Genomic DNA, 72089 nt, shown 5'->3' with positions numbered 1-72089 from the left:
CATACAATTTAAGGAATGGTCGATCGAAGCACATTCCGAATTTAAAATGAACTAATGTTTAAATGTGTTGGTTTAAATTATAATCTTCTTCATTAAACATAGTAGTCCGACATTATTTTTTTTGAAAATGTAAAAATTTGTATAAAACTTTACAAACAAAGCTGTTTTAAAGTTAGCAAATATTAATCCACAAATGTCGTTTGTGTTCACTAGTATTCGAAGTATAGCAATTAAAACGTTTTTTTCTATTTCTTAAACAATAAATTATTCTTAAAGGTTTAAAATGTTGTTTGAAATGTTTATAATTTTGTATTTGATTACTTGTTAAAAATAGGTCGTTTTTTAATTTTTTGTCATTATATTTCATTTAAGTTACTTTTCCTCTTGTTTTCAGATTTATATTTAATCTAAAGAAACATATATTATCGCATTAAAACAGTAAGTGTAGTATTAAGATAGTTTTATCGATTAAACGAACATAAAACTAAATTTTAAAATGTTTGTAATGCTTAACTTACAAAATTAATTTTAATTTTTAAACGTTTAATGGTTAATACTGCAACAGACTAATAATAAAACACTGCAAATGCAGAAAAATATTTTGTTAAAATAATGTAATGTAAAATAATGTCTAATTATACAGGTTTTATATTTATTTGATTTAGTTTAGAGACACAGCTGTGAATGAGTTTATTTAGCGCGATATCAAACCAATTGCAAACAAAATAAGCTTAAACAACCAATTAAAAATTGTCGAAATAATTTAGGACAATTCATTGTTGTTGAAATCAGCGTATGTATGTAACCTCACCGAAACAAAAAAAAAGCTTTTTACTAATTAAAAGTTTTCGTTTTTAAACTAATTTCTATATCAATCATGATAAAAATATAATTCATAAAAGTTTTAAACTTTCTTTTATTAGAAAAAAAGTAACATGATTTGCTCAAGTGTTTTAGCAAAGATTTATGTTTTCGTTTTAGAAAAAACACTTTTGTAAATTTTAACACACTAAATAGTTATATCAAGTTATAAAATTTAACAAAGTAGGCACAGTTTTTTTTGTTATTAAATCAACATTTTGTTTTACAATTTAAAAGGGTGTGAATAAAAATGGAATTTAATAGCAATAAAAACATTCGATAAGCTTTCGTAAAACAATTTACCTAATTCCCAAAACTATATTGTTTATTTAAAGGAGTTAATTTCATTTCAATGCGTATACATTTGGGTTTGTCTTTCAAACAGACGTTAGTTAATTAATTATTCCGCGTTAAGTGCTTTCAGTATTCAATTTTTTGAATTCGACGTTTCATTAACTAGTTTCGAAAATCAAGAAAACGTCTGTTTTTTTAGAATTTTATTGAACTTTTCGATTGTTTATACTTTTTATAGATTTTATTTGTCTCGTGATTTTATAGTTTTTTTTTTTGATAATTACTAAACGTTAATTCAGTATTGTAGTTCGCACTTATTCAAAGTGTGTTTTATTCATAACTTAGGAATAAGTTTTGTAATTTTGTTACTGTAAGCTACTCGTAAATGAAGCAGTCAATTTAGTAAGTTACTGAAGATCACGTAGTTAAGACATAAACATAACAAGTGTACATAAATAGTCATTGTGGTTATATCTAGATTAAGAATCTATATGTTTTAGACCACAAGTATTATTTAAAACTTTTAATAAGTAGACCGTTGAGTATTAGTATATCGTTTTCAATCAAGTTTATTAATTTTAGAACCTAAAAGTGTTATCTCAATAAATTAATTTAGTAGAAAAATAATTAAATTTGCAAAAACGTCACTAAAAAAAATTGACGTAATGATTCTAAATTAACGCCTTATAAAGTCTACATGCAAAACCAGTCACTATTTTTACTTAGAAATGCTTACTAATAAAAAAAATTAGCATAAGTACAAAATATACTAAATGTACTAAAAAAATATCTGTTTTCCTAAATACAGTAATGAAGTTGTGAACTAAAATAGGGACTAATCCAATAAACTAGTTGATTTACAACTTTACAATCGTGTATAAATTTTTTAAACATCCAATCATAATAAATTTAAAATACACATTGAAGGCGGCGGTTTTTTTTTTTTTAATTAACCGTTAATTACCTTTTTTAAATGATCTTTTATATTATGTATTCACTCTTAAAAACGTGTTCAATAGAACATCAAAAAAATTATATCCTAAAAAATTCAAAAATAATGTATAAACTATTAAAACTTTAAACCTAATGTGTTTAATTTTGTTACTTAATTACTTACACTTTTGAACACTTTGTTTCCAATCAATCACTTACAGTTTTATTCTAAGTCTTTAATAATTTTAGTTTTTAGTGTGTATATTGTTTTAAAAAAATAGTCTCTTCAATTATGTTGCAAAACTAGGTTATATTTAACATGTGGGTATTGAACAAAATAATTAGGTTATTAAAACTAATAAAAAAAATTAATTTTAACTAATGAAATTGCTTGATTAAAGCGTTCTTATAAAGAAAAAAAAATTACTATTTTATGTCATACTTTTGATAAAAAATTAATTTATTTAGGATAGGGTTTATACATACTAAGAATTCATACAAAACACAATCTAATCATTATTTTGGTTATTTATTTATTTTAAACTCTAATGGAAAGCAAATATAATATTTCTAAAACGTAAAAATTTTTAAAACAAGTTTGTAAGTAGATGCTTGAGATTAAAATTACTTATAATTTATGAGTTTTAAACTAAAGAAACAATTATTAAGAGAATAACTTTTAAACTTATAAGAAACTGCTAAAACATTTACATTAAACTACATGTAAGTACCAAGTAAAAATTTTAAACCGATAAGTCATTTTTCTAAGTAAAACTTAAAACGAACGTAAATAAGCTAGAAATAATAAAAACAAATACTGAAGTGAAACATAGAAAAGGAAATGAGCGCCTTCTTTAGTTTCTTCACAACTGGTCACATGTGTGTTGCAATCATCTGTATGGACTTCTTGGCCGGTTTCGACTTTTTTGTTCACTAAAATTTCTCTTTCTTCTTTATGCTCATTCATCACATCTGCAACGTTGTCTTTCTTTTCATTGCATTCTTTGACTGAACAACTATCATTAGTCAAGTTTTCTTTTTCGGTTTTTTCAATGTTTTTATCATTGCTCTGTTCACTTTTACTGTCTCGGCTTGTATCTTCATCAATTTTAGTGGAAGTCAGGACATCCTCAAAAGTAGTTGGTAATTCTTCAAGTGTTTCAAAATAACCTGAATCTTTTGAACCGGAACTTCTTTCATATTCTTTTTCTTCTTTATCACTCTGCAGATCATTTGTAAAACACTCAATTGAAATTGTTGTGTTTTCTTTTTCTTGTCCTTTAATACTATCCAGACTACGTTTGCTTTTATTTTTGGTAAAAACTTTTCTAAGTTTTTTTGTTACAAAACTTAACTTGTTTTTATTCTCAGTTGAGCATTTAGAAGTCCCAGTCTGGGATTTCTTTTTTTCAAATATTTTAATGCTGGATTCTACCATTTTAGATGAGTTTTTAAGGTAACATTTAACGCAATCAAGTATAACAGACGGTCTAAATTGTTCTTGAGCTGATTGCTCTGAACTCAAACTACAGTTTTCTTCTTTTAATCTCCAAAATGTTTCTTCAACGAGATCAGATAGTTCTTTTGCTTTCTTTTCGATCATATCAATGTTTGATGTGACTACTAAACATGGAGAAATATTCTTAACATTTTGGTCACCATCTTTTACAATTGAATTGTTTGAGCTCATGCTTATTTATAAATTTGGTCTAGATATGTTTTTATTTAGTCAATATAAATTGAAATTATATTACATAGATTGTCATTAATCTGATGAAAATTAACCATAGTCACTTTTAATTACTTTTAGTTATAAAAATCGCCTTATAACTGATACTGATAGAAATTTTGAATAACTAACTAGCTAACAAGTTTTGTATAACAAGTATGCTTGAACTTATTTAATTATTTTCTAGTGGGGAATACTAGTTTATAACTAACTTTTTGACTGTTTATTAAGTTTGTTTTCAAGTGAAAAAAGGAATAAAATTTATTATTTAGAAAACACATTTATAACGTTAAACTAACTTAATTAGTTGAGTGTTTATTTTATCAAATGAAAATTTTTTAATATAACTACAGATGTAGTAGGCTCGATAAAAACAAATATTCTAAAAAACTTCTATGAAAAAAATTAATACTTATGTAATCAACTACCCACTAAAAAGAGATACTAGCTTTGATTTAATTGAGTAAATATATAACCAACGGGTAAGATCCTGCCTACGTTTATAAATACTAATATTAGTCAAAATTTTGTAATATATTAGCTGCAGGATTATCACTGAAATTTAAGAATCTGTTTTTAAAGAAAAATTATGCTAATTTGTAGACAAAAATTATAACTGCTTGAAGGTACTAGATTTTTTAAAGTATTATATTATATCTCAATTTTCATTCTTTATTTTTTAGGACAAATCTTATATAGTTGGTTTAAACCGGTAAACTAGTGATACATTTATACTTCTAAATTTTATTTTATAAATTTACAGCTTGAGTTGCCACTATTTAAGGTTTATCATATATTCTAAGTTTTTTAAAGACATAAAATAAGTAAACTTACGAGGAAAATATTCAAAATACTGTTAACAAAACTGCCAGTCGTTTATTCAAAAATATTTCCAGGTTTTCCAAATTTCTTCCAAGTTTTTTTTATATACATAATGGGTCTATTTTTAGTTTAAAGTTAACTTATAGGTAAGAAACTGTGTTAAATAGTACAATAACATTGAAAAGATACTGTAAAGCTGTGTTTTTTGATAAACAAAAATTGTTATTAATGACCAAATTTTTTTATCTATATGATAGATTTTTTGAACATGTTAAAATTGTCAAATTGTTAAAAAATGTTAAAATTCGAGGTTTTTCAAGTTTTTTTTTGTTCAAAATTCCAGGTTTTCCCAGTTTTTTTTTCAAATTATCTCAAGTTTCAGTTTTTTTTTAACTTAATTGTCAAGTTCAAGGTTTTCAGGTAAAGTGGCAACCCTGTTTAATAAAGATTAAATGCATAAAATAAACAAAACAATAACAAAATAAATTTGTATAAACTTCATTAACAAAATTATATCTTGAAATTAGTAAACTTTATCTAAACATTTATTTAAATAAGAGTCAAATAATTTTGTCTTTAGCAGTTTAAAATAGCCTGGGATTTTTTAAACTTATAATACTAGTCTGAGTAAAAGTAAAACCTTCGCTATAAACACTAATTAACTAAGTGCAGGAACTGAATTTTACTAAAACTTTGAAAATAATTTTTTTTTAAATTTTTTATATTTAGAAAATATATGGTTCTTTATCAATGACGTAACTAGGCAGTAAATGTTAATATGGTGCAAAATAATCATATTCATTACCCTGTTAAAACAATAGATTTTATTTAAACAATTCACAGTAAAACTTTTACACAATTTTTAAACACAATGATGATTTTAAAACTAATAGATGCAATAAAAATTTTTAATTTACTATTAAAAAAAAATCTAGTTTATGACTTAGTAGTGCTAAAATTTCCCTATATTAAAGCAAGTAGGCAAGCTTGAACTACTAAAAACTAGCCTTTTCTCAATATAGCCTGAGTTGGTGATGAAACTGAAGAAAAAACTTTATTAGCTAGAAAATTATGTCTAAACTAGCCTGAACATTGTTAGTACTTAGCACTGTAATGGCTTGTAGCATGTATTTATAGGTTTAAAACAAAAATAGTAAAGCTAAATCCTTGAATTTATTGTACATGAAGCTAGATTTTTATAATGTTGTTACAATAAATTAAAAAACAGTCAAAAGTTATCAGTTTGAAAATTAATAAAAAAAATTTAAACTATCATGTCTAAATAAAGCTTAAAAATTATTTAAAAACATTTCAATCCAGTTACAATAAGTTTTGTACAAAATGTATAAAAAAGCAGGGTTGTAAAAGGTTTTTTAAGTTGTTTATCCATGTTTTCTAATTATTTTCAAGTTCTTCAAAAGATATTTATTATTTTTGGGTAAAAAAATAATCTTAAGGGAAAAAACAGTTTAAATGGTGTAAAAATATTTAAAATATTCTATATTGTGACTTTATAAGTATAGCATAAAATATGTTAATAAAAAAATATTATTTATACACTGTTTTTTAACTAGAAAGTTGTAATATATTTTAAAAATGTTTACATGTTAGTTAATATAATTCTAACTGCAAGCAGAAAATAAGTGTATGTTTAGAAAGATTTTACTTATTTTAAATATAAAGCAACTGAAACTTTGGTTATTTTAAAGTAGTTTCCTAATGCCTTATATCTTATTTAATTAATAAACACTGACCATAAAAATATGTGATATTTCAACATCTAATTTAAAAATCTTTTTTAATGGAAATAAAATTTTAAGTTTATAGAAAAGTTCTAGAAGACACTATAGTAATAATTTAATTATCAGTAGATAAATTATAATTTATGTATAACTTTATTGTTTAATTTATGATTTCTTAAATTATTAGCTACATAGTAAGTTACTTATCATTATGCATGTATTAGTTAAAATTAAAGTTTTTAAATTATTTTTGTAGAAATAAAATTGAACACCTTATTTTGAAACTAAACTGTATTTGATTTGTACTAAAACTCTTAAATCCTTAATCAGTTTCAAGATTATCAGGAATGCCACTCTTTAGTCATAAAAACTATCCTAGTTGACAAGAAACTTTACTTAGCTGTCAAAAAATTTTTGAGAAAACTTAAAAAAAATATTAAAAAATATAAAAACTTATTTTATTTGAATTTGCAATAAAAAAAAACAAATTTTTGTACAACTAGATTATAAAGTATTAAATGTTGAATAACTTACAATATTCAAGATCTTAGATTTCAGAAAATTGTCGAAACAATTCTAAGTCTTTTGTATTACATACAATTTCTTTGACTTATCCTGAGATTTATAAAATCAAACTAGTCTGAATTATCCTAACTTATTCTCAGGTTAAAAAAATAAATTGTCTTGAGTACCTTGAGCTTGTAACTATCCTAATACAATATTGTTGCTTACAGCTCTACAAGATACAACTAATAGTATTGCAAAGACATTAAAATTTCAATATTCACTATTCAAAAAATAAGTATAATACCTCAAGAGTTTCTGTTAACATAGATGTAGTTTAAAATAAAATTTTTTTTTTGTAAATCTGTTTTAAGTTTTTTCTTCAATTTTTAATGCCAGCAACAATTCTTGAAACCAGTGTTTGACATTCTGTGCTAAGCTGTAAATATACATAAAAAGAAAGACATTATAAAGTAAAGTATATTTATACAACTAAAAAACAGCTTTTGATACAATGGTTGCCAAATTTCTACCAACAAATCGCCACTTAGCTACTCAAGCATTACATTTTATATTAATAAAATATTTCAACATAAAATTACAACAAACTTTAAAATTCAAGACTAGTTTCATACTTTCAATATATGTTCTGGAGTTTATGGCAAAAAAAGGTCGTGGGCGTATTTAAGGATAGTTTTAAAACATATGCTATTAATAAAAGTATGATACAAACTACAAAGTTATAATTGTTAAAATTAACAGCTAGGCAACTGCGTAAAAAACTAACAAACTAAAAAAATATATATTCGACTTAAATATTTAACTTTATTTCATTCGTAATTGAGATTTGAAAATATCTTTAAAAATTTACCTTAGAAAATTAAATAAAATAGTATTCTCTAATTTCTGGATGTTTAAAGTGTTCCTTTATAAACTAATAAAGTTTTTAATAAACCATGTTTATAATAATTTAATAAAATAGGGTAATTAAAAATGTGTAACAAAGAGCATAGCCATAACAATTTTTACAAATAAATCTTTAGTTGACATAGCAAACAACTTTTTTTAACTTTCTATTACTGTGGTATGTAAACTTAAGTAAAAATGTGCAAATCTTTATGATGATATAAGAAACATTAACACAGTATAACAGAACTGTGTACAAAATCTCGTCTATTTTTGTTAATAATAATTTGAAAGTTTATTTATGTTAATACTTTTATTTTCATAAAATGCTTGTGTGTAAGTGCATTCAACCGTTAATTTTCGGTTTAGTATTTTTTACTAAATAGTACTTAATTTATATATTAAATCAACAGTCTGTAAAAATGTACAAATTTTATAAGTTGTAATCATTGAACCTAATTACTTTGTCGAGGAGTTGTTAGCTGTTAAAAAATTACTTTAAAAAGTGTATTGTTATAGATATTTCATTGTTTAAATAGCTAGATACAATTAGGTAATTTTCATAATTAAAAATTTATCTTAGAAATTTATTTCATACAAACAAATGCAACAAAAACAAAAGTTTGCAATTTATAGGTAATGTAATGACAAAAAACAATAACCAATAGTATTCAGAAAACTGTTATTCCTAACAAACAACATACATAATATGAAACTATTACTTGTTTACAAAATTATCACATTTAAAAATCATAAATGAAAATTTAATACACCAGGTAATAAAACTAGGCTCGTTAGTTTTAGATTAAAAAATCGTAAACAATTCAAAATAAAATAGGTGCATGTGTACTATACATTTAATTAAATTATTAATATACTGTACTTTAAACAAAATAAATAACAAAAAATAAAAACAAAGGACTAGCAATAACCAACTATTAAAGTAATTGGGTAAAAATAAGTACTAATCACAATTGTATATTTGCAGTTTTTTCAAAAAGGCGATTTGAGCTGAAAAGTAAATTTGGTCTAGGCAATCAAAAATAATTAACTGCATTTGAACTTTAAAAATTACGACTTTAATTATGTAAATTGGAATACTTTATAACAAATAATTGAGATGTATGTGCATATAAGTTTTAAAATTAAGTAGTGTTTTTTTTTTGTTCGTTTTCTGTTTTAAAATTTACACATTGAGGTATTAAACAAGTAGTGGAAACTATTTATGAAAAGTTGTAAATTAGTTTACGATCACTTTGTAATTTTCTAATATACATACCAAATTTAAACACTAGATTAAAAAATAAGTAAGGCAAATTTTATGGACGATTAATTGTTCAATTAATTAACAATAAATTAGACAGTAAATTTCAAAATTAGGTTTGTTAAATAGTTGGAATTTAATATTGATATTATTTCAATAAATGATCATAACTATATACAAAAGTTGCTTATATACATAGAAAATTCAAAGATAATCTTATACAATGACTTACTAATGAAGTTTGAATAAATTTATGATGAAAAGAAAAAAAAAAGTCTTAGGTCTATTTAAGGGTAGTTTATTAGTTAAACTTTGAAATCTTGTCATCAACGACTTTGTATGCTTTGCTAAAATATATTTGATTTTAAAAAAGAATTGAAACAGTTGCAAAACTAATATTAGAAAACCGTCAATACTTTCATTTCAACCAGAACACTCTTATAAATTTGCTTTACCTGTGTTTTAGAAATATTTTAACAAATCTAAACTTAATATAAACTGCAACTTTTTATGCTTAACTGCACATAATCAAATAAATATATCAAATCAACTCATACGTTTAAAACTAAAGTTTTCAAATTATGCGCTGAAAAACAAGTTTCTAAACAGTTGTTGAACTGTAAATAATATTAACTTCAAGCTATAATTGTAGTGCTATAAGCTGAACGATATTGTATTTGTATAAAACAAAATTTCAATTTTGCATTTAGCTCATAAAATTTATAAAACCGTATTATAATAAACAAATAGTTTCAAAATCTCTTAAACTACTAAAAACTTAAAAAACAAGTTTGCATTGTTCACACATCATATAATTTCGGTGTCCATTAATTTTGTTTATATTTAAAAAGTTCCTTGAAAGGTACACTTTCTTTTTTGTTTGTAGATTATACAAGAAAAAGTGGTTTAGACTATTATTTTTTTATTGGTTTTATAACCACTTTGTGATCCGTATAATTTTTATTATTTTTTATGATCATTCTAGAAGACTGAAATTAAAAACAAGAAAAAACTAGTTAAGTAGCGTTTCGAGTTAACAACTATCACATTTTAAACTTAATAAGTAAACAAGTAAGTTATAGACAAGAAAATATGGTAATAACTTTTAGAAAAGTTACGATTAACAGAAAAAGTTAAGTTAAAAAGGAGCGAATGAAACAATTTCAAATTCTGAGTTCTTTATTTAAAACAGTGTTTCATGTGCTATGCCATGATCATAAATAAAAAAAATCTATGAAGCAAGACTTGCAAGGCTATATATACTATTATTATGAGTGCTATTTACATTCTAAATATAATTGATCGGATTTAATAAATCTGTCAAATTAATAAAAACTTAAAAGTATAAATAAATATAATAAATTAAATTGATTAAATAAATTAAATAGAATTTTTTACGAACTAATTGTATAAGTTTTTTTAAGAGTTAGATTAAATTTTTAAAAGTACCCATAAGATATATTATACAATAAAAATAAAGAAACAAATAATTTTAAGTCTTAATTTAAAAGTTTTATAAATGCACCCTTACAAAACTAGGTACAAAATCTAACTTATTTCAAACTGTTAATAAGTACTTTTCTACATTTGAATTAGTAATTATAGCTTTATAAAAAAAATTCTGCAACTGCTAATGTTTTAAAATATTAGTTTACCATTTTAATATTTAATTTATTTAGTAAGTAGTTGTCAGCTACTTAAGAAATTTTACTAGAAAGTTTAACTTTTGATAAGTTTATTTTTTGTTAATGTTTTTATTGTTTAACATAAATAGATACAAGTAGATAATTTTGAACAAATTTAAATTAAGTAATAACAAGTAAACTTCCCAATACTTATTTGTTTTGCCACAAATTTTATTTTAAATTAGAAAACAAGTAAACATTTTTATACATAATAAAGCCCTGTCGAAAAATTATTTCTTATGTAAAAAATAATTTGCAAAAAAATAAGTTAATAAAAATAACTTTTTTTATCATAAGCCTACACCGAACAAAACTTAAAAAAAGTTAATCAATATTATTAATTTTAAAAATGCTGTTTAACGTTTACTAATACTGTTATTCATATACTCATAAATAACAAAACATTGAAACCGTATTAAGCTTTTTACTGTATATATATTTGTTTCACTTTAAATAAAAAATAAAAGAATAGTTTACAAAACAAAAAGTTTTTTACAGCAGTCTAATTACTAAGCAGTTTTCTAACGTTATTGTTTTTACTTAAAAAGCTATTGTTCTATTCCGAAATTCTGCAGTAAGTTTCTGAAGAGTCGTAAAGAAAATCTATTAAAACTTTTGAGGTAAAACATTAACTGTTCTTTATATAGGTAATTTTTTTTTTTTTGCGTTTAAGTAACAAAAATTTTTACTAGTGAACAAAATAAAAAAAGTTTAACAGCTGTATTTATATTAAGTAGGTATTATATATTATTATTGCACACAGTCAAGCTTTGAAGCGTAAACTCAGGTAGTTATTAAAGTTAGTCTAAAGTTTGACAAACGTTAGAAAACAGTTATTGTGATTTTTAATTTGTGAGTTAGAGTAAAATTAATCTGGTTTTATTGGTATCCGTAAATATTTTAAAATAGTTTTTTACCTAGTTTGAAAGTTAATTAAACTTTTAAAGTAGCTCAACTTATATCTAGCATACAACTTCAGATATAAAAATAATAATTTTTTCATTAGGCCTTAATAAAAGTAAATATGTTTCTTTTAATTCGATTAAAATACTTAACTTCTTTAAACTTAAACCATCATTGATTTTTAAGTATGCTTATCATTTTTCAGCCATAAAGCTGAATACAAATTGTTTTAAATTTTCCTATGGGTAATATTTAACAGTAACCAGTACATTTAAGCAAAAATTGAAGGTTAACGTTTGTGGTTACCTTTAATTTAAACATCTTTTACTTAAACTAAATTTTTTATTTGAATATTTTAATCTTTTTAAATATATTTTTAGTATAAAAGTCTAACCTAAAAAATCATTAATATAAAATTTATATTGTTTAGTATGTTTTATAGTGCCAAAGTTTAAAGCACAGTTATTTGTATCAATGACTTTAAAGTTGGTTAATGTAAATGACAGTGGTATTGAGATTAAAACAATAAATTAAAACAGAGCTTAAAACGTAAGAGACTATAAAGATATAGTTAAAACACAAGTTCTATTGAATCTATTACTTTACAAATGTTTTCGCTTACGCGAGTTTACAACGGAGTTTGTATAAAAGAATGCATGTATTTCACAAAGTTTTACTTTGAGTCTTAATTCTTTAAAATTACTAAATTAAAATAGAAGAAAAAAGTTCAGTTTATGTTTTTTATAAAAATTTCCTCTTTTATTTAATGAAGTTAAAAAAAAAGCTCAACATCGTTTGTCTCTGTAAATAAATTTATAAAAAGTTAAGTATTTAAGAATAATATAGTATAAATATAATTGCACTTTGAACAACATTATTTTAGTATTTTCATCAACAGTAAGAAAACTGTTTTAAATAATCAAATACAAACAGCTTTATTTATATCAAGTAGATATACTATGTTTACAATTTTTCCATTAATTCAAGCTTTGATGCGTAAACTCAGATAGTAATAAAAGTAATAGTTCTTAATTTTATTTATTTGTTTTAACTTTTACAAAAGTGCAACTTGGAAAACGACGGCAAGGCAACTGAAGCATATTGAAGGCGTTTTGTAATTAAACGAAGACATGACACTTCGTCGAGATGATTTTCTTAGCAATGTTAAATGTGTTCAAGAGAATTTTTAATACTTAGTTAGCGTGCCTACAAAGATGTTAAACAAGTTGTCGATAGAATTTTATAGCACTTTGTTTTCTTACATCTACTTCACATTATGTTTGTTTAATGTATGTATATTAAGTACGTGCACTAATAACTAGTTTGATGACATTATTTTGATAGTAAGTACTAGTTTATTAAATTAAGCCGGCGTTCCATCTGAACATCAGTAATACTTTAAATAACCGTTTTTAGTAATATTTTTTAAGAGCAGCTTTATCAATAACAATTCCAAGCCACTAAATGTCGAATTTGATAACAGTTACACAGTAAGTCAGAAACTAATTACAATTAGTACACAAAAAAAACAGGCGTTTTTGGGTGTTTGTACTGAACATTTCAATATTCATTTTAACATACTTAAAATGATCATTTATTAGTACTTAAATACATTTAAAACTTTATAAGAAACTTTGGTTTTCATTTTTAATATTTTATATTACTTTAATTTTTTTAGTATTGGTTAGACTAATGTAACTCATTGATCAAACATGTTTTAATAAGTCAGATGCAGCAAAAAAGGTATATGTCTTCCCAGCAATATATTTTATTTACCAAAATATAAAGATACATTTATAAGAAAAAAGGTAGGCTTTTGTATGACTTTTAAAATATAACCTAAAGGTTCTAAGTAAAATATACTGCAATAATAACCGCATCATTGCGGTTTTTAAATCTTTTCTAAAGTTGTCACTAATGAGTTTCCTTCGCTTTCAAACCAAATTTTAATAAAGGAACTTACGAATGCCGACGTTTGTGAGTTATCACAAATGACGTCAAAAAGTTTCTACAAACGCGATTTATGTGTTGCATTTTAATTAATTTATATGAATTTATGTCGCATTTTGTGCATTTTTTTTGTTGCAGATTTTTGTCATCAGTTTTGTACACACGTTTAACATCTCTTACTTAAGTTATTTCATCTTATATTAGACTGGTTAACAACTTTTTATTTTTATTGTAGTAGACTATTGTAACTTTTACAGCTTTGTATACTAAAAAAAAATCAACTAATGCAAACTAGTTTTTTTTAATGTGAGATAAGTTTTAGTTCAAAATTCTTATTTTTACCAATTTTTAGTTTCTCGTGCAGAATATTTTGTTTAGTGCTAAAGCAATATACACTTTGATAATTCAAATATTCTTTAGTTGTAAACTACAAATTATCACTAACTTTTATTAGTTTGTAGTTGTTTACGGAAAATTTTTTAATTACCTTTAAGTTGTTAATTTCTTAACTTGAGTTTTTTTTAGTGTTTTTTTTTAATTTTAGAAATATGCTTAATTAAACGTAAATAACACATTACAAACAAAATAAAAAATTTAACGTATTTGTCTTCTACATAATATCATAAAGTAAAAACTTTTAAAATATATGTATAACTGTTTACAGAAATATTTGTTAGTCGTTTTATGCAGCATAAGTAACACACAAAAACATATTTTTACTTACTGATTAAAATTTATGGCAGTTTAATTAATTTGGCTTTTATAATTAGCTAGTAGTAGTAAATAAGTTTTTAGAACTAAATTTAAGTTTTAAGTTTTTTTATAACAATACTTTAATTTTTTTTTTTCGCGTTTTTATATAACCGAGTTACTATAAAAGTAGAATTTGAATTTATAGCTATACTGTGTATGTGTATAAAATTGTTCTATAACAAGATTTGTAAAATACATGCAAGTTTTACTTTCTTTATCAAAACTTTGATTTTTGGATGCTTATTTTATTTTTTTTTTGAAGTTTTAAAATATAAAACATTAAAAAAGTTAATAACGACAATTGCTCTTTATATACAAAATTTACATAAATTTTGAACTAATTTATCAGAACAACTTCACAACACTTAAACTTTGTGTATCGTAGTAACGTATTTTAAATACTTTTCTGTTAGTTTATTAGCCACATTTGCAGTGGCTTTTAAAGTTTGTGCAACAAATCGATATTAAATTTTCATCGCATTGTTAAAATTGCTGTTTTATTAATTGCGATAACTGTTTGCTAGCATTTGAGGTTTTAAGCGAAGAACGTCAGTAAAGTTTTTCAAATAGTTTTGCATATTTTGCGGTAATTTCTAAACTGTTTTGCGTAAGTTCTCCTAAAAAAAATACTTTAACCATTGCGAAAGTAGATCTTTTAAGTTAAATATTTTATCTGTAGTATCAAATTTTGAATTTTTTTTTTTTTCCTCAAATGTAGTATTTAAGACTTAAAACTAAATAAATTGCACTTTATCGAAAGTTTTATACTAAATTTTGGATTTTTATTTTTTTAATAATATTAACATTTACAATAACAATGCTATAATATGAAAAAAGTTAAAGCTACTCAATACCTTTTTACACTGTAGCTACACTAAATAAAAACTTGACTAAGATTTTTGACTTTGTAGCTCGCAATATTCTTTGAGATTATTGGTAGAAAGCAAACTTTTGTCATTGAAAGTTAAGTATTTAATATGGTTATTTTAAAACTACACAAATAAATAAAGTTTAAATTTTTAAAACATTTTAAATTAGCATTTTATTTGAAGTGTCTCACTTTTTCTCTTTTCTTTTTGTATTTTCAAAAGTATTTACTCAAAGAAATTTTGTAAAACTATGTTTCAACATTACATTTAAGTTGTTCAAGCTTCTATACAATTTTAAAAATAACTAAACAATTAAATTAATAATATATAGCTTTAGTATTTGATTTGTAAGGATGTAACTAAGTTTTGTGCATAAGTCTTTAGTTTGTTAAAAATAAACCTAACAGGTGCTTTCAAATTTGTATTTAATGTAATTTATTGAACATCAAGAACTGATATGAATAACTTTATTTTATCTGTTGTGCGTTTAATTTTCGCGTAGAATTAGTAACAGTTCATTAGATTAAAAAATATTAAAAAAAAAAACAACTCAAGCTGAAAAATATATATCCGAAAATTTATTTAAAATAATTCAAAAACTAAAAGTAAAAAGATTAAAATTTTGTAAGAAATTATATTTTGAAAGTAAAAACTAATTTCGAATAATTTTTTTGATTTGAACAGTAAAAATTAGTTCTTTTAAAGATTCAAAACTTCTAATGATTCAGCGGTCTATTATAATTAATTTAAAACATTTATAAAATATTTCAAAAAGTAGAGTTTATAGATGACTGTTGGTTATAAGAATAATTATCTGCTGCTTTGAAGTTAGTAGTTTAACTTATCTGCAACATAAATTACGCCCATAAAGCTTAAATACAAAATAGCATAGTGATTTGCGATGTATCACAAAACTTAGCCTTCGTAAATAGAATTCTAAAATGTGCTTCATACTATTAAGGTAGCAACTACTTTTCATCTTGCCATTATTTTGAAAAATGCTAAATTGTGGTTACTATAACAATGAAATCTTCCAAAAATATCAATGTTATACAGTACAATAGAATGAGTTTTAGATTAAGTTTTATTACGAAGTTATGCAATAGCTCACTCATTTTCTATATCTTAAAAGCTTTTGTTTTTTTAATGAACATTTATTGTTAAAGTAAAACTCAGTATTTCAAAAAAAATGACGGATTAGAAAAAAATAATTTACTTATGAAATATGATAGATAGTTTAATAAATTTTGTTTAAAGAAATACTTTATAAAAGTATAAAATATCTATAATGAAAATTAAATTAGTATACAGAAAATAGATAATTTTCTTTGTTCTTTTATTTTTTCAATAAATCTGTATATAGATAAGTTGTTTTAAAACGTTTTATAAAAGTTACGTTATTAAACTAAGGTAGATTATAAGTATACATACTTAAATTTAAAGTTGATTAACGTTTTGGAAACTACTAATTTTTTTCTACACTGAATTAAAAAAAGTTAATTGAAACTAAAAATTAACAATTTTAATGTGTAGAAATATTAAGTTTATTTTGATAAAGAATTTCAAATTGGTCTATAGAAAGGTTATTCAAGTTTCTTAATATTTATATGAGCTTTGATTTTCGTGTTCAATAAAAATTTAAACAATGAGTTTTATAAATGATTATTTGAATAAAAATATGTTTTATACACAAGGCATCAAGTTCGAATAAACATAAAACATTTTTTTCTAAGTTAAATTATAAATAATTTATCACAACTTTACAAAACTGCGTATAAATAATGATGCTCATTACAAGTGTAACTGCTGTTATTTTCTACATTTTAATTACAAAAATTTAAAACTAGCATTTGTGTGTAAGATCAAATTAATTTACATATTTATAAACTTTGTTATTAACAAATCAGTTATAGCTTTTTTTCAAGTCTAAGTTTTTATTACGTATATTTTTTAATTACGATTAGGCTCTATAGTTATTTTGTAAAATTGGTTTAAATTAAAAGGATAGTTAGTGGTATAATAACTATTAAACAAAATATTTATATAATAACAACTAACTATACATGTTAAAACTAATAAACTCTCTTAATTAAAACCGTTTTTGGAATAACCGTTTAAATAAATAATATGGCTATTTTTTTTATTTATTCTATTTTATGTTTCAAATTAATATGAGTATTTCTGAGATAATTTTTTCTTTTTAAATACTATAAACAAGTCCTGTGGTTTAGCAGACCAATAACAAAAATGGTATTTAAGCTATCTTATGTCATACATTTCATCACAAAGTATTTTATTTAGAATCGGGTTTGTAAATAGTATAAACATATATAAAAGAGCATTCAGTCATTATTTTGGTAGCTTATTTGTTTTCAACTCTAATGAAAAGACTAGATAAAATTTCTAAAACGCAGTATCTATTTATATATATTTATAAGATTGTTTTAAAGATTTTAAAACAATCTTTTAAATAGCTGCTTAAGATCTAATTAACTAGTAATCTATAAAATTTTAAACGAAATAATAAAGTTCTAAGAGAATAGTTTTAAACTTATAAGAAACTGTTAAAAGGTTGACATTCAACTATATGTAAAAATCAAATACAAATTTTAAACCGATAAGTCATTTTTCAAGTAAAACTTAAAACGCACGTAAATAAGCAAGCAATAATAAAAACAAATACTGAAGCGAAACATAGAAAAGAAAATGAACACCTTCTTTAGTTTCTTCTTCACAACTGGTGTCATGTGAATTGCAATCATCTGTGTTGACTTCTTGGTCGACTTTGTTACTCACTAAAATTTCTTTTTCTTCTTTATGATCATTCATCATATCTGCAACGTGGTCTTTCTTTTCATTGCATTCTTTGACTGAACAACTATCATTAGTCCGGTTTTCTTTTTCTGTTTTTTCAACATCTTTATCATTGCTCTGTTCACTTTTACTGTCTCGGCTTGTATCTTCATCAATTTTAGTGGAAGTCAGGACATCCTCAAAAGTAGTTGGTAATTGTTCAAGTGTTTTAAAATAACCTGAATCTTTTGAACCGGAACTTCTTTCATATTCTTTTTCTTCTTTATCACTCTGCAGATCATTTGTAAAACACTCAATTAAAATTGTTGTGTTTTCTTTTTCTTGTCCTTTAATACTATCCAGACTACGTTTGCTTTTATTTTTAGTAAAAACATTTCTAAGTTTTTTTGTTACAAAACTTAACTTGTTTTTATTCTCAGTTGAGCATTTAGAAGTCCCAGTCTGGGATTTCTTTTTTTCAAATATTTTAATGCTGGATTCTACCATTTTAGATGAGTTTTTAAGGTAACATCTAACGCAATCAAGTATAACAGACGGTCTAAATTGTTCTTGAGCTGATTGCTCTGAACTCAAACTACAGTTTTCTTCTTTTAATCTCCAAAATGTTTCTTCAACGAGATCAGATAGTTCTTTTGCTTTCTTTTCGATCATATCAATGTTTGATGTGACTACTAAACATGGAGAAATATTCTTAACATTTTGGTCACCATCTTTTACAATTGAATTATTTGAACTCATACTTATTATTATATTTGTCTAGATATAAAATCAATAAATTAATATACAAATATAATAATCATTATTATAATATAATAATATAATATAAATTTAACTTAAATTTTTATACAATCTCAGTAATTTGATAAAAATTACCCACAGTCACTTTTAATTACCTTGAGTTATAAAAAAAAATGGTTCAAATCGCCTTTAAACTGATACTGATAAAACAGTTAAACTTATTAAAAAAATTTATATGAAAGTATAACTAAAAATTATAAAAATCATTATTATTAAATAAAAATTAAAAAAGTTAACTATCTTAAAGGTTTTGTACAATAAGTATGGTTGAACTCATCAAATTATTTTTTAGTGAGAAACCCTGGATAATTACTCACTTTTGGACTGTATTCTAAGTTTGTTTTCCAAACATTGAAGAATTTATCATATATTTACAAAAGACAATTAAGACGTTAAACTAAATTATTTACCTTAGTATTTATTTGTTTATTTTATTGAACTATAACAAAACTTTTATGAAACTATTTACAATTATGTAATTAACCTTACACTACAAAGAGGTACCAGCTTAAACTGATAAAAAACAACCTATAACCCATGGGTACATGCCCATTAGTATTACAAATATTTTTCATAATTTATAATATAATAACTGCAGGATTATCACTAAAAATTAAGAATTTGTTTTTAAGGAATTTTATGTTAAGTTGTAGACAAAAATTTATATCTGCTTGAAGGTCCTTGATTTTTTTAAATATTATATTATATCTCAGTTTTAACTCTTCATTTTTTAGGACAAATCTTATATACTTAATTTAAACTAGTTATAAATTCGTACTTCATAATTTTAATTTATAAAAATACAACTTTAGTTGCCACTCATTAAGGTTAATCATATATTCTAAGTTTTTTAAAGACAATAAATAAGTAAAATTATGAGAAAAATATTAACGAAGTTGCTAATCGTTTTTTTTTTTAATTTTTCCGGGTTTTTCTAAGTATACATTTATGAGTCTATTTTTAGTTTAAAGCTAATTTTTAGGTAAGAAACTGTGTAAAATATTACAATAACATTGAAAAGATACTGTAAAGCTGTGTTTTTTAATAAAAAAAATATTGATCATGACAAAAATTTTTATCTATATGATAGATTTTTGAGTCAAATCAGAATTTTACTACTGAACATGTTAAAATTCGAGGTTTTTCCAGGTTTTTTTAGTTCAAAATTCCAGGTTTTTCCAGTTTTTTTTTGCCTAAAATGTCAAATTCCGATTATTATAGATATAGAAATATACTAATTAATAATACGAAATTTTTAACGTATTTCCAGGTTTTCAGGTAAAGTGGCAAACCTGTGTTAATAAAAATAAAATGCCTAAAATAAACAAAATAATAACAAAATATATTTCTAAAAATTTCTTAACAAAAAACTAGCTTGAGATTTGTAAACTTAATCTAAACATTTATTTAAACAAGAGTCAAATAATTTAGTTTTTAGCAGTTTAAAATAGCCTTGGATTTTTTGAACTTATAATACTAGTCTGAGTTGGTGATGAAACTGAAGAAAAAACTTTATTAGCTAGAAAACTATGTCCAAACTAGCCTGAACATTGTTAGTACTTAGCAACTCTGTAATAGCTATAAGCATGTATTTAAATTAAATTAGTAAAACTAAATCCTTAAATTTATTGCATATGAAGCTAGATTTTTTATAATAATATAATAACTTAAAAAACAATCAAAAGTTGTCAATTTAAAAATTAATAAAAAATTTAAACTTTCATATCTAAATAAAGCTTAAAAACTATAAAAAAAAATTCAATCCAGTTACAATAAGTTTTGTACAAAAAGTATAAAAAAGCAGGGTTGCAAAAGGTTTTTTGAGTTGTTTATCCATGTTTTCTAAATTTTTTCAACTTCTTAAAAAGTTATTTATTAATTTTGGGTAAAAAAATTAACTTAAGTGAAAAAACAGTTTAAATGGTGTAAAAAAATTAAAATATTCTATACTATGACTTTATAAGTATAGCATAAAATATGTTAATTAAAAAACATTAATATCTGTTTTTGAACTAGAAAGTTAAAATATATTTGAAAATGTTTCCATGTAAATTAATTAAGAGTAAACTGCATACAGAAAATAAATTTATGGTAAACAAGTTTTTACTAGTATTAATTATAAAGCAACTGAAGGTTTGGTTATTTTAAAGTAGTTTCATAATGCCTTCTACCTTATTAAATTAATAAACACTGACCATGAAAATATTTAATTTTAAACTTTTTATGAAGGAAAAAAAATTTTAAGTTTATAGAAAAGTTCTAGAAGACAATATAATAATATTTAAATTATCAATAATTAAAATTAAATTATGTATAATTCTATTGTTTTAACTACAATTTCTTAAATTATTAGAATATTTTACATAGTAAGTTACTTATCATTATGCATGTATCAGTTAAAATTAAAGTTTTTTCAAAAAAAAATTTTAGAATAAAAAATTGAACATCTTATTTTGAAACTAAACTGTATTTGATTTGTACTAAAACTCTTAAAACCTTAATCAGTTTAAAGATTATCAGGAATTCCACTCTTTGGTCATAAAAACTATCTTAGTTGACAAAAAACTTTCCTGAGTTATCCTAAATTTTTTGAGAAAATTAAAATATAATATAAAAAAATATAGAAATTTATGTTATTTAACTTTGCAAATAAAAAATTTTGATTAACTAAGTTATAAATCATTAAATATTGAATAACTTATTACATTCAAGATCAAAATTGTGGACTTAGATTTCAGAAAATTGTCAAAACAATCCTAAGTCTTTTGTATTTTATACAATTTCTTTAACTTATCCTAAGATTTAAAAAATCAAACTAGTCTGAATTATCCTAACTTATTCTAAGAATAAAAAAGAAATTGTCTTGAGTACCCTGAGTTTGTTCTTATCCTAATTCAACGTTGTTGCTCACGACTCTACCAGGTACAACTAATTGTACTGTAATGACATTGAAATTTTAAATAGTGTTTTTCAGAATTAACTATTCAAAATATTAGTTTCAATACCACCAGATTTTCTTTTAACAAAGGTGTAGTTTTAGATAAAACAATTATTTAGTGAGTCTATTTTTAGATTTTTTTTTTGATGCAAGCAACAGCTCCTGGAAACCAGTCTGGAACATTCTCTGCTAAGCTTTAAGTATACTTAAAAAAAAAGATATTACAAAGAAGATTATACTAATTTACTCAAAAACCAGTCTGTAAGTAATATGGTTGCTTGATTTCTACAAACAAATCGCTACTCAGCTACTTAAGCATTAAATCTTAAGTTCAAAAAGTATTTCTAGATAACATTACAAAAAACTTAAAATTCAAAACTAGTTTTATAAATCAAAAACATTGATTTCACTTGATAAATATTTATAAGCTTTAGAACTTTAACCTCGCATAGATACTTAAAACATAATTTTCTACACAATTGTGAAATTGTGAAACTTTTCTTCTTAACTATACTTAACAATTTAAAGCAGACATTTTTCATCAGCTATGCTATATAGCAGAGTAGCCAGGGTGTTTATAGTAGCTTTTGTTAAAGTGGCTAGTTTATTGCTAATCAGAGTTTATGTTTGTTTTAAATAGTTTATATACGCTTTGTATATGTTTTAAAGTTAATTTACTAAGTAGCAACGGTTTTTTTAAATTGTTTTATCATAGTTTGTTAAATTATTTTAAAATACTATTAAGCAAACGTTTTAATCATAAGTTCAAATGTTTGATATATTGTGATTAGTTCGTGAATAAACTCAATCAAAAAAGGTATTTATTTATGATAAAATCATACTGAGTTGAATCAACAATGCCTGTGATTAAATGCCCTCTTGAGAGTTGCACATATGAAACACCAGATGTCAATGCTTCTGTAGCTGACCCTTTGCTTATCATTCACAGCAGTGTTTACATTGATTCAAAATCTTTAAAACCTCCAAAGATGAACCGTCTTCTAATAGGGTTAGACTGTAATGAAGAGGCATGGAGCACATTTCTGCAAAAATGGACAATGTTTAAAAAGAATACAAAAATGATAGAGTTAAAAAAACGTCGTGAATTCAACCAAAGTTGTGATGACGATCTAAGCCAGGGATCGGCAGCCTTTGGTGACTCGCCAAATATTATTTAAAAAAATTCTCACGCACCGCACTGATTAGAAAACTCTTCAAGGGCCGCACTTATTTTGAAACAATTGTAATAGTTACTATAAAAACACTGTTCTAAACCAGATATATGATTAAATGAGCAATAATAATACACCAATAAAGAGTATTTGTTGAACAAACAGCCAAATTCTAAGTTTTTGTTACAAAACATTTTGTTTTTACGAGTTTAAAAAACTTTTTTTTTTGCTAAAAAGTACCCTACGGGCCACATATTTTTGCTTTGAGGGCCGAATTTTACTACACCTGATCTAGGCGATACTATCATAAAGGGACATAAAGGCATATGCAGTCGTAGTAAATTAAAGCGAACAAGAGCTTTAAAGCATGATAAAGAGGTTATTCCAATACGAGTTATTGTTCGAAGATCAGACATTCTTAGTACAGAAGGGTTTGACTTTAAACACCAGACTATTTGCGGCCCGTTTAAAAGGAAAAGCCTGTACATGCTTATACACCACATAATATTTACCCAAAAAATAACTTTAGTCAAGTAATAGACTTCACAGACATAATTCTAAAAGATGTCATAGTGACTGGTCTAGAAGGTTAGGACATTCGCAAAGAGATGCTAGAATAGGAAAGTCTAGATCAACTAGACAATCAGTTTTATTGAAGCAAAATAGATGACACGTGATACAATGACATAACCTACTATTAGGGCCTCAGTTTCCTCGTACAAACCCTTAAGGAAAACCACACTAAACGTTTCTCCAATAAAAGTACAAGAGAAACTAAATAATTACATAATAATACAAGCTTTAACTTACAGGAATAATAAGCCTAGTCCGGAATTCATACTACCCCCTGCAAAGATCTTATTGCGAGAAAATTTGATCACTCATTACCTTACATCAGAACCTGCAGATCTCAAATAAGTGGTGTACGCATGGATTAAAAAAGAAGAAGCTGTTAGGTATCGTTATGTTAAGTCATCCGAAAACTTAAATGAGCACACAATGCCACCAATGAATTTCGCTTATCACGTCATGATACAAAACCAATTAAGTCACTTTCCTGACAATTGAGGTAAAAGTGGAGTAGAAGTGGAACTAAAAGAATATCACTAACAGGTTCTTAAGGTTGATGGATCAAGTCGCTTAACTGTTCAAAACCGTAGTAAGAATCCTTGTTGCGATTAGTGATGTACCGGACCCGAATCCGAATCTTTTTTTCATATCAAGATCCGGCCGGATCCGGATATCAGACTAAATTGGCAACATACTGCCGGGTCCGTACATGGATAGTGAGTCCGGTACATGACTAGTTGGGATTCTCTAAGCAGCATCCCTTATTTGAGAAAAGAAAACATACCACTGCAGAAGTTTGTCTTTTCTGGTAATGACAAGAAAAGATATTTCTAGGAAATGTTGATGTTCCGCGCTCCAAAAAAGGTGCATGTTTCAAAGCTTGAGATTACTATGACAAGATATGCAACGCAAAACGAGCTACCTTCTTTTCACCTGAGGACTCTAATTGCATGGTTGGAAGCCAATCAACTTCAAAGCAGAGAAATGGTGTATTGTTTTGTTTGGATCCTAATAATAAATCTGAGTTATCTGAATAATATTTTGACGATTGAGTGCTCCTAAAGAATGATCTGCGTCGTTCCGGCCGTGTATGAACCCGGAGAAGGATCTACGATACCGAAAGTGGTATTGATAAAACTTTTAAAACTCCAGGTTATATTAATATTTTAATTAAGTCTAAACAAAGTTAACTGTAACATTTCAGTGGTTTTTGTTCTTTTCTAGTTTAATTTCATTGATTGTTAGAACTTAAAACTCTACCTAAGTTTAAAATTGATTTTTATGTTTTTTTGGTAGGTAAATGTATCGTTTTATCTTCTTTGTAGATAAAATCTGGGGGAGACGTTTTAAAAGTATATTTTTATGCTAAAGCAAACTTCATTTTTTAACCTCAGCAGTTAAAGATAAAATTTTGATAAACTTATAAAATTTATTAAAATAAGTATTAGTGTAAAAACTATTTTATATAATCTAAAATGGACATTGTTAGTTAATTAAGATAACCATTAGGAGTTTTATTTATTTGGTTAAACAAATATTAACAAAATGTTTACTTTGAGTTATACTTTTTTTAATACTGTTAATGTTGTTCAAAAATCAAATTATTTTATATTCTATTGAAACATTATATACTTTTAATTTCAAAAAACATAAAGTAATCTAACATCTTAAACTTTAAGACATCAATAAAAGTTAAATAACGGATAATTATTATTTTAAGTACAAAAACTATTAATCTTATATCAGTTCAAATAAAAATTATTTGTATGCTGCTTTTGTTTCGTTGAACTTACGTAAACAATAGGTTTCATAACTTCATTTATTTTCAAAGTACGGCAGACCAGTAAAATAACATAAAAGTCTTGCTAATTTAAGTTTCATTATATCAAAATTAAGTTGATGGTTAGATATACTCTTCATAGCTTTTATTTTAGTTGGTTTCACACCAACTAAACAACCGATTACTTTATGTTTTTGAAACTCTTTCAAATTATTAATTTTTATACCTTTAATTTTTTTCCGAATAACAATTAAGTTTCCAAATTGCAGAACAAGTATTGCAAATTTGTTGATTCGTTTATTCTTTCAAAATCTATAATTATGAAAAAACAACAATATTATTTGACACTTTGATGTCTATTGTATTTAAGTTAAATGTATAATTTTTAAAACTTTTTAACATTTCAGATTTAATTTTTTATTCCATTATTGAAGGAGCTTTTTTAATATTAAAGTTATAAGTTTTAAACAAACAAATATTACAATTTAAAACAGTTTTAAGCATAAGAAAAGTAATTATTAAAAGTTTGAAGCGTATGTGCTTAAGATATGTTTAAATTAATATTAGAAAATCGGGCAAACGTAGCTGAAAAAACGTTCAAATATAGTACACAAATAAAACTGTCTTGTTTGTTAATGTAGTTATTAACAGTTTATTAGTTTACATATCTTTACTTAAATTTTACTTTCTGAACTCTAAAACTTTTATTTGATTTTATGCATAAGTAATGATTTAAAGTTATTTTTCAAACTGTTTACTAATCAAAATTTTTTTCAAATTTCATTCAACATTTACCACTTGAGAATGAAACTAGTATAGTTTTAAAATTGTTTGTGAAATAAAACATAAAATAAAAAGAGTAACCTCTACATATCTAGTTGCAAATGGTATAGAAACATAATTACATAATTATTAAACTTATTAAACTGTAAAATAACCACTATTTTAGAGTACTTTTGAAAACACCTTATAACTTAATGGTATTAGTATATATAAAATACATATACATATATATTAATTATGAAATCCGCAAAGACGCTTTTCTAAAAAGTCTGTCCTGCATAAAGCTTTTTCTGTTAATCTAGATCGCAGACAAAAAATGTGCCAACCACTTTTTTATCAAATGTTTGAAATAATTTTCTTATACAAATAAAATTGTTGTGTTTTGCTGCAGAAAATTCATATTTTATACTTAACTAAAAGGCGTAAAATTTAAATAAAACATGTTTTTCTAAAGTTTGATAAATGTTTAGATTAGAATTAAAAACTAAATTCTACTTAAGATACAAAAAATTGTTAAGTGTATTACAAATAATTAACCAACAACTACTTTAGGCGTGGTAAACAAAATAATAAAGTTTTATATTTCTAACATTAGTAACAGTCAGTTTAATTTTAGTAAGTTTAGGCTAGGTTCGTATTTAAAAATGTTTTTCTTATTCTTAACTTGTATAATTGGCTTATTTATAAAGAAAATATTAAGCATAGTTGAAAACAAAAAGAAATTGTTATTGTTTTTATTGTAGTTCACATTTTAGATTTTTATAAGTAGTTTTGCGGTTTTTACCTAAAATTTTGTTAGTTTCTAAAGAATCATAAGTAGTTATAATTTTTTTGTACCTTTGTTTTTTGATTGGTTAATCTAAATTTCTAATTATTATAGTTTATTTAAGGACAAATAAAGACGCTTTAAATTTTTGGTCCTATAGTTTTCAAACATGATTAATTCATAACGTTTACAGATTTAGTAATTTTAGTTTAAAGACGCATCTTTTAAATATTTAAAAAAAATTATAGTGTTATACAAAGAAATTATTTTTGTGTTTTATTATTTAACTGGAAAATACCTGCTATTTTTAAAAGTCATTAATATTTTATAAGACAAATCTACTCATAACTTGAATTTTTTTTTAAAACGAAATACATATTTCTGGCAATTCATATTTGTCATTTATCGAGATTTATTTTTTAAAGTTTTGATAAAATCGGTTTTTGAAAGAAAACATCAGCGAAATTCTGCAGAGCCAAAGCCTGGACTTTCGTATGCCGTGAGACAAGCTCAAGTTTAACATGAAGGTTTTGATCAATTATATGATCAGACCATAATCCTTCGGTATTCTGAAACTCGAGTTTCGTTCTTATTGAAACTCTTCAGTCAGCCGCAACCGAAATACTTGCAGTTTTCAACTTACAAACGGTTTATCATATTTTACCAATATGTTATGTAAAATAGTATTCGGTTGTTACGTAATAATGTGATTTTGATTAAAGATTTGAGTTTGTCGAATGGACTGTTGTAATCTAATGATTATTGAATGAAAGCATAAAACATATCAGCTTTGCTGGTTATGGCAAAATAACTACTTGAAAACTATAACAAACTTTTATTTATAATAAATACTATATCAACAATTTATTTGTCTATAAAATTAATAAACGGATACTGTATTTTAGAATTTTGTGTTTGAGTTTCTAAAAAAATAATTTCAAGTGCTTTATCAAACATTTTCCATACGCTTAGAAAAAAGAAGATAATTTAACCAATCATTTTCTACTGTGTTGTTTTATTATAAATGACTGTGATTAAATTATGCGCTAATGTTTGTTAGTTTAGTTTATTTCTAAAGTTTATTAGACTTTTGTTTGTACGTTATATTTTCATAGTTACAGATTTAGCAGTATTCCAAAGTAAAAAATCTTTTTTAAGTTTATCTGTATAAAGTTTTTACAAAAAGTAATTTTTAACTTTAATATGTAATAATAGTGTAAATTTAAAATCGAGAAAGTTTGTGTGCTGATGGCTTTACAAGTTTTTTTGTTACTTCTAATTTCTAAGTTTAACTTTTTAAGTTCTATTTATAATTTTTAATTTTCTCAAAAAGTGTCCGCTTTTGATTTAGAATGAAAAAAAAATCTAAATTTTTGACAAGCACTTGACGTATTACTTTAGAAATAAATCAACAAAAAAGTTTTAGCTATTTTAAAACAATCAAATAGCATTTTTTATTTATTAAACTTATTGAACTTACTTTAAAAAAAAATTTAAAGGTAGGTATGCTTTTTAAAATCCCTTTAACTTTATATTTAATATATATTACTTATGAAATTCACAAAGATGCTAAACTAATAATAAGTAATAGTGTAGCACTAATAAGTTATGATTGGCATCAATACTATTTGTTAAGCTTTTTTTTACCAAAAGTTTCTGGTCTTTCATATTAAAATTGATATAACTTAACAATAATCTTAAAATTTCCTTGATTAAAAACAAACTTTATACACATTAAATAATGACATTTAAACCGTTTAAAAAGTTTATATAATTTTTAAACATGGTTAACTCATCGTGTTTAGACATTTAGTAACTTTGTTTTAAATTCACAACATTAAACATTAACAAATTTTATTGTTTAATACAATTATACTATTTTTGTGGTATTTTTAAACTTAAAAAATATCTGCTAATTATTAAAGTCGTCAATATTTAAAAATATAAATTTTATCACAATTTTTTTTTGTCCTTACAGTACAAAATGCTCAAATTCGGAAATTCATATGTGTCATTTGCTGTTGTTTATTTTCTAAGTTTTTACAAAATCAATTTAAAATAAAAAGCATCGGCAAAAGTCAATAGAGCAAAAGCCTGGACTTTCGTATGCCGTGAGACAAGTTCAAGTTTGGCATAAAGGTTTTATCATACCAATTCGATCATCAGAGCCTTCGGTAAACTGAAACTCGAGTTTCGTTTTTATTGAAACTCGTCAGTCAACCGCAACCGAAATACTTGTAGTTTTCAACCTACAAACGGTTTATGATATTTTACAAATATATTATGTAAATGTTTTTTAATTTTAATGTAGTAATATTCAGTTGTTACGTAACAATGTGATGTTAATTAAAGATGTGAAGTTGTAACAAGGACTGTTGTAGTCTAACGGTTTTTAAATGAAAACTATCAGCTTTTATAGAAATGGCCAAAATAACTACTTGAAAAACATAAACAAACTTTTACTTAAAATTAATACTGTTTCTATAATTTAGTTGTTAAAATCTAAAAAAACAGATATTGAAATTTAGATTTTTGTGTTTGAGTTTTCAATAAATAATTTTAAGGGCGTTATCAAAGTTTTTTATACGGTTGATTGACTACACGTAAAAAAAAGAAGATCATTCAACCAATCATTTTCTATTGTGTTGTTTCATTAAAAATTCAAACACTAAAGTTATTTGTTAGTTTACTTGATTTGTAAAGTTTATGAGGTTTTTGTTTGTATGTGACAGTTTTGTAGTTACAAAATTAGCAGTATTTGTTAGTAATAGTATGTTAAAAGCTTTTCTTCATAAAGTTTTACAAAAATTTATTTTAAATGTTAATATGTAATAAAAATGTTTAAACATCAACAAATTTGTACGTTGTTGGTTGTTTTCAAATTGTATATCTGTTTTAAATACTTTTAACAGATAAATTTTAAAATTCTAGTTATACCTTCTAGTTATAATTTTAAAAGTTGTCAAGCCTATATTCGTTTTAGTTGTAAAACAACAAAAAATCTAAATTTTTGACAAACGATCAACTTTTTATTTTCAAAACAAGTTATGCAAAACAAATAAACTTGAGCTACTTTATAACAACTAATTTTATTTATTTATACTATTATACTAAATTTATTCAACGTATTTATATACCATCACAACTAAGAATTCATAAATTTAGGTTACTCATTTTATTTCATATTTTATTTTACAAACATGTTTAAAACTAGTTTCATCCTCAAGTGGTAAATGTTGAATGAATTCAAAATGAATTTGTCGTTTTAATTGCACACGCCGTCAAAACTCTGACATAGTTTAAAACTTTAAAGTGTTCAAACGATGTAAACAAAGCGAACTTTACAGCCTTTAATCAATATTGATTGAGAAAGAACGATTTGAGTTAAATACGCAAATATTATTATATAAAAAGCAAAACTTTTAACAACCTATTAATTGATATATAATTATTTGTGCTTTACTTTTTTATTTAAAAAAAATTGCATATATTTGAATATACGTCAAACTGTAAACTTATCTTTTAAACACATTAACCAAATTGTTTTTCAAGTTTATTTAACATTAACCACTTAAGAATGAAACTAATATAGTTTTGAAAACGTTTGTGAAATGAAATATATTAAAATGTGTAACACCTACATATTTAGTTGCAAATGGTATATAAATATACTTATGTAAACATTAAACTTATTATTTAGAGAATATTTAAGAGTAGGTATGTTAAATACCCTGTAACTTTATGGTATTAGTATATATATACATATATTGATTTCAAAATTTAGTATATATATACATATAATGATTTCAAATTCGCAAAGACGTATTTCTAAATTGTCTGTCCTGCATTAAAATTTTTCTGGTTAATCTAGATCAAAAAAACGCAGACAAAAAACGTGCTAACTTCTATTTTGAAGCTATTTGTCTCAGTTGTTTTAGAAATATAAATAAATTTGTTGTGTTTTCTGCAGAAACTTAATATTTTATACTTAAAGCGTTAACATTAAACAAGAGATATTTTTTAAAGTTTGATACACGTTAAGATAAAGTTTAATTATTAGTTTCGATTTGAGATACAAAAAATATTATAAAATATACCACAATTGATAGACTTACAGTTACTCTAGGCGTGATAAATAAAGTACCAAAACTTGGATCTTTAAACATCACTAACAGTTTATTTGATTAACATATGTTTATGCTAGGTTTGTAATTAAAAATATTCTTCTGAATCTTAACTTAGTTATATAGAATTTGTTTAGTATAGCTAAAAACAAAAACAAATTATTATTGTTTTTGTTGCAGTTTAGATAGTTTAAATAAGTTTACGTAGTTTTGTGGTTTTTACTTAAAAGTTTGAAAATTTTTAAAGAATCAAAAATAGTTTAAATTTTTTTGTACCTTTGTTTTTGATTGTTTGATCCAGAAACTTTATTTACTATAGTTTATTGAACGACAAATAAACACGCTTAGAATATTTGATCCTATAGTTTTCAAATATGGTTAGTTTATAATGTTTACAGGTTTAGTAGTTCTAATTTAATGATACAACATTAAATATTTAAAAAATATTCTTGTGTTATACATAAATATAATTTTTGTGGTGTATTTTTAATTGGTAAATATCTGCTAATTTTAAAAGTCATCAATATTTTATTATATATATCAACTCACAATATGACTTTTTCAAATTACGAAATACAATATTCCAGCAATTCATATATCCATTTTTCGTTGTTTATTTTCTAAAGTTTAATAAAATCTTTTTTTTTAAAGAATACATCGGTGAAATTCTATAGAGTAAAAGCCTGGACTTCCGTATGCCGTGAGACAAGTTCAAGTTTAATATAAAGGTTTGACGAATTATATGATCAGACTATAAGCCTTTTGTAAACTGAAACTCGAATTTGGATCTTATTGAAACTCGTCAGTCAACCGCAACCGAAAAACTTGCAGTTTTCAACCTACAAACGGTTTATGATATTTTACTATAAATTCATTTGAAATATTTTCAGTCGTAACATAATAATTTAAAGGTGTTAAGTAATAGTGGGATGTTGATTAAAGATATGATATTGTCAAATGGACTGTTGTAGTCTAATGGTTATTGAATAAAAGGGTAAAAACATATTAGCTTTGCTAAACAAAGCCAAATTAATTATTATAAAAAAAAATCAATATTGTATCTATAATTTGGTTGTTGAACAAATTAAAAAACGGAACCTTTATTTTGAATTTTTGTGTTCGAGTTTCAAATAAATAATTTTAAGGGCGTTATCTAACATTTTTTATACGCTTGATTAAGTAAACGTAGAAAAAAGAAGATCATTCAACCAATCTTTTTCTTTTGTGTTTCATTATAATTGCGCGTTGAAATAATTGCGCTAATACATGTTAGTTTGGTTGAATTTTGAAGTTTATGAGTTTTTTTTTGTCTGTGACATTTATGTAGTTATAGAAGTAATAAGCTTTGTTAGTAAAAAAATATTTCAAGTTCATTTTTAACAAAGTGCTGACAAAAAAATATTTTAAATGTTAATATGTTATAAAAATGATTAAACTTGAGACTACTTGTACGTTCTTGGTTGTTTTCCATTTTAATATATGTTTTAACACTTTTAACTGGTAAAATTTGAAGTTCCGGTTATGATTTAAAAAGTTGGTAAGCCTATATTCGTTCAAGTTTTATAATAACAAAAAGATAAATTTTTAACAGACGGTCTACTTATATTAAAAAAAAATAATAAAAAAAAAAATATTTATATTTGCTACTAGGTATGTAGAGCTTACTCATTTTTGAAAATATTTTATTGCACAAACGTTTTCAAAACTAGTTTCAGTCTCAAGTTATAAATTTTAAACGAATTTGAAGTAGTTTATCGTTAAAGTTGCACTGATTTCAAAGCTCTGACATTGATGTAAACAAAGCGAACTATACTCTAATCAATATTGATTAAAGAAGAACCACCTAAAATAAATACGCAAACAGCATTAAATGGAAAAGCAAAACTCTAAACAATTTGTTAATTAACATATTGTTTCTTCAGTTACAATTCATAAACTCTAAAAATCTGTACTTTATTAAATTTATTAATACGTAATAATTTAAACTTATTTTCAAAATGTTTCACTCAAATAAAATGTTTTCAGTTTCATTTATCATTAATCACTAAATAGTTAAACTGTTATTATGGTTTTGAAAACGTTTTTGAAATATATTATAAAATAACATGACTAACCTCTACATAACTAGTTGCATATATTATATTAAAAAAAATTTTGTAATTACTAAATTTATTAAATAAATACTATTTTAGAAAAGGTATGCTTTTTAATGACCTTATAATTTTATGGTATTAATACAAATTAGTTTATTGAGAAAAGTAGATTAAAAAAAAAACCAAAACATATGTTCCGTAAAGCAAAATTCTTTAATCGTCAAATAGTATGGTTTGAAAAATTATTTACATATAAAATATATATAAAAAGTATTTTAATTTATTTTTTCACTCAAAGTTTAATTTACTTATTGAAAGGCAAAAATATGTCTACTACTTCAATTTTATTTATAAGAAAACAGCACTTTTAAAAATTACTAAGCCGTTATACATTTTTATTTTATTCATTTGATTAGTAACTTAAAAAATTACACTAACCACAATTAAAATATACTAAAGTTTTTATAATTACTATAAATAAACTTAAGTAACATGTATTTATAAATTTTCTAAAACAAAAAAAAATTAATATATTTAATATTTTACAACTTTCTGCTTGAAGAAAACAAAAATTTTTTAAAGTCACTAGATGATATAATTATTAAATAAATATATCTTTCTTGGTTGAGTTTATTCACAAACTAATTACAAGAATGATAAAGTCTGTAACACAAAACATAACTAAAACTAGGTAAATACTTCTACATCTCCCCCCAGATTTTATCTACTAAGAAGATAAAACGTCAAATTTACCTAGAAAAACAAAATTTTTTTTTTAAACAATTTGTTACAACTTAAACGCATTTTTCAGGTCTAAAATTCAACGAAATTAAACTCAATAAGACAAAAACATTTCAAAAATTACGATTAACTTAGTTCACTAATAAATGATTTGTTAGAACAAACTACAACTTAAACAAACAAACTGTAACAAAAAAGTTGAGACTTAATCTTTACTTTTCTTCACTCAGTTGCTGAATACAAGTATTTAAAAACTTAATTGCTTCACCGATTCGAACTTTTCAGCTTTGAAGAACGAAACCACACGTCATTCATCTAACCATCTTGAAACTTCACTTCATTTGCTGATAAACACCTTTATCATATTTTCGGCTTTAAACAAAGTAGAAGGTGCATTACTGATAGCATTTAATACTGACGAAATACTGCTACACTTATTTTCCAAACACTCGATACTAACCAACAGTTCGAATTTTTGAAAGTCAATCCCTGCGTCCTCATCCAAGATTACTTTGAACAGATGGCTGTTAGACAAGTCTGCTGCAAAGTCAACTACAAACTTTATGACGTCACCATTAGACTGAAACTCATTCATTAGTTAGACCATAAAACATTAATTTACAGTGAACATTCCAACTTGACAATAAATGAATATCAGCAACATCGGTGGCACGAAGCTTTTGAAAAGCATCATAAAGTCTTACACGGAAACGCTGCATATAATCCGATAATTTCACACACTCATCCCGGACACATTTTTGTTCGCAGTAAACTTTGGCTGTCTGTTTGCTTTTCTGTAGAAAATATACGTCAAGAAAATATATATCAAAGCAAATCTGAGCCATTCCAGTTCAACATCAATTTCGAAGAAAACCATTAGTACATAGGGAAATTACACAATACTTCACAAAAAGAATCTTCCTTCTATAAAAACATAGAACATTAAAACTTTTCTTGACATCTTTTTCTCAACCTTACAGAAAAGACAAACTTTTACAGTTGTATGTTTGCCTTTCTCAGATAAGGGATACTACTTAAAGGAGGAGTAAATCTTCTCAGAAACTTACGATTTTGAGCAGTTAAGCGACCTGATCCATCAACTTTGACAACACATTGATGGCAGTCCTTCACTTCCACCACCACTCCACTATTCCCCCACTTGCTAGGAAAGTTACCTGTTCGATTTAGTATCACGACATGATCACCGCATTTCAGTGGTGGCAACGATTTTGTGTTCTCACTTATGTTTTCCAGAGACTTAACAAAACAAATACTGTTAGATTCTTTCTTTTTATTCCAAACGTCACACCACATTTTTGAGATCTGCGGGTTATTGTAGGTCATAACACTTTTTCTGACGTAAGGTAATGACTTCTTTAAATTTCGTCGCGATCCAGTGTGTATAAGTACGTTTTTCTGTCCCTGTACCTCCTTTTTCTTCTTCGCATTTTTCCGCTCGAACATATTTTTCCTACGACCTCGGCTGCAAAAGCCATCAAAGTTTTGTGTATATAATCCACCAACTAGAAGTGCATTTGACTCATCAGCATAATTTTGATGACTTTGATAAACTTTTTTACGGGACTTTATCCAGCATTTTTTACAGGCAAAACACTCAATATACCTCATATATTTACTGCTCCAAACAAATTTATCAGTTGATTTATTACATATGCTACAAGTTGTTTTACCACTTGGTTTTTGTGTGGTTTTCTTTAAAGATTTGCATACATTTGGTGTGTACAATCCACCAACTAGAAGTGCATTTGACTCATCAGCATAATTTTGGTGACTTTGATAAATTTTTTTACAAACTTTAACCAGCATTTTTTACAGGCAGAACACTCAAAATACCTCATATTTTTACTGCTCCAAACAAATTTATCAGTTAATTTCTTACATGTGTCACAAGTTATTTTACCACTTGGTTTTTGTGTGGTTTTCTTTGAGGATTTGTATGAGAAAACTGATGCTGTAACAGCGGGTTTTGACATTGCATCACGTGCCATCTCTTTACCTTCAATAAAACCGATTGTCTCATTGACATTTTTCTCATCTAGATTTTCCCATCCTAGCACCTCTTTACGGATATCCTCATCAGCTAAACCTGTTACCATGACATCTTTTAGAATTATGTCTGTAAAATCTATCATTTGATTACAGCCATCCTTTGGGCATTTACATGTGTACGAGCATGTACTGGCTTTTCCCTTTAAACGTGCAGCAAATGATCTAGTGTTTTCAGTCAAATCCTGTCTTGCACTAAGAAAGTCTGATCGTCGTACAACAACTGAAACAGGAATAACTGCAAGCTGCTTGATCATCCTTAAAAGCTCTTGCTCACTTAAATTTACTACATCTTCATGGCTCTTCAGAAAAGCATCGCCTAAATCTTCCTCACAGCACTGGTACAGTTGACGGCCTTTTTCTTCTTCTTTCATCTCCATGCTATCTTTAAAAATAGTCCACTTTTTTACAAATATATTCCAACCTTCTTCATTGCAATCTGTCCCTATTCGAGGACGGTCCATCTTTGGAGGCTTTGGTTTTGAAGAATTTGCATAAATGTGAACGTTGTTGTGAATGATAAGCAAAGAAGCAACTACAGAAGCATCGACGTCTGGTGTTTCATATGTGCAACTCTCAAGAGGGCATTTAATCACAGGCATTGTTGATTCAATTTAGCTAGACTTTATCATAAATAAATATATCTTTCTTGGTTGAGTTTATTCACAAACTAATTACAAGAATGATAAAGTCTGTAACACAAAACATAACTAAAACTAGGTAAATACTTCTACAATTATTATTATCTTGAAATTTAAAATACTGAAAAAGACTTGCTGTTTTTAAAAATAAATTAATAAATTTGTGTAATAAAAACTCCAATGTCAAATTATCAGAAACAATAATTTTTTAGAACAAATAGTTTATAAACTTTTTGTTTCCAATAAGTAAATTAACAAAATGGAAAACCAAATGACAATTTCAACAATTTCTGATGAGTTTTATGATGACGTAGTCATTTACAAATTGTTCAGCAACCCCCTTTTGTCCGAAAGTCTAAAACAAATTGAAAGTGTTGAAATGTTTACAACTCTGGAATCTTTTTGCGTTGATGAATTGCAAGTTTGTATATTTCTTATTAGTCACAATTTACCAATTAACTTTACAAATTAAACTATATAAATCATAGGATGAGATAGAAAGACTTGAAAATGAAGGAAGAAGTTACGAGATCGCTGAACTGATTCTATACAAAGGAGCTTGTCGTAAACTAATTCCTGGATGGAGCAAAATATTTATGACTTTATTAGAAGAAAACAACTTCAAGGAAATTTCTGATGCTATTCGACCAAGTATGTTCCAATTATTACAAATATGGTTAATATGAGTTGTATAGAGTTAATATTGCTGTTATTTCTTAAACTTACAGAGAGTTTTTAAACTACAGTTAAATACCATTTTTTTTAAACAAAACATAAAATTAGATAAACACATAATATCACAACTGTTTAAAAATATTTCAGTCAATGTGTAAAATTAAGCATGTATTATCAAAAACGATAACTTTTTATGTAATTAATCATAGACCAAGATAATTCCAAAAGTTTTTGGTTAAAACAATTTTTTATTTAACAGCTAATTATGATCTTTCAAATTTCAAAAAGAATGACGGACTTTACGGTAAACAAATATTTGTTGTTAATTTTATAAATAAACTTCTATATTTTTTGATTACTAGTTAATTTAAGTTTTTGAAACTAAATAAAAACTAAATACTTGTATACTACATTGTGAAACTTTTTAAATGACTCAGTTCCAAATTGTAAACTTTTAGTCTAAACAAACTTTCTTTACAAACTGCATTTTGCAATATTTTAAGTTGAAATTATTTAATTTCGTGTTATAACACAATTCGTGAAAAACTATGTATGACGTGTTGCATAATTATTGTAAGAAAACAAATTGTTATTTTTAATTGTTTTACTATTACTAGTATCTTATAAAAATATAAACTTAAACTTTAATATATTTAAGTACAAATTATCAAAAATAAAGAAAGGTTTTGTTGAGTGTTGAAATTATACGCATGAGCAAATTTTTACCATTGAAAACTTCACGTCTAAGACAAGGCTTTACTCTAAGTCTGGATACCTTTTAAAAAGCTCAAAATATGTAGTTAAACTGTTTTGATGATAACCTAAAATCAGCTATTTGTCTTAACCTTTGAGTTTATTTAGGTTTAGGATGTGTGCAAAAACTATATGTCCTTAGGCCTATACTATGTTTACTTATAACATAAAAGATTTCGTTCAATTGTCGTTAGTAGATTGATGATTGTATTCGGTTTATTCAGTTTTCAAGTGTAGATACTTAAATAACCATTTCTTAGTGCAAAAACTTGTACTGCGGTCATTAAAAGGATTTGTATTTACTCTAGTATATGTCAAAAACATATAAAATTTGCTTGTTGTTGATTTGTTTTACACTATTCAAAGTATTTTTACGGTTTACAAAAAAAAATATTATAAGACACTAATATATAGATTATTTTATTAAATCTAATAAAAACTAAATAAAATCATGATGCTTTTATTGTGAACTAGCTTAAAAACTTACAAAAATTGATAAAATAGCCGGAGATAACTACTTTAAACCAATATTTTTGAATTATTTCATTAATATAGTTAATAACTAAACAACAAACAACTGAATTGTTTTTTTATAAAACAGCTTTTCTAATAACATAAAAAAATTAACTATTTTCAGCTGGATGTTTAATACTACAAATGAAAGAGGTTTTACAGAAGAATTGTGGTATTCTTTCTGATCCGATGGGGAAACCTGACACTGTTCAGATGAGTCAAGATGTGCCAATAGTGCATCCCATCATCAAGTTATCTGAAGATCACTTCAGAAGGAATACAGCTTTTGCAGATGGAACATATCGAGTTCTTGAAGAACAAAGAAGTGCTTACAGAAGAGCTGAAAAAGTTCAATTTGATGATGTTGTCGGGTTTGTTATTGTGTTTTGCTAGAATTTGAATAAACTTTTATTTAATTCATAAAAACTTAGACTGTTTTTAGGGGTTTCCGGTAGCTTTATAGTAAAAAATTACTTAAGTAAATATAGTTAAGTTAAGTTTAAAAAAGCAATTTTATTAGTCTTTACTTATTTTAAATAGTAGCACTAATTTCATACTTATGAAATTAAAAAGGTATAAAGTGTTGTTTTACTTTTATATAAAGTTTGTTTTTATCGAAACTGATTATTTAATTAATTATTATATAAAAACTTTTGGACGTTAAAATCTTAAGATGTGTAGCGAATTTATGACTAATACATACTTACAGATCTAATAGAAATCAAAACCAATCGTCAAATGAAACTGAAAGTGAGTCTAGTGATTATGATTCTAGTGAAGGCGAGTCTAGTGATTATGAGTCAATTGAAACTGAAACTAGTTCGCAAATACGGAACAGTCCAAACCCATATATCTTGATAATAGGCCCAGCTGGTGCAGGAAAAACTACTCTGAGTAAAAGAATAGTTCTGTCAACATTTGAAAACAATAATTATGCGTTTTTTATTCCCCTTGCTTTCATTGACCCTAAAAAACCGATTGATTTGAAATATCTTATTTTTACTTTAGGGTTATTGTATTTTTCAAGTGATGTTAAGTATACAGATGACCAATTGAGTGTAGCTTTTGATTGGTTATTACATAACCAACACAAAATAACCATAGTTCTTGATGGTTTGGATCAGGCCAGATTTTCTTTAAAAAACTGTCAAGCTCCTAGAAAAATAAATTTTCAAAAAAAGTACTTAGCTTATGAATTATTGAATTCGATACTAGCAAGAAATATTTTGCCTAAAGTACGTCTTATTCTAACATCAAGACCTCATTCAATACTAAACTTTAAGGAAGGTATTCAACCAAATTATGTTTTGTATCTTGATGATCTATCTAATGACGATATGAAAAAGCTGTTTCGATTTTATATTAAAACCGAAGATGTTGACAATATTTTAAATAAACTTCTAGAAAAGTCTCCAAAAATCCAGCAGTTAACTTTTTGCCCTTTGTTTTTAAGGTTATTTTGTCATTTGTACGAAATAGTTGGTGATGATTTTTGGAAAGTAGTTGGATCAACAGCCAGTGTGTTTAATGAGCTTCTTAATCGTCTACAGTGTTGCGCTCATAAGGGCAGCCAGCTAGACGGAGATGTAGTAATGACAAAACTCTCAAAACTGGCTTACAATAAGACTATGGAACGTTCGGTTGTAATCACGCAGGAAGATCTTTTAAAATGCCAAATCACACCAAATGAGGTCCAAGATCTCATGATAGGTGTGCATGGCGAAGCTAATTCTGCATTAGTAGGACCAAGCCTTTTCTATTTCGCTCACCAAAGTATACAAGTTAGTTTAACCAGTTTTTTCTTACGTAATAATAGATTGTCTAAAAATTTTTCTATAGTATTTAGAGTAGTTATTATTTTATTATACATGGAAATTAAAAAATAAACACAGATTTTTACTCCCTTCAAAATATTTACTAACAATTTACAAAATATTTGTATTAAGTTGTATTTACTTATTTATAAAAATTACTAAAAATATGTTTAATATTTACATTAGAACTACAGTATAACTTTTTAAAACTTTTTTAGCTAAAGTTTTAGAAACGGTTAAAAGGTCGGATAAATTTTACTAACGCTTTACTTTTTGATACTATATGATTACTATATAAAAGAAATAATAATAATAATAACAGCTAGGAGATTAAAAAACAAGTTCATAGATAGCGTTTAACTTAATAAAAGTATACTATTTTCAATAGGAATATTTAACATGCCGATATGCATGGTTACACTTGTCCATCGAGCAGTTTGATGAATTTTTAAAACTAATATTTCCCGAGCTTGATGAATATGGCAAACCACTAGGAAGAAATGATGCATTTCAAGTTGTTCGAATGTTCGCAATATCCAATACCAACATTCTGCAATTTGGTTAGTTTTAATACTGTACTAAATATTTTAATTTACATTAACAGCATATTTTACTACATTAGTATATTAATTTTTAGTTTTATTTAACAACAAAAACATCAAATTTTATTTTAGCCTAATAAACATTTGATTTTACTTAAAAAATAACTTTATTTGTTAAACAACTTTTTAATAAAGTCAGTATAGTTTTAAACTTATAATACAAGTTAATTTGTTTTAAAACAGACAGAAAACTTTAAAGTTTTTTGAATAGCTTCGTTGTAGTAAAACAATTTGGAAACCAAAGTATAAATAAAAATATTTTAGGTTTTAAAACTTATACAAATTATTAACAGATACAAAACAATTAGAAAAAAAGAAATCAAAATTTATTAAAAAATCAACAGAACATATCATCGGTTGTCATAGAACTACTAGTTAGTAAATTTGTAGAATTTTGTTTATATGTTTCGTAAAGTTTTTTCAAAAAGTTTTTATGTTTAATTCGATAAGTTTTTAAATTTATTTTTCAAATGCTATTGAAACTTTAATATAAATAATAATAATAATAAATTATTCTCTACACAAAACATTTTAGTAAATAGTTTCTATAACGGTTAAAAACTGTTTTATTTAAAGTTTACTGATAAAACATCTTTAAACAACTACAAATTTTTTAAAGTGTTAATATTTGTACATCGACAAAGTTTTATCTTACAACATTCGACTAAAACTTGTTTGTATATTATATACAGAGTTTCTCTAACTAGTTTAAATAAAAAGAATTTACTAATTTTTTACTACTGAAGCAGACTTACTTTCTTGGTTTGAAACTAGTTTTTTTCTAATAAATTTCATGTATAATTATTAATACTATACTTACTTTCTTAGTAGTATTACAACTTTTAACAGCTATTTTTAAGAATAAACAAAATACGAGTTTATCACGTAATCAATAAAATATTATATGTGTACAGATAACAATCATTCATATGTAATCAGAAGTGATTTCAATGAAATTAAAAATTTGATAATAATAAATCAATTGAAAGAAAGTCTTCAAAATCACAAGCTTTATTTTCGTACCGAACATGACCGAATTACTAGTGATTTAATATTTATCAACAAATTTGTAAGTCAAACAGATATGTTGGAAGTGAATGCTGATGGTTTAAGTTCAAACGACATGAAAGAAATAAGAAACACGTTATCAAATTCAAATATTAAAGTTAGTTTTGTTGCTTGAATATTATTTTTCCGAATCGTATTTTGTTGTTTGACAGTGAAAAAAAGCTAATAAAAAATGTACAGAAAAATTGGTGTCAAAAGTTTTTATAACAAACTTCTGTTGACTTTAATTTATAGATTTTAAAAGTGAATGAATATTTTCAAACATTAAAAATTTATGTTTTTAAAATAAACATAAGCTTAAATAGACTGCAAGTCGATTTTATGAGTTTTATATAAACGAATACAACAACATTATAATAAACAAACAGGTTGAAGAGTTGAATGTGTCGCGTCCACTTGAATACGATGAAGAATTATTTACAATTTTGTTTGATGTCACAAATAAAATCGAAATTAGAAAAATTTGTTTTGAGTTGTATGAATTTCTTACTTACGAAAATAGGAAAAATATTTGTGCAAAACTTTATAAAAAAATGAGAAACTTAGAAACACAAAATATCATTTCTAATGAAGTTAGTTGTTTTATTAAACTTTTTCAACTTAACTATTAGTATTTGTTTATGAACTAAAACAACTTTTACCACAAGCGTACTGTACTTTTTGTTCTAAAATTTATTTAATTTCAGATTACAATTGAAGTAAAAGCTGATGCACAATATAGCTCGAAAGTCATACTTGAAGCAAAATTAATAAAAGGACAACCACCAATGATTACTAATCGGTTCGTTAGCTTTTTATTTTTGAGTATTATTTTATGTTAAAATTTACACAACAAACATCATTGAAAAACTATCATTTAAACTTTTTCAACAAACATATTCTTCAAACAAATAGGTTGGAGGTGATATCTTTTCATGGTTTAAGTTCAAACAATATGAAAAAAATAACACAATTCTTAACTATTTATAATATTGAGGTTCGTTTTGTAGAAAGTTATAATCTTTTTCATGCGTTTTAAAGTTATGTTTCACTATAGACAAGATATTTTTTAACTATATTCAAAATAGTTTCGTTAGTTCTTAAAACAAACATTACTATATATAAGAAAATCAATTTGTAAACTATAAAATGAATAGATATTCGTTGATGGGAGAATATTTTAAATTTAGTTTAAAATAAAAATGTACGTAAGTATAGCTAATTAGTTTATTATAAACAAAAACATTAAAGATTTATTTTTAAACAAACAGGTTGACTCGTTGTATTTGTTGTTTGTAGAAAAATACGATGAAGAATTTTTCACAAATTCGTTTAATTTCACAAATAAGTTCGAAATTGGAAAAGTTTATATTTATTTGTTTGGTTTGTCGCTTAGTTACGAAGATATGAAAAATATTTGTGCAAAAATTGAAGATAAAATTGCACGAAGTATATTTTCTAACGATGTTAGTAATTTTATTAAACTTTTATAACTAAAGCATTAGTATTTGTTTGTGAACTAAAATAACTTTTACCACAAGCTTACTGTACTTTTGTTTTAATTTAATCTAAATTACAGATTACAATTGAAGTACAAGCTGAAATACAAGGTGAAACGAAAATAATACTTGAAGCAAAATTAATAAAAGGACAACCACCAATATTTATTAATCGGTTTGTTAATAGTATTTATTAAGTTTTCATTTTGTTTTACACTTACACAAGTTATATTAACTACTATTCATAACTAGTTTGTTTCACAATGTTTTCATTATTTACTAATCGGTTTTTTTTTGTCATACTCAACTTCCGTATAATAAAATAAAATAATACAAAGAATAACTAGCTATCAAAAGGCTACTACATCTTTATTATTAAATGTAAACATGAAAAAATAAGTGTATAAAGGATTTCCTAAACTGCTTGGCAGAATATTCTCTTTTCAGAAACTGAAAAATAATTGCCCACACAAACCCCAGAATATCTATTTACGTTTCAAATATCCCATTAATAGTTCCTAAGGTCTTTTTGCTCTTTATTACAAACCCCAGAATATCTATTGCTAGTGTAACATTTCTCAAGAATTATGACTTACACTTTTTTTTTCTTCATTTCGAACCCCACAGTATCTATGCAGGGTTTTCTAAAAAGGGCTATGTGGCCCCTTGGAGGCCAGCACAGATACTCGAGGGGCCATAAGCAGCAAAGGGGCCAAATGGGAGGCCATGAGCAGTAAAGGAGCAACCGGGGTGCCACAAAGTCACAATTTAAAACTTACACTAGATATTCTTGAGCTGTTGACGAAGAGAAAAAAAAAGGCCTTGGGTGTTTTTTATGGAAGTTTTGAAACTTACACTAGATACTAAAAAATGGTCTTTGGTGTTTTTATGGTAGTTTTGAAACTTACACTAGGTACTGAAAAAATGGTCTTTAGTGTTATTATGGTAGTTTTGAAACTTACGCTAGATACTAAAAAAATGGTATTTGGTGTTTTTCATGGTAGTTTTTGAGTAATCTTGTTTAAGCGGGACATAGCTTTTTTAGTGTCTTTAAAGGGGGCCGTTTGAAAAAAAAAGGTTTGGGAAACCCTGATCTAATGCAAGCTAGTATACCCTTTAGAAAACCCTAGTTTTAGACAACAAGATTATTGATATGTTAGTTTGTGAATTAAATTTTTAGACGATAACTCGGTAAATTAATTTCATTGTTTTTCTTTGATTGTTGCTAACGAAAACATCTAGCTTCAAAAATAATCATCCATCAGCTTAATTTATTGTTCTATCCGAATTAAAACACACAGTTAAAACATTGTTTCACTAAAAATTTGTTCAAACGTAGAAGGTAATAGTTTTAATGTATATATAAATTATTAATGTCATATAATTAAAACAGGAGATATGAAGATTTAGCAAATCTACAAACAAATCTACAATTAAATCAACAAGCAAATCTACAAGCAATTCAACAATTAAATCAACAAGCAAATCTACAAGCAATTCAACAATTAAATCAACAAGCAAATCTACAAGCAATTCAACAATTAAATCAACAAGCAAATCTACAAGCAATTCAACAATTAAATCAACAAGCAAATCTACAAACAAATCTACAATTAAATCAACAAGCAAATCTACAAGCAACTCAACAATTAAATCAACAAGCAAATCTACAAGCAGTTCAACAATTAAATCAACAAGCAAATCTACAAGCAATTCAACAATTAAATCAACAAGCAAATCTACAAGCAATTCAACAATTAAATCAACAAGCAAATCTACAAGCAATTCAACAATTAAATCAACAAGCAAATCTACAAGCAATTCAACAATTAAATCAACAAGCAAATCTACAAGCAATTCAACAATTAAATCAACAAGAAAATCTACAAACAAATCTACAAATAAATCAACAAGCAAACGCCAGTACAAAATATCGCAAATGTATTATTCAATGAAAAATTTTTAATAACTGCTGAACAAGTTGTAAGAGAATTCGCTGTTGTTTTGATGTTTTTTAAAACTCTTTTCGAGTTAAGTTATTGAGCTTTATCTATAATATACTATAACAAATTTTTGTTGCAACTAATTTTTTATTAAAGAGCGAAAAAGTTGTAAAGTTATAACGTTAAAGGTCTTAATAAAACTTTTGAGATAGTTTCAATATTTTAATTTATTATACGTGTTACAATATATACAAACTATATAACTCTAAATGTAGAGTTATTTTTCTCATTTATATTACATAAAATAGTAACTATGATAACTTTAATTGTTTTAACGGTGTATTAACTTTCAAACTTTGCTTTATTTAGACAATATTACGATTTTGTTCGATTAAAATACTAAAACTTCATAAACCCGTATAAAAAAATTGAAACACTTTATAACTTAGTTTGCATTTTTGCCTGTTTTGTAATTGTTACTTCATACATAGTCTTCTGCAAATTTTATTTATTTTTAATATTAAAATTTCGTTTTCAGTTCTTTGTTTTTGTACTTTTGATATTGCATTGATTTTGAAATGTTTATTTTTAAGCACCTAATTTTCAACTAGTAAATGAAAATTTATAATTTACTTACAGCAAAAAAACAGTTTATACTAAATAAAATGTTGAATAACTTATTGTAACAAATAGTATTGCAGTGTGTCAAAAATAATCGAATTACCTTTTTTAATTTTTTTATACATACATATATACTTTTTAAAAAACACTTTGAAGTTTTGTAAAACTTTTATGCTCTTCCTTTAATGTGAAAATTATTTTGTTTTGTAAAAATGATAAACTTTTTTTTGTTATTATTTCTATTTTGTTTAAAGTTTAATCAAAAATAGTTGAATGTTTTATGCATACTTAGTTTTGATAAATTTTCATTCTTAAAATTTAAATGTAAATATCAACTCAAGTATGGACTTTTTTAAACTATGTCAATTTTGAAAAGATTTACTTAAGTACTATATGTTCTTTAAACAATCAAATTAAGATAACGACTTGAAACTTTGTATTTTTACTATTTTCATTTCAGTTCTTAATAAAGTTTTATTTTAAAAATTCTGAACATTTGTAGTAAAAAGTGTTAATTTTTCTAGAAGTTAAAAAACTTGCTTTAAGTATTAATATACTTAAATGTTGTTTTAAATAAGTTTTTGGTGAAATGGGTTAATATATCTTAAAATATAGATTTTTACTGCAATTTTAAGATAATCGTTAATTTTAAGACAATTGTTGATATAAGACAAGTAAGATGTTGGTTATTTTGAATTCTTAGTGCTCAGCGACACACTTTAGCGGATATTTTAATTTGTTAAAAAAGAACGTTAAATTTTAAAAGTGGGCTTTAGTTTCGATTTAAGGGATTTAAAAGTTTAGAAATTAAGAACTACACTTAATGTAAAGATTAAAGTTTAAGAAACAAAAAATACATTTTTTTTTGTTACTTTTCGAACATTAGATAATCAAAGAAAGTATTACTTTTAATTTTATCTTTGCTATAAAACATTTTTTTCTTCTTTTAAATGAGTTAAGCAGACTAGTGTATTTTTTATTTGAAAAGTATTAATATGGTTTTGAATAGTATCAGTGTTTCATACTAATACTTTTCAAAAAAAAACTTAAAAAAAAGGATGATACAGTGTAGTTTAGAATAAGTTTAACAAACTTCTTCAAGTTTAATTGATTTTTTTTTATTTAAGATGAGAATTGTAAAGCCTTGATAGCTAGAATGTTTGTATAAATGTAAATTTACAGTATAAAGCTTATCAAATTTATTATCAAATTAAATGGTTTAACGAATAAAATACTTACCTAAAGTATTTATAAAATGTTTGTACAAAAAAAATTAATTTTGTGTGACTTAACTGAGATAATATAGAAACTTTTGAGAAAACCAATAGAGGTTGTTAGCTAAAATGATATGACAGAACAAACTGTTTTAATCTCATTTCATACGCACTTGAAGGACATAACTCTTAAAAGTCGCAGGCAAAATTTTCTAGAGAATAATGTTCGCTGATGAATAGTTTGAAAGACTTCTGCGGGTCGCAGTTGTTATAAAGTGATTGCTCTATTTAATTTTTAACTTTAAGTTTCTTAAGTTAAGTAGTAATTATTAAACGCTTTATTGGAAGTTTTTATCTCAAAACCTTTTTTATTGATTAAAAAACGTATGGTTTTACCTAACAAAGTCCTCGTGGGCCGCATAATTTTGTTTTGCGGGCTGCAGTTTTAACCCTTAGACAGGGCTAATAAAATTTTACATTAAATTTGTTGTTTAAATATATAAATACGTTTAAAACTATATTAATAATTTGATTAAGTTTATTTTACTACACATCGATTTAAAGCTAGCTAAAAATTTTTTAATTACTTTAAAAAAAATCCAATAACAAACTGTTGCTGCAAAACCGAATTCGTTCTGCGTGACTGATTTCATCGTTTAACTCTTTTAATAAGCAAATTTGCGATCGTTTACAAAACTTTTTTTGTATTCGGTGACCAATCTAATAGGTTTATGAATTTATTTTTAATTGTATGGTTTACTAACCTATTTTAAAGTATTCTACTACATTTAACTAACTTTTTTTAATAATAAGTTAAACTTTTATTTTTGAAAATAATAGCGCTGATAAAAAGTATTGTTAGAAAGTAATGTAATAAATATAACTTTTTAAAATTGTAGGTTGTTTTTTGCTATGTTTGAAGTAATATTGAGTAATTTTATGTTTTAAGCTTCTTTATTAGTTTTACTTGAATAATTATTAAAGTAAACATGTCATGTTTAAAACATTTATCTAATAATTACTATTCACAACTTTTACAAAATTTATTGATTATAAGCAATTTTTTTTTGGTCACAAAAGGACTTGAACAGAAAAATATAAAAAAAAAATAATAACCGAAACTATTTAGCAATTGAAAGTAATTTTGAAATTAAAAGAAATAACTTATATGATTTAGAATAAATTAAAACAAATTATGAACAATATGTAAAAATATTTTTTTACTAAAATATACAGTCATATAACCTTATCAGCTCATTTAAATTTTTTTGTAAATAGAACTTTTGGTTTTTGATAAAAAAGTTTTGTTCGAAACTGCTGATGAAAACATTTTAATGACAATATTACTTAATAATTAGAAAGTTTATTAGTAAGAACACCTTACACGTAAGAAAAAATTAATAACGAACGAACTATCAGCCCTACATAAGAAGAAATATTTAACTAATAAAATACTATGGTAATTAGGGAACGAGTCGCTTTTTCACGAGGGGGCACATTTAAATGAGGGTCACTTGTTTGCACAAAGAAGGAACTTAAAAAGGTACGAACCCACGTAAAGGTACGAACCCGCAATAGTTAAGCAAGTAAAGTATTTATGTTGTTGAACAGGTTTTTATTACTTGAACTATTAGAAAGTCTGGTCTCTACCATTTTTGGGATTTGTTTAAGTATGGTTGGTGGATGGTTTGATTTTGAATTTATGTAACTTATTTTGTTGTTGTCTTTGCTGTATGGGAAGAATGTATGGTTCAGTAGGTTGAAAAGAACTATAATGATGCTTTAAAGATAAACAGATACAATTATGAAATTAACTATACAGAAGAATGCAAAAACAAAAAAAGAAATAGAAAAAGAAAAATTATATGGTTCAATCCCCAATATTGCAAATCTGTAAAATACAAACATAGGTAAAAAGTTTCTAACAAACATAGGTAAAATAATAAACAAACACTTAGGAGAAAACAGTAAGTTAGAAAATATTTCAACAAAAACAATATAAAATTAAGCTACAGCTGCATGACGAACAAAAAAAATCCACAACAATAAAGAAAACAAAGATGAATCAGGCAACTGCAGAAAGAAACAAACATGCGCCCTGGAAAAAGGAGAATGTAGGGCAGAAAATTTAACTTACCATGCAACAATAAAAACAGACAATTCGTCAAAAACATACATTGGACTAATTGCCAATCAGCTTAAATACGTATATAAACACACAGTACAACAATAAAAAGAACACCGAACAAAAAAAACTACCTCCAGTACAAATAAGCAACGGAACTTTCAAACTAACCTACAAGTTAAAAAAAGAAAAAAAGAGCTACAAAATTAGTTAGAAAATACTAATTTAGAAAAAATCTAAACCAGGAACAATGACATGCTGGTTTTGCTTAAAAAAAGTTTTATTAAAACTTGAGTCTAGAACAAATTACATCAACAAAAGAACGGAATTAATGAACTCATGCAGACACAGAAACAAAATTATATTAATAAACTGGAAAGTAGACAAAACTTAAATCAGATTATAATACTAGTACAAAATAGATTTTTTGACTATTCCATTGAGTTTTTGTTGACATTTGGTTTGAATTAAAATTTTTAGATAGTTCTTAATTCAACTTAAATGAATATTTTGAACTTTTTTTAGATAGTTCTTAAATCCGTTTAAATTTTGACTTTTACATTAATTTGATACAAATTAGATTTAGAAGTTTTCAGTGACTTTGAGTTTTGTTAATGTTTTGCTTAAAAATATAGTTTTAGATAGTTTTTTAATTCTATTTAGATTAATTTCAAGGTATAAATACCTTTAAGCTTTAAAAAAATGTATAAGCTTTAAGTTTGTTATTAAGCTTTAAGTTAAATAGTAATTAGTTTCAATTTGTTTTAAAAATAGGACCAATTTTACCTTATTATACTCTGACAAGCTTGAATTTTCGAATGTGTAACATTCTAGTTTTTGTTTAGATTGTTAACGAATGAATAAATTTTTTAATTACATTATAAATAATCAACATTATTAAGTGTAGTTTACTATTTTATTTTACATGAAGAGGTCGCAATTTTTTGTCACCGAAACCGGGTCGTAAATAAAATATTTAATTTGCACACCCCTATTTAAAAAGTAGTTTTAAAAATAAAAACGATGAGATTTAAAAATGAAATATTTGTTTTTATATATTTAAAGTTAGTTTAAATATTTTATAATGTTAACTAGACTATAATTTTAAATTAAGTTATTTACAGAAATTTGCTTTAAGTATTTTATGACCTAGTTTATTTTTTTTAAAACTTTACATTTAATTTTAGTACCTACCTACACTAAAAAAACAGATTATGTGAGTTTTATTGATTTAAAATTAAACTTTCTACTTTTGAAAGGAAATTTTACAGTTGTATTTTAAACTTCTTTTCCGAAACTGTAGACTTTTTGTAATTTTAAATACAAGCTTAAAGTATTGATTTGAATGCGTTTGATTAGAAAGTATATATTTTTTAATTGGGTTTCAAATTTTTTTATGCTTAATTATTTATGTAACTTATTAGGTTTTTTTCACTCTTCAAAACTTAACAATAGTTTGTTTAAACAAACTAGATTTCAAATAGTTATAGCTATATTTGAAGATCTAACTTTTATTTTCAAACATTATACTTTAAGTTACACTTTAAAAGTTTAAAAATAACAAAGTGAATAAATTTAAACTGTGATGAAAACAAAAAAGTATTACTGGGTGTTTTGCTGAGCTTTTAAAAACATTAAGATGTAAGAAGAGCTTATAATAAAACATAAATTCCCTGAAATGAAAACTAAAACCCACTTTTAAAATTCAAAATTTTTTTAACAAATTAAAGTATACACTAGACTAGAGTAAACGACTGAGTACTAAGAATTCAAAACAACCATTCTCTTACTTATATTAACAATTGTCTTAAAAAGTTAGGATTATCTTAAAATTGTAGTTAAAATCTATAGTTTTAGATATATTAACCCATTTCACCAAAAACTTATTCAAAACAACATTTATGTTTTTTAACTGTTAAAGCAAGTTTTTAACTTCTAGAAAAATGTTACTCCAAATGTTAAAAATTTTTAAATTAAATTTTATTAAGAACTAGAATGAAAATAGTAACAATACAAAGCTTCAAGTCGTTATTTTAATTTAATTGTTTAGAGAACATATAGTACTTAAGTAAATCTTTAATTTGTACATACCGTTTTAAAATTGAAATAGTTTAAAAAAGTTTATACTTGTGTTGATATTTACATTTAAAATTAATAAAAAATATATATCAAAACTGAGCATACAAAATAATTTCAATTATTTCATTGATTAAACTTTAAATATAACAAAATTTAAAATAAAAACTAAGAAAAAAACTATTTTAACCTCATTAAAAAATAAAAGATTCTACATATTAATGGAAGAGCGAAAAAGTCTTACAAGACTTCAAAGTATTTTTAAAAAGTGTATATGCTTGTATAGAAAAATTAAAAAAAGTTTGTTTATTTGTTTTGACACACTACAGTAATAATTGTAACAATAAGTCAATAAATATTTAATTTGGCATTAACTTTCTTTTTTGCTGTAAGTAAATTGTAAATTTTCTATTACAAGTTGAAGTTTAGGTGCTTAAAATTAAACATTTGATTTCAATATCAAAAATTCAAAATCAAAGAACTAAAAGCGAAGTCTACATACAAAAAATTGATAAAAGTTTATTTTAGTTTAAAAATCTGTAGGAAACTGTATATGAAACGATAAAAACACGTGAAAAAACAAACTAAGATTAAACTGTTTAATTTTTTTTTGTTTAAACGGATTTATGTAAGTTTTAGTAAGACAAAAGAACAAAATTGTAATATTATCTAAATAAGGTAAAGTATAAAAGTTAATACAAATTTACAACAATCAAAGTTGTCATAGATACCGTTTTAGTTAATATAAATATAAAGTAATAATTGTTTTTGTATGTACAAGTTGCATCACGTAGTAGAAATGTAGATACTAGAACTAGCTTAATAGATTTTTTATAACATTAAACTTTAACATTATAATTTTACAACTTTTTTGTTCTATTCTAAAGAAATATTAATTAAAGCAAAAAATTGTGTTGTTAATTATAAATAAAGCTCAATAACTTAATTTAAAAGTAGTTTTGAAAGAACGTTAAAATGTTAGCGAATTATTTTACAACTTGTTCAGAAGTTATTGGAAAGTTTTCATTGAATAATACATTTGCGATATTTTGTACTGGCGTTTGCTTGTTGAATTTCCAAATCTTTATATTTCCTGTTTAAATTATATGACAATAAATAATGATATTTAGATTGAAAAAATAATTTGCTAAATCAGAACAAGTTTTTAGTGAACAAGGTTTCTATTTTTTTATTTAATTTGGACACAATAATTAACTAAATTAGTTGATAATAATTTTTGAAGTTAACTGTATTTGTTTGCAGCGATTACACAAAAACAATAAAAGTAAAGTCCACCGGGTTTTTAAGTAAAAATTTAGTTCATAAACACTAAATTTAATACATTACACATCTTGTTAAAATAAAAGTAAAAGTTACATATCTTGAGAAATTAAAGGGGAGGGGCGTGACTAGTAAAAGGAATAAGGGGAAACATTAGATATTTTAGACAATAACAATAGATATTCCGCGGTTTGTAATGAGTGAGGGTGGTATTTTTCAGTTTCTGAAAAAGGAAATATTCTGCCAAGCAGTTTAGGAAATCCTTTATACACCCATTTATTTACATCTAATGTTGAAGATATGAGAGTTTTTTAAAAACTAGTTGTTTTTTTTTTTGATTTAATATAAATAAAGTTGAGTTTAATTAATAATTATAAAACCGATTAGTAAATAATGAAAACAATATAATGTAAATAAATTATGAAAATTTATTAATAAAACTTATGTAAGTGTTCAACTAACTGTAATATTAAAAATAATATTAACAAACCGATTAGTAAATAATGTTGGTTGTCCTTTTGTTAATTTTGCTTCAAGTATTGTTTTCCATACTTCTTGTATATAAGCTTCCACTTTAATTGTGATCTGTTATAAGATAAATTTTAAACAAAAAGTACATTAAACTTATACTAAAAATTGGAAGTTTCACAATCAGATATTAATACTTAATTCATAAAAGTTTGGTTTTGGTACTAGTCTTAACTAAAACATTTAAACATAAGTCACTCATTTTTAAAAGGAAAAAGCTAAAAATGTTTATTTTTAATGACGACGTGAAGCCTAAAGGTGAACAGTTATCTATTCATCAGCACTTCCTCAACAAACCTGTTTGTGCTGAGAACCTACCTGAATAGATGGTTCAAAATTCTATCCAGAGAGATAGAAAAACCTACCATTTCTCAGTTCTATAATTTTTGTTAATTAGAACGCGCGAGCCAAAAATTTTTACAACTTAAAACTTTATAAATAGCGTGATTTTAGTATTATTGTTGTCGTTTTTTGTTGTGTTTTATAATGTGCTTTTTTTTAGTTTAAGGTAAAAAATATTTCTACAATCTTAAATGTTTTTGTTTTAACAATTTTGTCTTATAAATTACCTCAAACCGACTAAGTATAACTCAATTCTAATTTAAACCTTTTTAAAAGACTTTTATACTTTATGACGTAACAATTTTTAGCTAGACATTTCAAAACTATTGTTTTACACTATAGTGTTATCAGTTTGAAAAGATTATTCTGAGGAGGCGCTAAACGAAATTAACTAATAAACCTTTTAAATTGAGTGACTTATGTTCAAATTTTTTGTTTAAGTAATAAAAGTTAAATACAACAACAAAAACTATTAGAACTACATTTTATGTTTCTAAGTTTCGATTTATAATATGATTTTTTTTTAAGTTCTTTTTATTCACAAACAAATTTTAATAGTTTATTTATAAAAATTAAATAAAACAACTAACTTCATTAGAAATTATATTTTGTGTTTCAAAGCTTCTAATTTTATCTTCAATTTTTGCACAAATATTTTTCACATCTTCGTTACTAAGCAACCAATACAAGTGGATACGAATTTTTCTAATTTCGATTTTATTTGTGACAATAAACAAATTTTTAACTAATTCTTCATCGTATTCTTTTAAATCATCTAAAGACAACAATTCAACCTGTTTAATAATATAAGAAATTTTAAATAGAATAAAAATTATTGTTCGTAATAAAGTCATAAATTCAATTTTCAAACTATAAAATAAATTTTAAATATTATCCGTTCAATGATTGTTTATTAAGGATGAGTATTTTAGGAAGTGGAAGAAAATGTTTTTATCAAAATTAAACTTTAAAACGCTTGAAAATGGGTGTAACCTTCTGCAAAACGAACCTCAATATTTAAATAATCTAAGAACTCTGTTATTTCTAACACACTGTATGAATTCAAAACATCATAAGCATCCACTTTCAACCTATTTGTTTTAATTAAAAGTTTGTTGATAAAACTTCAAATAGTATTAATTAATTTAAGTTGTAGAATTCATTTGAATTTAAATCTTCAGAATTCACTTCCAACCTATTTTTTTGAATTAAAACTTTCTTAATAAAGTTTTTAATAGTATTAATTCAGTTATATTCGTTGTAACAAATAATAAATTAAACAAAAACTCAAAAAAATAATTAACAAACCGATTATTAAATATTGTTGGTTGTCCTTTAATTAGTTTTGCTTCAAGTATTAAATTCCATTTATGTATCCAAGCTTTTACTTCAATTGTAACCTGTAGTTTTAATAAATTTTAAACAAAAAGCTTATATTAAAAACGCTTCAAGATTCTAAAACAAATGTTATTACTTAAGTCATTAAAGTTAGGTAAAATAACTAACATTACTAGAAATCATGTTTTGTGTTTTTAAGCTTCTGACTTTTTCATAACTTTTTGCACAAATGATTTCCGCATCATCATTACTAAGCGACTCATCAATAACAAAACTAAATTTCCCAATTTCGATTTTAATTGTGACATCAAAGAAACTTGTAAGTAATTCTTCATCGTATTTCTTTACATCATAAAAACGCATATGAAATAATTCAACCTGTTAGTTTAAAATATAAATTTTTATTGTATTCATTTACATAAAACTCATAAAATCAACTTGCAATCGATTTTAACTTTATTTTCATAAAGTTTGTTCGATATATGAAACTTTAGATGTTTTTGTTTAAAATAAATTCAACAGCTAAACTTATGTTCATCTTTTATTAATAACTAGATTTTAAATATTATCCTTTCAATAAATATTCAGTAATTTTTATAACTTAGAAATTAGTTTCATTATCTATAACAGTGTACCTTTTAAAAATTGAAGAGACTGTTTTTATCATAAATAATCGAATTTTATAAATATTACTTTTACATTTTTAAAAGTTTATACGAAATTGTAGTTTTTACTATTTGTAAATTAAAGTCAACAGAAGTTGACTATAGAAGAATTTGACACAATTTTTTTCAACACTTTTAATTAGTTTTTTTTCACTGTCAAATAATATAATACAATTTGGAAAATTAATACTTAAGCAACAGAACGAACTTTAATATTTGAGCTTGATAATTTGTTTTTTATTTCTTCCATGTCGTTTGAATTTAAATCTGGAGAATCCACTTCCAACCTATCTATTTGACTCACAAATTTCTTGATAAATGTTAAATCACTAGTAATTTGGTGATGGCCGGTCCAAATATCAAGCTTGTGATTTTGAAGATTTTCTTTCAATTGATTTATTATTATCGAATTAGTAATTTCATTGAAATCATTTCTGATTACATGTGAATGACAGATACCTGTATATATATAATATATTATTGGTTGCGTGCTAAAGTCGAACTTTGTTTATTCCTAAAATAGCTGTTAAAAGTAACAAAGAAAGTAAGTATAGTATTAATAATTATATATGAAATTTATTACAACATAATTAAAACTTCAAACGAAGAAAGTAAGTCTGCTAAAGCAGAAAAAAAAATGTTTTATTTAAACTCGTTAGAGAAACTCTGTATCAAATATACAAACAAGTTTAAGTAGAATGTTGTATGATAAATACTTTGACGATGTATAAATATTAAAACTTTAGAAAATTTTAATTATTCTAAAAACGTTTTACCAGTTAACCTTAAATACTATAGTTTTTAACCATTCTAAAATCTATTTACTAAAAGGTTTTGTGTAGAGGGTTTTTAAAAACTATGTCTATTTTGAAGTTACTAAGAAGATTAATAAAACAAAATTAAAAAACTTATCGAATTAAACATAAAAATAGACTTTTCAAGAAAATTTAACGAAACAAAATTGAACAAAATTACTAACCATCAACAGTTCCAATTTTTTCATGACAACCAATGATATACTTAGTTGATTTTTCAATAAATTTCAATTTCTTTTTTTGTAGTTGTTCTGTATCTACTAATAATACGTATGGTTTTAAAACCTAAAAACTATTGTAATTTTATTTATACTTTAATTTTCAAGTTGCTTTACTAAAATGAAGCATTCAAAAAACTTTGAACTTTTTTTTAACTAATTAGTTTGTATTATTTTTAAACTATACCGTCTTTAATAAAAACAATTATTTAACAAATGAAGTTATATTTTAAGTAAAATCAAATGTTTATTAGGCTCCTATAAGATTTGATACTTTTGTTGTATAATAAAGGAAAAAAGTTAATAAGCTAATGTAGAAAAGTATGCTGAAAAATGTAAACTAAAATAAAAACTACAAATTAAAAACTAACCAAATTGCAGAATGTTGACATGGGATACAGCGAACATACGAACAACTTGAAATTCATCGTTTTCAATTGGGTCGCCATCAAGCTCGGGAAATATGAGTTTTAAAAACTCTTCAAATCTTTCGATGGGCAAACTCACCCACGCATATCGGCTTGTTAAATATTCCTATCAAAAAAATGCTACACTTTTACAAAATTAAACGCTATCTACGAATTACGTTTTTTTTTTCTAGATGTTTTTGTTTATTTAATTTTTCTATATCTAAAAAATTATTCATCCAGTATTAAAAAGTAAAAAATTAGTAAATTTCTCCGACTTGTTAATCATTTCTAAAACTTTAGCTAAAAATATTTAAAAACATTATACTGCATTTCTAATGTAAAAATTAGAAAAAAAAAAGCAAGTTTTTATGACTAAGTAAGTACAACCTAATAAGAAAACTATTAAGTTGTTAGTAAATATTTTAACGGAAGTAAAGTATGTGATATTTTTTTGAGTTTTATTGTGTGGTCGAATAGTTGCTGTAAAATGTAGTAAACCTTTAGAAAACTTATAACTACGTAACAAAAACTGGTTAAACTAACTTGTATACTTTGGTGAGCAAAGTAAAAAAGGCTTGGTCCAACTAATGCAGAGTTTGAATTGCCATGCACACCTATCATGAGATCTTGGACCTCATTTGGTGTGATTTGGCATTCCAAAAGATCTTTCTGCGTGATTACAACCGAACGTTCCATAGTCTTATTGCAAGCAAGTTTTGAGAGTTTTGTCATAACTACATCTCCGTCTATTTGGCTGCCCTTATGAGCGCAACATTGTAGACGATTAAGAAGCTCATTAAACAGACTGGCTGTTGAACTAACTACTTTCCAAATTTCATCACCAACTATTTCGTATAAATGACAAAACAATCTTAAAAACAAAGGACAAAAAGTTAACTGCTGGATTTTTGGAGACTTTTCTAAAAGTTTATTTAAATTTTCGTCAACATATTTGGTTTTAATATAAAAACGAAATAACTTTTTCATATCGCCTTCAAATAGATCATCAAGATACAAAACATAATTTGGTTGAATGCCTTCCTCAAAGTTTAGTATTGAATGAGGTCTTGAAGTTAGAATAAGACGTACTTTAGTCAAAACTTTTCGTGCTAATATCAAATTCAATAAATCAGAAGCTAAGTATTTCTTGTGAACATCTATTTCTGCAGGAGCTTTACAGTTCTGTAAAGAAAATCAAGCCTGATCCAAACCATCAAGAACTATGGTTATTTTATGTTGGTTGGCTAATAACCAGGCAAAAGCTACATTCAGTTGGTTTTCAGTAAACTTAATATCACTTGAAAAATACAATAACCCCAAAGTAAAAATAAGATATTTCAAATCAATCGGTTTTTTAGGGTCAATGAAAGCAAGGGGAATAAAAAACGCATAATTATTGCTATTAAATGTTGACAGAACTACTCTTTTACTCAGAGTAGTTTTTCCTGCACCAGCTGGGCCTATTATCAAGAAATAAGGGTTTGGACTGTTTCTTATTTGCAAACTAGCTTCGTTTGATGGTTGGTTTTTGATTCCCTTGAATCTGTAAATTTATTACATTTGTTTACAATACAAGCTTAATTATGTGTTTTGATTAGTATATATAATTTAGTTAACTGTTAGTTTATTTTCTAATTAAGTAAAACCAGTTACTTTTATTAGAACTAAACAGAAAAAATCAACTAAAAATAAACTTATTGAACTATTCTTTAATTTTATTTTACACGTTAGCTCATAAATTGCTTATTTAGTATTAATTAAATGTATCTTTTATTTGATACTATAATTCAAAGAGCCTTAAAAATTTAGCAAACATAAACACAAGTCAATAAAAAAGGTAGTGCATAGAATAAGCTTAGCTGACTTTTAATTGGTTTAAATTAAGTTTTCAATTTTTGAAACCTTTAATGCAGTTGTGAAAATAAATAATACGTTGTCATATGAATACGTAGTTTCAGTTTTACTAACCCTACAACATCATCAAATTGAACTTTTTCAGCACTTCTGTAAGCACATCTTTGTTTTTCAAGAACTCGATACGTTCCATCTGTGAAAGCTGTATTCCTAATAAAGTGATATTTAGATATTTTAATGGTCGGATGAACAATCGGCACATCTTGACTCATCTGAACAGTGTCAGGTTTTCCCATCGGATCAGAAAGAATACGACAATTCTTCTGTATAACCTCTTTCATTTGTAGTATCAAACATCCATCTTTAAAATAGTTGGTATTTAAAATTTATTAAAATATAGCTTAACTTAAAATCTAATAAAATGCACAAATTTTAAATAAAAATATGCATTTCCATACTTAAATGTCCATTATATCAAAGAAATAAACAAAAAATAAAACGAAAAGACTTTTTATGAGAAATATAAATTTAAAGTAATTGTCCTTATTTATTATGTTATTTTATAACTTTTTGAAATTTTAAAGCAATTTTAAATTGAATATGTGATGGTGTTGTTTTCTTTTAAATACATTTAGTATAGTAATTTATATAACCGATGGTAATAAACCTGTGTGTAGGCTTTGTTTTAAAGAATCAATTGTTGTTGTGTTAAAAAAAGAGGCTTGCTTAAACAACATAAACGAATTTATATCGTCTCGCCGACACATGAAAAATAATCTCTTAATATGCAATAAACCGAAAAATTATAGTCACTTATTTGTTGTATTTTCAATTGTTTCGAACAAACTCGGATTTTTACACAAATATGCTGTATAAAATTTCATATTTACGTCTTTATTATTAATGAATTCTTTTTTTTGTAGTTTGTGAATTAATGTTATGTGCATTAGATCATTTTTTAATTTAAACAGTTGAAGATTATATGCAAAGCCATATTTGAAACAGTTGTACTGTATTTCTTTTTGAATCTTTTTTGTTGTGATAAAATGTCTAAAAGTCATTGACTTAGCTCCGTGATAAAGTTAACTCTATTTTAATTTATACAAAAACTTATAAATATTTTGTCACTTACTTTGTGTTTATTACTGAATCAAAACATTTTTAAAGAGTTTTTTATCAAAAAAAAAACGTTTTTCTTGTGTTTTGTCTATATAAAAGATTAAGTTAAATAATGTTTTAAAAATGAAGTAGAATTTTAAAAGTTAAAAGTTATTTATTAATTTTTAACTTTTGTTAACACTTGATAGTTAAATAAAAAGCTATTGGTGAAGCTTTTCTTAAAAATAAAAAGAACAAATTTTTTTCTTACAAAAATAGTTTAGTTATATTTTTTTATAATTATTATGCAACACAACACAAACAATAAATTTTTTTACGAAATATGTTACAACAGTGCAATTAAATGACTAGAGATTTTAAACAAAATAAAGCAATATAGATCTTATAAAGGTAGTTTATACAGAATAAAAAGTTTACAAACCCTAAGTGAGCTTTAAGTTTTTATTATGTATGATGAATACAAAGATTTTAGGTATAATAACTTAATTTAGTTATGTAAACTTTGAATGCATCTAAAATCACAATGTAATTTAATTATATTTTAAAAGAAAAACAAATTTCTAACCGTATAGTCCATCATTTTCAATGTAGTCTGAAAGATCATCATCAGCTGTTGATTTATTTATTTATTCAGGAATGATTTACATAATTATCTAAGTTATTATTAATTGTATAAAAAATGTTTCGTATTTAGTTTTATTTAAATGATTAACCTAATTGTTTTAAACTTTTGAACTTATATGTAATTATTTGTATAATATAAAAGAAAAAAAAATGTTTATAAAAATTATATTGGAGTATAACTGACCATTTAGAAACTATAATCTAATGCTTGTTCAGACGTAACTTAGTATTTATTAATAATTTTTCTAAGTGTTTAGTTTTTATGTAGTACTATATGTATTATTAACTTAAAAGTTTAAATTTTTTAAGTTTAAGAAGCAACACAGTATTAACTAACTAGGTTTAATAGCATCACAAATTTCCTTGAAATTGTTTTCTCCTAATAAAGTCACAAGTCTTTTGCTCCATCCAGGAACTAGTTTACGACAAGCTCCTTTGTATAGAATCAGTTCTGCGATCTCGTAACTTCTTCCTTCATTTTCAAGTCTTTCTACCTCAACCTGTGGTTAAATAGTTTTCAAATTGTCAAATTACACATTTAATTGTGACTAATATGAAAATTACAAACCTTAATTTCATCAACGCAAAAAGGTTCAAGAGTTGTGAAAACTTCAATATTTTCAATTCGTTTCAGAGTTTTCAACAAAGTGGGATTGCTGAATAGTTTGTAAATTATTACGTCATCATATAACTCATTAGAAGTTGTTGAAATTGTCATTTGGTTTTCCATTTTTTTATTTTATTTATACTATTATAAGGTAAATTAAGTATTGAAACTTTTATTTTCTGAAATAAATATTTTATTAATACTTAAATTTATTATAATATTGAAAGTTTAGTCTTCCATTTTACTATAATTTAAAAAAAGTAAACCCGTTTCAGTGTTCTAAGTTTTAAGGTAAAAGAATTTATATTATCTAGCTATTTAAATTTTATTTCTGTTTTTTTTGACTTGAGTAAAATAGTTTAACTTAAACAAAGATATTTTAAATATTAAATCTGCTAACAGTTTTGCTTTTCCATTTGATGCTATTTGCGTATTTAACTAAGATCTTTCTTTGTGAATCAATATTTATTCTAGGCTGTAAAGTTTTAAACTATGTCGGAGTTTTGACAGCGTGTGCAATTAAAACAACAAATTATTTTAAGTTCATTTAAAGTTTACCACTTGAGAATAAAACTAGTTTTGAAATGTTTGTGATATAAAATATAAAATAAAATATGTAACTTCTACATACTTAGTTGCAAATAGTATATAAACACGTTTAAAAACCTTACTATAATAGTATAAGTAAATTAATTATATATTATAAAACAGCTTAAGTATTTTTGTTTGGTATAACTTGTTTTAAAAATAATAAGCAGATTGTTTGTTAAAAACTTAGATATTTGTTTTAATAAAACTATTACAAATTTAGATTACAGAAATTAAAAAATTATAACTACAAAAGTTTACATGTTTCAAGTGTTTAGACAGGTAATCAATTGGAAAATAACGAACAATGTACAAATTGTTTCAAGTTTAAACTTTTTTGCTACATATTAACATTTAAAATTACTTTTGTAAAAGCTTTATAAGGATAAACTATAAACAATTTGTTTACTAACAAATACTGCTAATTATGTAACTACAAAAATTTTACATATAAACGAAATCTCATAAACTATACAATTCAACTAATACTAGACTAAAAAATATTAGCCCATTAATTCATTGCGTATAATTAAAATGAAAAAACACAAAAGAAAATATTTGGTTGAATGATCTGCTTTCTTCTTCGTTTACTTAATCAAGCGTATGAAGTTCTTTTACGCCCTTATAATTATTAATTGGGAACAAAAGTACAAAACTTAATTTACAGCTTCCGTTTTTTAATTTGTTTAACAACTAAGGATTGGTTTTAAATAATTTTTTTTCAAATTTTTATAGTAGTTTTTTGGCTATGTTTAGAAAAGCTGATATATTTATTACGTTTGCATTCAATAATCATTAGACTACAACAGTCCATGTGACAATCTCAAATCTTTAATCAACATCTTATTATTACGTAACAACTTTAAATTATTAACTTAAAACTGAAAAAAAACATTTACATAGTATATTAGTAAAACGAGATAAACCGTTTGTAGGTTGAACATTGCAAGTTTATCGGTTGCGGCTGACTGAAGAGTTTCAATAAAAACGGAACTCGAGTTTCAGTTTACCGAAGGCTCTGATGATCGAATTGATCAAACCTTTATGTTAAACTTGAACTTGTCTCACGGCATACGAAAGTCCAGGCTTTGGCTATATTGACTTTAGCTGATGTTTTCTTTAAAAAAAAATATTTTTTTTAAAACATTAGAAAATAAACAACGAAAAATGGATATATGAATTGCCGGATTATTGTATTTCGTAATTTGAAAAAATCAATTTGTGAGTAGATTTGTATAATAAAATATTGATGACTTTTAAAATTAGCAGATATTTTCCAATTAAAAATACACCACAAAAGTTATATTTTTGTATAACACAATAATATTCTTTAAATATTTAGTGTTGTATCTATAAATTAGAACTACTAAACCTGTAAACATTATAAACTAACCATATTTGAAAACTATAGGACCAAATATTCCAAGCGTGTTTATTTGTCGTTCTATAAACTATAGTAATTAAAATTGCTGGATCAAACAATCAAAAGCAAAGGTACAAAAAAATGTAAACTACTTTTGATTCTTTAAAAATGTTCAAACTTTTAAGTAAAAACCACAAAACTACGTAAATTTATTTAAACTATCTAAACTGTAACAAAAACAAAAATAATTTATTTTTGTTTTTAGCTATGCTAAACAAATTCTATATAACTAAGTTAAGATTCAGAAGAATATTTTTAATTACAAACCTAGCCTAAACATATGTAAATCAAATAAACTGTTAGTGATGTTTAAAGATCCAAGTTTTGGTACTTTATTTATCACACCTAGAGTAACTGTAAGTCTATCAATTGTGGTATATTTTATAATATTTTTTGTATCTCAAATCGAAACTAATAATTAAACTTTATCTTAACGTGTATCAAACTTTAAAAAATGTCTCTTGTTTAATGTTACAGCTTAAAGTATAAGATATTAAGTTTCTGCAGAAAACACAACAAATTTATTTATATTTCTAAAACATCTGAGACAAATAGCTTCAAAAAGGGGTTTGGCACGTTTTTTATCTGCGTTTTTTTGATCTAGATTTACCAGAAAAATTTTTATGCAGGACAGACTTTTTAGAAATACGTCTTTGCGAATTTGTAGTTAATATATGTATATATATACTAATACCATAAAGTTACAGGGTATTTAACATACCTACTCTTAAATAGTCTCTAAATAATAAGTTTAATGTTTACACAAGTATATTTATATACCATTTGCAATTAAATATGTAGATGTTACACAATTTAATATACAGTAACCTCTCGCTTATTTATGCACATTTTGCCCACAGATAAAGTGCGTAAAGATATGAGAGATCGTAAAGATACGGGAGATACCAAATATACTTTATATATATACAAATTGCAAATTGCAGATATAATATACAAATTGCTGTTTTTTTATATTGCTTCTAGTTACAAGCAGACTGAGGATTTTTTCCACTTTTAACAATTTGTTTACTTTAGTTATAAATATGAAGACAAAAGATAAAACTATACATATATTAAAATAAAAGGATATAAATTTAAATAAAATAATAATACTTGTAGAAAAATTTTACTAATTTTAATAATAAGTAGATTTTTTTTTAATCTTTATTTATATGTGACTTATTTGATACTTAACATTTATGTTCTATTCTACTTAGCAAATTCAATTTACAATTAAGTATTTGTTTACAGTTAAAAATGGTGTGGTGTCTAGATAAAAATTTGTTTCTATAGCCTTTTACAAAAATATGCATATGGTGCTGTAATGGATTTCTTCTTTTGAACAGAAATATATAAAATATAAGAAAAATGTTTAATAAAAATTGTTTATGTTACTACAACTTTTTTACAAAGTTTGCAAAGTCTGAAGATAGAGAGGTGAGTTAGCATTTAAAAACAAATTATAAATTAAAAATATACAATAACCTAATTTGTGCAATATTTAAAATAAATTAATTTTTAATTTTTAGAATTCTAAAATACGTAACTAAACGAGAGTGCGTAATGTCACGAATGCGTAAAGATGCGAGAAGTTACTGTATTTCATTTCACAAACGTTTTCAAAACTATATTAGTTTCATTCTAAAGTGGTTAATGTTAAATAAACTTGAAAAACAAATTGGTTAAAGTGTTTAAAAGATAAGTTTATAGTATGAGGTATATTCAAATGTATGCAATTTTTTTTAAATAAAAAAGTAAAGCACAATTAATTATATATTAATTAATAGTTTGTTAAAAGTTTTGCTTTTTATATAATACTATTTGCGTATTTTACTCAAATCGTTCTTCTTCAATCAATATTGATTCCAGGCTGTAGAGTTCCCTTTGTTTACATCGTTTCAAAACTTAAAAAATTTTAAATATGTCAGAGTTTTGACAGCGTATGCAACTAAAACGACAAGTTTTATTAACACTTACCACTTGAGAACAAAACCAGTTTTGAACACGTTTGTAAAATAAAATATGAAATAAAATAAGTAACCTAAATTTATGAATTCTTAGTTGTGATGGTATATAAATACGTTGAAAAACCTTCGTATAACAGTATAAATAAATAGAACTAGTTGTTATAAAGTAGCTCAAGTTCATTTGTTTTGCATAACTTGTTTTGAAAATAAGTAGTTGATCGTTTGTCAAAAATTTAGATTTTTAGTTATTATAAAACTAAAACGAATATAGGCTTGACAACTTTTAAAATTATAACTAGAAGTTATAACTAGAACTTCAAGTTTACCTATTAGAAGTGTTAAAACAGATATACAATTGGAAAACAACCAACAACGTACAAATTTGTTTATGTTTAAACATTTTTATTACATATTAACATTTAAAATAAATTTTTGTGAAACTTTATGAAGAAAAGCGTTTAATATAATTTTACTAACAAATACTGCTGATTTTGTAACTACAAAACTGTCACATACAAACAAAAACTTCATAAACTTTACAAATTAAGTAAGCTAACAAATAACTTTAGTCTGGGCATTTTTAATGAAACAACACAATAGAAAATGATTGGTTGAATGATTTTCTTTTTTTTGTACGTGAACTTAATCAATCATATAAAAAACTTTGATAACGCCCTTAAAATTATTTATTTGAAACTCAAACACAAAAATCTAAATTCCAGTATTCGTTTTTTTAATTTTTTTAACAACTAAATTATAGATACAGTATTAATTTTAAATAAAAGTTTGTTTATGTTTTTCAAGTAGTTATTTTGGCCATTTCAAGAAAAGATGATATTTTTCATTTAACAACCGTTAGACTACAACAGTCCTTGTTACAACTTCACATCTTTAATTAACATCACATTATTACGTAATAACTGAATAAACGTTTACATAACATAACGGTAAAACATGATAAACCGTTTGTAGGTTGAAAACTGCAAGTTTTTCGGTTGCGGTTGACTGACGAGTTTCAATAAGAACGAAACTCGAGCTTCAGTTTACCGAAGGATTTTAGTCTGATCATATAATTGGTATGATCAAACCTTTATGTTAAACTTGAGCTTGTCTCACGGCATACGGAAGTCCAGGCTTTGGCTCTACAGAATTTCACCGATGCTTTTTATTTTTAATTGACGTTGTAAAACTTTAAAGATAAACAACGAAAAATGGATATATGAATTTCCGAATTTGAGGATTTTGTACTGTAAAAACAAAAAAATAATTGTGATAAAACTTCTATTTTTAAATATTGACGACTTTAATAATTAGCAGATATTTTTCAAATTTAAAAATACTACAAGAATAGTATCATTGTATTAAACAATAAAATTTGTTAATGTTTAATGTTGTGAATTTAAAATAAAGTTACTAAATGTCTAAACACTATGAGTTAACCATGTTTAAAAATTATATAAACTTTTTAAAAGGTATTAAATGTCATTTTTTAATGTGTAAAAAGTTAGTTTTTAACCAAGTAGATTTTAAAATTATTATTAAGTTATATCAATCTTAATATGAAGGACCAGAAACTTTTGTTAAAAAAACTTAACAAATAGTATTGATGCCAATCATAACTTATGAATACTTCACTATTACTTATTCTTAGAAAAGTATCTTTGTGAATTTCATAAATAATATATATTAACCACAAAGTTAAAGGGATTTTAAAAAGCATACATACCTTTAAATAATCTTTTTTAAGTAAGTTCAATAAGTCTAATAAATAAAAAATGGTATTTAATTGTTTTAAAATAGCTAAAACTTTTATGTTGATTTATTTTAAAGTAATATGTCGAGCGCTGGTCAAAAACTTTGATTTTATACTATAACTTAGCAGACAATAGTTTCGGAATTTTTAAAATTATAAGTAGAAGTTAAAAAATTAAACAAAAAAATTAGAAGTAACAAAAAAAAATAATTAACCATCAGCGCACAAACTTTCTCGAATTTAAAAACTTTTATTAAATATAAAGATTAAAAATTACTTTTTGTAAAAACTTTATACAGATAAACTTAATTTTTTTTTACTAAGGATTGCTGCTAAATTTGTGACTATAAAAGTATAACATACAAACGGTAGTCTAATAAACTTAAAAGTTAACTTAACTAAGAAACATTAGCGCATAATTTATTTACAGTCATTTAAAGAAAACAACACAGTAAAAAATAATTGGTTAAATTATCTTCTTTTTTCTAAGCGTATAGAAAGTGTTTGATAACGCCCTTGAAATTATTTTTTAGAAACTCAAACACAAAATTCTTAATTACAGTATCCGTTTATTAATTTTATAGACAAATAAATTGTTGATATAGTATTTATTTTAAATAAAGGTTTGTTATATTTAACTAGTAATTATTATGCCATAACCAGCAAAGCTGATATGTTTTTACGTTTTCATTCAATAATCATTAGATTACAACAGTCCATGTGACAATCTCACATATTTAATCAACATCACATTGTTACGTAACAACTTTGAATTGTTACGTTACAACTGAATACTGTTTTACATAATATATTAGTAAAAACATGATAAACCGTTTGAAGGTTGATAATTGCAAGTTTTTGGTTGCGGCTGACTGATGAGTTTCAATAAGAACGAAACTCAAGTTTCAGTTTACCGAAGGATTATGATCTGATCATATAATCGGTATAATCAAACCTTTATGTTAAACTTGAGCTTGTCTCACGGCATACGGAAGTCCAGGCTTTGGCTCTGTTGACTTTCGCCGATGGTTTCTATTTTAAATTGATTTTTTTAAAACTTTAGAAAATAAACAACGAAAAATGGATATATGAATTTCCGAATTTAAGTATTTTGTACTGTAAAAACAAAAAATAGTTGTGATAAAATTTCTATTTTTTAATATTGACGACTTTAAGAATTAGAAGGTATTTTTTCAAACATAAAAATTACCACAAAAACGATAAAATTGTTTACTGTTTATTGTTGTGAATTTAAAATAAAGTTACTAAGTTTCTAAACACTATGAGTTAACCATGTTTAAAAACTATATTAAAGTTTTAAATGTCATTAAAACGTTGCTGCATTTTTTGATATGTAAAAAAAATTTTAAGTCAAAATCTAAGGAAACTTTAAAATTATTATAAAGTTATATAAGTTTTTCTATGAAAAACACGAAGCTTTTGTTCAAAAACAACTTAACAAATAGTTTTAACGCTAATCATAACTTATAAATGTTACATTATTACGTTTTGATAGAATAATATCTTTGTGAATTTTATAAGCATTATATATATACAGGTACCATAAGCATATAAGGCTTTTAAAAAGCATACCTACCTTTAAACAGTCTTTTAATAAGTAAGTTTAATATGTTTAAAAAAAAAATTATGGTATTGAATTATTGTAAAATAGCTAAAACTTATTTGTATATTTATTTTGAAGGTAAAAAATCGAGCTCTTGTCATAAGTTTAGATTTTTGTTATTCTAAATTAAACCAGACATTATTTTCAGATTATTTAAAATTATAACTACTACTTAAAAAGTATAATTTTAAAAATTATAAGTTATATAAAAACATTAAAACCATCAGCGCACGAGCTTTCTCGAATTTATACTTTTTTATTACATATCAACATTTAAAATAACTTTTTGTGAAAACTCTATAAGATAGATTTAAAAAAAAACTCTTTAATAAATGAATACTGCTAATTCTGTAACTACAAAAAAGTTACATACATACAAAAATCTAATAAACTTTAGAAATAAACTAAACTAACAAATATTAGTGCATAATTTATTTACAGTCATTTAAAACAAAACAAAACAGAAAAAAATAATTGGTTAAATAATATTCTTTTTTCTACGTTTACTTAATCAAACGTATGAAAAAAACTTTGATAAAGTTTTTATAAATATTTTTTATATTTTTCTAGTAATTATTATGCCATAACCAGCAAAGCTGATATGTTTTTACGCTTTCATTCAAAAATCATTAGACTGCAACAGTCCATGTGATGATCTCAAATCTTTAATCAACATCACATTATTACGTAACAACTTTAAATTATTACGTTACAACTGATTGTTATTTCGATTGATTTGTTAGTAAAACATTATAAACCGTTTGTAGATTTTAAACTGCAAGTTGTTTGGTTGCGGCTGACTGAAGAGTTTCAATAAGAACGAAACTCGAGTTTCAGTTTACCGAAGGATTATGGTCTGATCATATAATCGGTCAAAAGTTTATGCTATAATTGAGCTTGTCTCACGGCATACGGAAGTCCAGGCTTTGGCTATATTGACTTTCGCCGATGTTTACTTAGAAAAATTGATTCTGTCAAAAGTTTAGAAATAAACAACGACAAATACACATATTAATTGCTGGATTAATATATTTTGTACTTTAAAAACAGTAAAAAAATTGTGAGCTTATTTCTATATAAAATATTGATGATTTTTATAATAATAAGCAGATATTTAAGAAAAAAAAAGTTCACAAAAATTATATCTTTGTATTACACAATATCTTTTTTTTGTTATTTTATGTTGTGATTTAAAAAAAAAGTTACTAAATCTATAAACATAATAAATTAACCACGTTTAAAAACTGTATTAAGTTTTTAATTATCTTTAAAACTTTGCTGCATTTTTTATCCTGTTAAAAACTATATTTTTAATCAAAATTTTAATTTATTGTAAGACTAAATTATTTTTAATTTGAAAATCTTGAAGCTTTTGTTGAAAAATAATTTAAGAAATAGTTGTAACACCAATCATAACTTATAAATGTTAAACTATTACGTAAAACATTTTAATGCATAGTCATGTCATTTAAAACGATTTAGACAATTCAATTGATCTTTTTATAATTTAAACTACTATTAACTTTCATTAAACAAAGTAAAATAGTTAATAGATTTAGAACTACACTTAATGTAAAAATTTAGGCTTAACAAACAAAAAATACATTTTTTTTTATTAATTTTTTACCTTTAGATAATCAAGAAAGTATTACTTTTACTTTATCTGTGCTATAAAACTTTTTTGTTTTTGTTAAAATGAGTTAAGCAGACTAGTGTATTTTTTATTTGAAAAGTATTAGTATAGAACACTGATTTTGATTAGTATCAGTGTTTTATACTAATACTTAATAAAATAAGGATGATACAGTGTAGTTCAGAATAAGTTTAACAAACTTCTTCAAGTTTAATTGATTTTTCTATTTAAGATGAGAATTGTAAAGCCTTGATAGCTAGAATGTTTGTATAAATGTTGATTTATTTTCAGTATAAAGCTTATCAAATTTACTATCAAAATTAATAGTTTGACGAATAAAAATGGTTAACTAATGTATATTGAAATGTTTTGTAAAACTAATTCAAGTTTTGTGACATTATTATGAAAATATAGAAACTTTTGGTAAAACTAACAAAGGTTGTCAGCTAAAAATATATGATAGAACTAACTATTCAATCTATTTCATACACACTTGAAAGGGGTGGGTGTCAGAATGACATAGCGACAAAATGACACGTTGCGTCACTTTGGAACGGTACGTCACTTTGACACGGAGGGTCACTTTGGCACGGCGACAAAATGACACGGTGCGTCACTTTGGCACAGAGGGTCACTTTGGCACAGCGATAAAATGACACGGTACGTCACTTTGGCACAGCGACAAAATGACACGGTGCGTTACTTTGGCACGGAGGGTCACTTTGGCACGACGAAAAAATGACATGGTTCGTCACTTTGGCTTAGAGGGTCACTTTGGCACAGCGACAAAACGACACGGTGCGTCACTTTGGTACGGAGGGTCACTTTGGCACAGCGACAAAATGACACGGTGCGTTACTTAGGCACGGTGCGTCACTATAGCATGGATTAACAAACTTATAAGCAAAACTAAAGTTCTTTAGTAATATAACTTTCAATTGTAATATTTTAATAATAACTAGTTAAACAAAATATTTATTATATTTTTTCCAAACTATAGTAGCTTGATACATTTGTAACTATGCATGATAAAATGCTTTAAAATTTAAGTCATAATATAAAAACAAAAATATTCTTAAGTTTTATTTTTTACGTTTCACGACTTTTCATATTTATGTAATGATTAAAATTTAGTACTTTTTGTTAAACGTTTAATTAATTATTATCAGGAATTGTTATGAAAAATAACTAAGATTTAATTTGATACAGAGTTATTTCGTTGTAAGAATAAGTCATGCGTGTTTTAACTCTAGTTTTTAAAAATATAGAGTTAGGCTGCTTTTGTAGTAACTAGCCAGTTATATTTGATATGTTTAACATTTTAACTTAGAAGTTTTTTTTATTACTGTTTTTTAAACGACAAAAGGTTATCGCTCAAAAGTTATACCAAAGAACATTTCAGTTATCGAGTCGTAAATCACATGCTTTAACAATCTATTACGAGCAGTTAAAATTTTTTTTTTTTATTGTAAAGTCCTAAATTTCCAAAATTATACGAAAAAATATTCAACAAAAGTTAATAAGTTAGGATGTTTACTTAAAACTCTGTATTGAAAATGTATAATAAACTTGTCTAAAAGCAAATAATTAAAATAAACGGTAAAGGGAACGCATCATTTCAGTTCAAAATTGCAACCTATTAAGTCGCCAAAATAGCGCAAGTATTACTTTTTTTAAGCATAAAAACGTAAAATACGAACCGCATTAGAATTTATAATTATAACAGCAGAAAATTTGTTTTTGATAACGTCTGAGTTTTAGTTTATAAAACCAATTTTCCTCTGTGTTTACATCTACCAGTTTATTGTTTAGATGTGCTGAATGATTAATCTAAAATGTAAATTGTATTTTTTAAATCAGAATGTTGCTGAAGTTTAAAGAATATGTTTATATGAGTTTTTATCTTTCTAGTCGTA

At 24.7% G+C, this 72089-nt stretch overlaps 1 protein-coding gene and 1 long non-coding RNA gene across 2 annotated transcripts; one reads left to right on the top strand and one right to left on the bottom strand.

Annotated features, from left to right (window-relative positions):
* The first annotated feature begins 36761 nt into the window (after positions 1 to 36761).
* LOC145843318 (uncharacterized) lies at positions 36762 to 45502 on the top strand. Its single transcript, XM_082950779.1, has 14 exons — positions 36762 to 36923; positions 36991 to 37153; positions 37437 to 37481; positions 38568 to 38814; positions 39153 to 40224; positions 40646 to 40817; positions 41153 to 41233; positions 41774 to 42024; positions 42296 to 42499; positions 42614 to 42708; positions 42822 to 42903; positions 43178 to 43372; positions 43486 to 43580; positions 44799 to 45502. The coding sequence occupies exons 1-14, from the start codon at positions 36762 to 36764 to the stop codon at positions 45358 to 45360; spliced, it is 3426 nt and encodes a 1141-aa protein (XP_082806905.1). The 3' UTR covers positions 45361 to 45502.
* A 9215-nt stretch (positions 45503 to 54717) lies between these two features.
* LOC145842765 (uncharacterized) lies at positions 54718 to 55116 on the bottom strand. Its single transcript, XR_014370213.1, has 3 exons — positions 55042 to 55116; positions 54844 to 54935; positions 54718 to 54730 (listed from the first exon to the last, which is right to left on the bottom strand). It is a non-coding gene; the product is annotated as an uncharacterized LOC145842765 (long non-coding RNA).
* Positions 55117 to 72089: the final 16973 nt, after the last annotated feature.

Source organism: Thalia democratica, chromosome 8, assembly GCF_965202585.1.
Source record: "Thalia democratica chromosome 8, ktThaDemo2.hap1.1, whole genome shotgun sequence".
Lineage (NCBI taxonomy): Eukaryota > Metazoa > Chordata > Thaliacea > Salpida > Salpidae > Thalia > Thalia democratica.
This window is presented reverse-complemented; position numbering and strand designations above follow the sequence as displayed.

Bases quoted from the DNA above. Each gene is read 5' to 3' on its own strand.
- LOC145843318 (XM_082950779.1), top strand. From the start codon at position 36,762: ATGGAAAACCAAATGACAATTTCAACAATTTCTGATGAGTTTTATGAT. The intron at 38,815-39,152 runs GTTTGTTATTGT...ACATACTTACAG, and splicing joins CAATTTGATGATGTTGTCGG to ATCTAATAGAAATCAAAACC. The intron at 42,025-42,295 runs GTTAGTTTTGTT...ATAAACAAACAG, and splicing joins TATCAAATTCAAATATTAAA to GTTGAAGAGTTGAATGTGTC.